The following is a 72,089-nucleotide window of genomic DNA, read 5'->3' as shown; positions in this document are numbered from 1 at the left end:
GACTCAAGGAAAGAAGCAGACTTAGTCACCAGTTGACTAAGCTTGTGTCTTGAAACTACTTAGCACCGCTGTGTAAACCTTTTCTAAGAGAAAAGAAGTCAGCCTTAACGGACAAAATTTTAAATAGTTCCTATCCCCCCTGGAACTAACCGTGTCACGTTATACGGGACCAACACTTATCACCAAAATACTTCAGGATCACTAGGTCAGCTTCAAAGGAGAAATTGACGCAGAGGGCACTGAGATCACCTCAGCAATTCTGTTCGGCTTAGCTCACAGCCTTCCTATCAAATCCAAGAAAGGAAAGGAGGCTATGGTTGAAGAAGCACTTGCTGAGGAAGGAACACCTACTGAGTTGTCTCAGAAAGGAAAGGAAGTTGTAGTTGAAGCAGCACTTGCTGAGCGAACCAGAAAGGAAAGAAAGAGGAAAGCCGACCCATCCTTAACCCCACTAACCAAAGATATTAACAAGGATGTAAAGAAGATCAGAGTGGTGGTTGGTGAGAAGAAAGCTGCTCCTGCTGAGCCAGAGTCAGCTGAGAAAAGGAAGAAGAGAGCTGACCCTGAGGAAGAAAGTGAGGAGACTCCTAAGCAACCCTTAAAGAGGAAAAAGACCTCTAGGATGACACCCTTGGAAGCTTCCCCCCTTGACTTTGTCATCACCGAGGATTCTCACTTCCTACGAGCTCAGGAGATCGACCTAGAAAAGACACCCTGTGATCAAGAGGAAGAACAAGGTTACACTGACGAACAGCCTCAAGCTGATAAGATGGGTTCTGCTGAGCCAAGTGACACAGCTACTGCTGAGCAAGCTGATGAGCAAGGAGCTGAGTCTCCAGTGAAGGACAAGGTTGTGAAGAACCTTTATGATGACCTTGGACTCAACTACACTTCTAAGTCCCCAGAGTCTATTGCTGCTAACCCTTCTCCTAAAACCAAAACTCAAAAGGGCAGTGCGGACATGCGGTTCAAGCGAAAAGCTCAGAAGCCCAACGTCATAGACCTGTTGGATGAATCTCCGCTGAGGGACCCCATCACAGACTTAACAGGGCTCCAATTCCAATTCTTCACCGACATCACTGAACCCACACCTGATCAAGTCAAGGAAAAGCAAGCCTCCGTTTCTCAAGCTGAGGAACAAGTCGACCCGAAAGCCTCTAAGGGTCAAGCTTCTGCCGACACCTCTGCTCCACCTTCCACTGAGCAAGTGCTCGAAATTCCTACTGCTCAACACAAAGAGTTAGCAAAGGAAACTCCTTCTACTAAAGACAGCTCTGAGTTGCCTCAACCTCAAGTTTCCACTCAACTCCAGCCTGACCCTGAGCAGGTTAATAACACTACTGAGCAAACTCTTCCATCTTCTACTGAGCAGTTAGTTTGCCAGTCAGCTCCTGCTGCTGGCCTCAATAATAAAAGTGCAGCCACTGATCAAGCTGACACTTCCACTTCCGGGCAGCACCATAATCCTCCAACATCTGGTGCTGACAACGAAACGGCCCCTAAGACCACACAAAAACAATCTGAAGATGATTCTTACAACTTTCTCAACGCCTCTGAGTCAAGTCATCAAATCATCAACTCAGTTCATATGCTTCTTCAAGCAATAGATCAGTCTCAAGCCGATGCTGTTGGGTCCACTCCTGCTGAGCCAACTCAATTCTCATCCATCACGCAACTTTTGACTGAACTCAAAGGTCTTAAGGAGCTGATGAGTGTTATAACTTCTCTGGTCTCTCAGCAGCCCAAGCAAGAATTCATGGTCAAGCTGGCCGAACTTCAGCTGATGATGGTCAACCACATGGACTCAATTGAAGGGAAAATCAATACTCTATTTGCTGCGAACTCATCATTCGCAACTTCTACTGAAATAACTCAGCATTTCACCCAGCTGACCGCCGAGCTAACCGGAGCTCGTGAACTTATCTCCTCCACTTCTTAATGCTCCATTGAACAGATTGGTGAAGCCATTCGCCTAATCAACCTGAGCAAAGAGGAAATGGACACTGACCAAGTAAAGACCAATGACATACTTCACTGCACCCAGTCAACACTTGCGTATGTTCGGCACATCAATGCTCAGCGTCATTCGTACGATTCTTCACTGCTTAGGATGTACTATCAATCCTATGCAAGGATGACGGACTCCATTACTTGGATAGGGAAGTCCCTTGAGTTTTTACTCAGTATGCTCAGCGCACACATTAAAATCCCCTCTTTAAGTATGGCTGATGGCATGCAGGTCTTTAAGGGTCTTAAAGAAAGTACGAGTCACATGCAACAGTATTCCACCATACTGACTCGTGTTGTTCAACAGGGGCAATTCTATGCTCTTCCCCTTCCATCTGGTGATGCTGGCAAAATGGGAGAGAAAGATAAACAGCCAGCTGACGGAACTCAACGTCAAACTCAGCAGAAGCCTCCTAGCTTAATTTCTGCTGTCCCAGGCAACCAAACTGAGCAACAAAGAACAACCAAGCCGAGCCAAACCAAACCTAAGTCGAACCAAGTTCAAGTCAACATCAAGAAATAAAACTAGCAATAGTCTTAGCTTGTAACTTGTGTTTCTTATATGGCATGATTCTTGTTGAACTAAGTATATCTAATATACAAGCATCCTTTCTACAAACTGTCTTTATATATGTGATGCTTACATACTGTGTTTATATGCTGATCTGTCTCATGTAACTATCCATTGAACAACAAATCAATTAAAACTTGTGAACATAAAAATTTAACAAGTAAAATATACTCAGTATACCTCAACTCTGATATCTGAACTTAACTATGTATCAAAACTGAGTAATGATAAAATGTTTCAAGTATTGACCTACTTCTGAAGACTCTTTTCGATTAAATCTCAGAAGGTTTAGAACTGAACTAAGTCAGCAAAATCAAGCCTTAGTTTCACTCAATTAGATCTTGGAAGGTTTAGAGTTAAACTAAGTCAGTAGATCCAACCCTTACGGGGGAGCATTTTCAGAAGAATTAAAAAGGTCAACTATCATGGGGAAGCTCAACACTGAGTTCCTTAATTGAATACTTTTGCCAACATCAAAATGGGGGAGTTTGTTGAAACACATTTCCACATGATTTTGATTTGACAAATTTATTCCCATGATTAAAACAATTAAATTTAAGTGCTTTGATTTAATTGTACTAATGAGTTTGTTCAATGTTGAGTAAATTAACTAACGAGAACAGGAACTGAAAGTCCATAAAAGAAAGACAGAACAAAGTCAGCACAAGCAAGTCACGCAGTAGAAGCTGAGTGGAATGCAACTCAGCTTTAAAAAAGAAATGTCTTCTTTAGAAAAGCTTAAAGGCGAAGCCGCTGAGTCAAGCTGAGTAATAACCAAGTCAGCATCAATAATCCGTCAACTTGGAAGACAAGGTCTGACAAACTTCTGGAACTAATCAAAAGCCTCGAAAAACATCTTTAGGACCTTTTCGAGATGCATGGACCATCTGACTTTTGGCTAGAAGACAAACCTGGCGCAAAAAGACAAACCTGGCGCAAGAAGACGAATCTGGCAAACCTGGCGTCTTGTAAAATCAGAAGACAGGATTGGCCTGTAGCTCTGGAAGCTGACCACGTGATGACGAAGAAGACCGTTCTTCCACAACGGCTATGTCGGAATTCAAATCATTGGCACCCCAAAGATTGTTATAAATAGGCCAAATCATCACTTGGATCAAAAAATATACAAGAGAGATATAGACAGACAAGAAAATCTTCACTAAGCAAAAAATACAAAATAGAAGCTGTCTGAAAAGAAAAAGCAAGCTCTTACACCAAACTCCAATCATTGTGTAAAAGTCTAGATTGATTCAGTCATCTAAAGTGTTCTTTGTTGTATTAAGAACAATTTTTTATCATTTGTAAAAGGTTAGAAGAGTGAAGCTGAGTACTTGGTTATAGTACTCAGTGGTAGAGAGAAGCTGAGTACTCGGTTATAGTATTCAGTGGTAGATAGGATTGAGTAGACGAATAGAGGACGGTACTCTTGCATACTCAGTTGCTATTGTAAATGGTTTGTGCTCTACCTTTAAAGAGCTCAGTAGAGGATTGAAAAAGCTCGGAAGGATTCCGGGGACTGGACGTAGGCGGAGAGGCCGCACCAGGATAAGTCTGTTGAGTAAACTGTAACCCTTTCTCTTGATATATATTTGTATGTGCTGGTTACTTAAAATCACTCAGTAAATAATCTGCACAAGCTGAAGCTGAGTAATCTGAGAGCTGAGTGGGAAACTAACTTAAGTGTTACTTCCCAACTCTCGACTAAAACAGCTCTAGTCAGTATCTGATTAAAAGTTGTCTCACACATCACTCAGCCTTGCTGACCTGAAACTAAGTTAAATAATCAAACATTCAATTAAGTCAGCATTTAAAAGCGAAAAAGTTATATTAGTTCCTAACCTCCCCCCCTTTGGAACAAATCATATCATATTATACGGGACCAACACTATGCTCTACGACAATGTCTGTAGTAACAGGAACCGCAAGCGGAATGGGGCTGACTGGCCCGTCGACGTGAAAGGAAGCCGAGAGAAATATCTCTTGAGATTTCAGAGAGGAATGCATACCTAATTCTGTTGCTGAAGGTAAAAGTGGAGACTCGGGAAAAATCAATGGATATGTAACCTGAGGTGCTTAAAGCAAATGCGTGAGATCATGGACATGTGATGCACACTGATTAAGTTCATCGAATGGAAACACCTGCTCATCAAAAATAACATGGCGTGAAATGTAGAATTTGGAAGAAACATGATCAAAGCAGCAATAACCCTTATGTAATTTACTATATCCCAAAAAGACATATTTAGTGGAGCGATGAGCTAATTTATATGATGCATAGGGATGAAACCAAGGATAGCATAAACACCCAAACACCTGTAACTGAGAATAATCCGGTAAATTACCAAACAATTTGCGAAAAGGAATGTCAAACTTAAGAGTCGACGCTGACACTCTATTAATTACATAGACAACAGTTTCAAAAGTAAAAGACCAAAAGGAAGGTGGTAATTTAGCATGGTTTAAGCAGAGCAAGTCCAGTTTCAACTATGTGTCGGTGTTTACGCTCCGCACAACCATTTTGTTTAGAGGTGTAGGGATAAGAGGATCATTATGCAATTCAATAGAATGCAAGATATTTGGACAAGGATCGAAATTCCCCACACCAATCTGATTGAAACGTTTTAATTGGAAGCCCAAAGTATTTTTCCACCACAAGTCTAAATTGAATAAACACATCCATAACCTCATGTTTCTTCTTTAACAAATAAAGCCAAGTGTATTTAGTGTAATGATCAAATAATATGACATAATATGAATACCCATCATGTGACTGAATTTTAGCTGGTCCCCATACATCAAAACAAATTAACTCAAGAGGTTGAGCGACAATAAACAAAGATTTAGCAAACTGTAATTTATGACTTTTACTGACTAAACATGCATCACAAAGACAAGCCTTTTATTTTCTAAAGAAGTAATGACATTAAAATTGATTAATTTCTTAATAATTGGAAGAGAGGCATGTCATAAACGCTCATGTCAAGTAGATAGTGCAGCTAAATTAATTTGAACTGAAATGGAGCAAGTTGTTGGAAGGTAATAAAGTGCGTCTTTACTCTGCCCTGTGAGGATGATGTCCTTCATTGCCAAATCCTTAAGAACAAAAGAATTAGTAAAGAAATCCACAGAAATATTGTTAGAAGCAGTTAAAGAATGAACAGAAACAAGATTATGTTTAGCTGCAGGAACAAATAGAACATCTCTAAAATCTAATGTTTTGGCATGAAGAGGAAATTGAAAAGAACTCATCGAACTGATGGAAAGTTTATAGCCATTACCAATTGTAACTTTCTCAAGACCCGAATACTCAGAATGAATAGCATGGTTTTCCAAATTCAATGTTAGATTATGTGTAGCACTAGTGTCCATGACCCACTGCTGAGCAGGCTTAGTCTAATTTGTAGTAATGTTGGATTGTGGATTGTGAACCATTCTAGTATCATACATGTACACTAGAGATGAGCAATTCCGAGCAATATGACCCTTACGGTTGCAATTATAATATGTGATAGTGTTGGAATTCAATGGGGTGAATTGTGTGGCTTGAGGTGAACCACCCGAATTATTCACAAAATTGCGTGATAGGGCATATGAAAACTGCTGAGAGTAGTTATTTTGATAACTGTGGTCCCTACCTCTTCTTCCACGGCCCCTACCCCTTCTAGTGAAACTTCGACGAGAGGCAGCAAATTGTGTCATTGGAGCATTAAGGATGGCTTCCTCTTTACTATCAACAAGTATTTGAGCTTCCTCATTGAGAAGCAAGCCATATAGTTGTTCATATGTAGTAGGCAACATGCATGCATGGAATGCCCGCTTGAATGGCTGGTAATTATATCTCTAATTAAATTAATTCCCTAACATAAATGAATATCTAATTAGGATTAGGAATATTATTTATTTATATTAGAATAGATAAAGATAATAATTGTATTTATTTATCTAATTAGTAAACCTATTCTGAATAGGATTCTAATTAAGAGTTTTAACTTAATGTGATTAAGGTTAATATTTATAGGCTATAAACAGACCCAATAGCCTTAGAAATTCGGCCAAGCAAAAGAAGAAGGGAAGAAATTCTTCCGAACTCCACTCATCTAATTACTATCCTTTCGCTTACTCTCTATTTGATTTCGTGTCGATTACTTTAGAGGCAATCAATTTAGATTGCTATTCATTGGTTGATTACTAACAATTTTCTTTTCTATTATTTTCATTGTTCGTGAAACACGGTTGAGAAGTTAGTGGGCACTTCATTTACAAATGTAGATAGATCATCAAAAAATGTACACTTGTTTAATCTCTCTTTGTATGAAATAACGATTAACGGATCTTAGGAAAAGGGAAATAGATAAAATTTTATATTTTCGTTGCGCCTTGACTTGTCTATTTTCCTTCAATGTCATGGTGCGGGCATATGCGAAGCATCTTTCTAAATCGGGTCCATGATATGCGAAGAGCTTCATGCTCGGATTGGTGGAAAAAAGTGATCTCGCTCCTTAGCATCACCGTCTTGGGAGGTGGAAAGTAGTAGGCTAAGAACTCCTTCTCCAAACCTACCCATGTGGTGATGGATCTGGACTCCAACAACCTCAGCCACTCCAACGCTTGCCCCGTCAATGAGAAAAGGGAACAGCTTCGAACGAACGACATCTTGGGGGACTTCGTTCATCTTCGATATATCCGCACACATCAGAAATCGACCATTTGGGTTCTCATGCACCTCACCTCTAAACAAGCCAGCTTGTTGGATCAATTGGATCATACCCAACTTGATTTCATAAGAGTTGGCTGGAATATTAGGAGCTGCAATGCCAGTCAAGTTGCGGTGTCGATAGGGTGCTAAAATTTCGCTCACTGAGTGGTTGTCCAGCCCACTGTTCTCATTGTTTGGGCCATTCTCGTTGTGGTTTTCCATCTCGATAAGCTGAAGGTTCCTGATTCATTTATTCATGCGAATAGAACATTCAAGCTCAGTATTAAGTGGAATACAAGATGCACATTTTGATCTAGTATGCATAGGCTAGAAAGATAAAAATAAAAACTAGAGATTTTACAATTTCAAGTTTTCAACTATGAACATCAAACTTAAAAAAATTTAGCTATAAACTTAAGATCCTAACGAGTATATAGAAATTCACAGCTATGATCCTAAGAATTCAACAAGTATAAGAAAGAAAATCATAGTTATTCTATCCAAAAAGTAAAACCAAGGTTATAGCTATAAATTTCAACAAAAGTTCACAACTACAGACATGAATAAATCAGTTATAAAACCACAACTATAAATTAATAAGTATGAACTACAGTTATTAATTTTAACATAGAAGGCAGATAATCATCCAAAAAAATTTATCTTCAATGTTACAGTTAAATAATTAATTAATTAAAATTGAGTTTAGTTGAAAATGCTAATTATATTTGTACCAATAATAATTTATAATGTACGATTTCTTTAGTGCCAAATTTGAACTCCCCCTTATCCCCACTTCAAAAAAAAAAAAAAAAAAAAAAAACCTCCCCCTTATCCCTATTATATTATATATGGCTTGGCTGGTATTGATTTTCGAGAATTAGTCAAAGCCCGTTTTTTCAAGATTTTGTGAAAAGAAAGGATAACATAAAATAAAATCATGAATTCGTTTCTCAACAATTGGATCTTTATAATAAATTCCCAATCCATCAAAAAAGTTGAGAAACCCACGTTTTAGAAAGAGAGAGAAGAGGCCCACATATTAATAAGTAGATAAGGATCGATGTGTCCCCAAAAAAACCTAAGCACAAAGTACTGGGCTATGATAGGTACCACATCTCTCTCATCACTTTTTGAAGACTATTTCCTTAACCCTTCTTCTGTCTTTTTTCACTTCTATCTCAATATTCATTCAATTTAACCACATAATCAATAATTAATTATACGCTAAACAGATAAAATTGAAATTAAAACCAAGATATGATTAAAAAGCCTATCTTATTTATGGCAGTTCCTCGATCCATTAACACATAAAAGTAAAAGACTCAAGAACCACCAATAAAACCCCAAACATTCAACACCGATAATATCATAAAATTAAAAAAAAAGTACTCATCATCCCATACCCTAAGCACCATATCCTGTTTATACTAAGACAAATCCAATACATGACATCACAGCCAGAGCCGGCAACCGCCATCATCTAATTTTCCGGCCACTCAAAGCTGACCGCAGTCGGCGACAACAACAGGTTTTGAGGTCCTTCCAGAGCTGGAACCGACCTTTTCGATCGCCTTCACCACATCCATGCCTTCAATAACCTGACCGAAGACCACGTGCTTTCCATCGAGCCATTCGGTCTTAGCAGTGCAGATAAAGAACTGAGATCCGTTGGTTCCGGGACCAGCATTGGCCATGGAAAGGATGCCAGGGCTGGTGTGTCTCTTCACAAAGTTCTCATCGGCGAACTTTGAACCGTATATCGATTCTCCTCCGGTTCCGTTTCCGGCAGTGAAGTCACCGCCTTGGCACATGAAGCCGGGGATCACACGATGGAAGGAGGATCCTTTGTAATGGAGAGGCTTGCCCATCTTGCCGGTGCCCTTCTCACCGGTGCAAAGAGCACGGAAGTTGTCGGCAGTGCGAGGAACGACATCGGCGTAGAGCTCCATCACGATCCTGCCGGCTGGCTGACCGCCGACGGTCATGTCAAAGAAGACCTTAGGGTTTGCCATTAAAATAGAAATTAGAGTAGAAATGAAGAATTTTTTGATCGGGATATTGATAACAGTCTAGGGTTTTTGCTGATCTGAGGGGAACTGTATAGAGAGGTGAGGCGGTGAAAGCGTTTGTAAACCGTTAGATGAGAACACGTTAAGTATCGCGAGGGGCTAACAATAACCGTGGTTAGGTTAGGTTTTGACTAGGGTTAAGCATGGGGATCCGAGGGTGGTATATGCTTTTGGACGAAAGGGTTTTGTCGTTATTTGAGGGCAAATGAGTGGCCAAGTGATTTTTGTTGTTGTTTTCAAATACTCTTTAAATTTTCCTATGTTTTAGCACATTAATTCAAAAAAATTATTAAAATTATTTTAAATATAATTTTATTTTATTAAAATATTTGTTGAGATGTGAATTATTTTTTATATTTTAAAAATATATGTAGAGTTGTTTTATTTTTTTAAATGATAAATATTTTAAACAACAATTATTTTTATAAAATACTATTATACCAGCTTTTGGACCTTTGTAGGCACTCTCGAAAACAAAAGGTATATTTATTAAGGGTGTGTTTGGTTTACCTGCTGTTAAATGTTATTGTTTGCTGTTACGGTTTGTTGTTTGTTGTCTGCTATTTACTGTTTGATTGTTAATGTTTGGTAAACTTATGATTGTCTATTTTTGTTAGTATATCAAATGACTAATGTGGACATGTTTTAAATATCGGTTGACCAAGCGAAGTGCAAATTTAGCCATAACGTATGAAATTATACAAATTTAACCCCAACGTTTACAAGCAATATCAATTTTAGTTTTGCATTATAGCAAATTTGAAAATATTGGTTTGACTGTTATTTAATAGTCACTTTAAACATTTCAAATATCAATTATATCTAATATATTTAGTGTATTACCATCAGAATTATAAAAATTATGTTAAAATGCTAAATATTATATCTGCTACATATGAATTAATCATAATTTTTTTGGTCAAACTATCTAAACTATTAACTGTGTTATTAGTATAATTATAAAAAAAACCAACAAAATATCTATGAAACAACTTCAATTTATCGATAAACTCGTTTGGAAAGTTCGATGTGACAGTTAAATAACAGTCAAACCATTTTTTTTAATTTCTATTACGCAGGGTTAAAATTGATCTTGCTTGGAAGCGTTAAGGTTAAATTTGTGCTATTTCATACGTTAGGCTAAATACGCACTCCGCTTGAAATGTTATAGTTAAATTTTATCATTGAAACGTTAAATAACGCTTATCCCTTTTTTTATTTTATTCTTCACATAATTCTATCTTTTAAATGTTAAATAATTAATTTAATCCTTTGAAAATAAATATTACAGTGTGATTAATATATATTACTATTTATTCAAAAAATATATATATTACTATTATTTGAAAGATACAATATGTATATTATAATATCTTTATTGTAGGTGTGAAAGGGATGAATTGGAGTCTTCCGCGAAAAAAAAAAAACTGATATTGAACATGAGCATGTGAGTTTTAAGTAAAAGTTAAAAGGTTATTTAGGGTAATAAAATTCAAACCGCAAGAAGAATCAGCAGCAAATTGCTACTGTTGCAAACAGCAGCCTTTTAGTTCTTAAAATGTAAACAGCAACTGTTAATCAAACACTAATTTAGGTGTTATTAGAAGAGAAACAGCAAACATGAGGTAGAAAAATGAAAAACAAACATCATTTAAGACTATTTCCAATCCATTTTATTATTTTTGCTATATCAAACCTTTTTTTTTTTCCATTTTGATGTAACTACAGTGTTTTTACTCCAATTCATTTCCTCAATTTTTCTCTGCAATCATAAGATTCATTACAAATAATAATATGGAAAAAGTATAAAAATAAATCTGGTGGTTACACCTGTTTTCGAACAACACCCATATGGTTTAAAAATTTGCAAAATGGTACTTTGAGATTCATTCTGTTAGCAAACACATACCAAATTGACTAACGGTGTTAAAAATCAAAGGGAAGAGAGTCAATTTGGTCATTATATTTATTATTTTATAAATTAACCCCCTTATTATCTAATTATCGCAAAAAAACTCCAACATAAAAAATAAAAATCAATTACACAATTTTCTCCATCTCTCTTTAATTTCTTATTTGTTTATTCTTTCTCTCTCTTCTCTCTCATTTTTGTTAATTTTTCTCTTTCTAAAATCAATTCAACACAAATGAACAAATGAACAAGATAGTATACTAAGGCTTAGAAGGTACCTCCTCCGTCATCTCGAATCCAAGTGCCCTGATAGATGAAAATTTAGTTACAATGATTTTCAAAGCTAAGAAAGTTAATTCAAGTGCGTGCCCTGATATATTCCTAGCTCATGGCAAGATTCAGCTCCTTGGCATCAATAGTGCTTGAACAATTGAAAAAGACAATCAAGTGGATAATCAAAACAAGCAAGGAACAAATATTTTGAGTCCAGAGCCATCTGTATCAAATAGTTCAAACGCTTCCTTAATTTCTTGTCTCTTCTTGAGTTAAACCTGGCTGGTGATGAATTCTTGATCGGAGCCCTTCCCTGTGAGGCGCCGTTGGGATCGGCGGGGGACACTCCGATGCCAAAGTCAGTAACTTGTATGAGAATAAACTGTAAGCACGGAGTAGGGTTTTGGAAGGTGTGTACCTCAATAGTTTGGGGTGCAAGCTATTTATACTCATGTAGTTGTAACTCCGGATAACTAGAAAGTCTTCATTAATGCCTCATTAATGGCGGTTACTGATCTTATTCAAGTATGACCGTTAGCACATTAATGAGTTATTAGTTGCCTTTATTGGGAATCGGCTCTGCCGTTCTGTGGACGTATCGAGGTGTGACGTTGGGCTCCCAAAGTGTTTGACCATATATGGCGTGTTGAGGAATCTATCGATCCGCCTTGCTTCATACGCCACTGCTTCGACGGCTCTCCTTATCCGCAGTCATTTGGTTAATTACTCTTCTGATCCCGTAAATAATATCTGGATGTTATCAGAAGCCCCCCTTAAAATGCCACTAAAGCCCTTTAGGGCTTTTGATCTTCCAGGCGTGCCATCAATCGGCGGCTTATTGATGGTTGCTTTGTCCCAGACCACTCTTCGATTGCCAGGTGTCTGGGACGCTCACATCGAGGTGAGTGACGTCTTTTCTTTAAAAACTTTCTCTTTCTCTTTCTTTAGATTTCTCTTCTTCATTGTTCAAGCTTCTAATTTTTGCCTGAGTTTCTTCCGAAGTTTGTTTCGTGCCAAGAACTTGTTCGTTAAAGCTTCCCCTCTCTCACCTCGGAATTTCATGTAAGTTAATTTCGTACTTCTTCCGTTTATCAGTTCCTTTGCTTTTATGAGTTCCACCTCTGAGCTTTTCGGCTCATCTTCCTCTACCGATTACTCGTTTAGTCTAGAGTCTTCTGAAAGCACGGATTCTTCTGAGAGTACTCCGAGCTGTGATTTGTCTAGTTTGCATAGTGCTTTAGAGGACCGTAGGAATCGTTGCTCTGGGTTTATAGAAACCCAGGATTCTTTCGCTACTGTTGCCCCCATTGTATCGATGGCGAATTCTAGAGTTATCTCAGGGATGGAGGCTTCTCCTTCGACTCCCTATAGGAAAAAGGGTCCTCGTGCAGAGATCACTTCGTCTCACATAAGTCCTGGAGATCTTGCCTACTTGGCAGATCATTGTCCATGGATGAAGAATTTTGATCTCATGTTGGCGGATGCCCATCAACATCCTGCTTGTCCCCCTAAGAGATTCCTTTCAGTGTATAAGAGTCATGTGGAAAGGGGCTTTCATCTTCCCCTTCCCGAAGTGATTGGAGAAGTCCTCGATTACTTTGGGATCACTGTCAGTCAATTGCATCCAAACGGCTTGTTGGATTTAGCTTTGGATACTTATTTGGCAGCCAATCTGGGGGTAAACTTCACCCCTCGAGTTTTCAGATCCCTTCATAAGCCCTCTAAACGAAAGAGTGAATCCTTCATAACCTTTGTTAAGTTTAGGGGCTACTCGCCTTTTAGTGATAAGATGTCTAACGTCCATAACTGGGACGAAAAATTCTTCTTCGTCAAACTGAAAGAGGGCGAATCCTTAGGATTTCTGGCGTATTGGAACTATAAACCCCAACACATGGCTGGCGAATTGATTGAATTGACTCCCATCGAGAAGAATGTGGCGAATCTCGTGAGGAGTATCAAGACAGACTTTTAGATCTACGCCGATGCCCTTGAGTTCATGATGAGTGGGGTTCCTTTGGTCCACCGAGTGGACGCTCAGATCGACTATGTGACATTTTCCCAACTTGATGAAGGTACTTTTATTCTTCCTTGAACCTTGACTTTATTTTTGTCCCCTTGTTAGGGAGTTGTCTGAGGCCAATCGTGCCCTTATAGAGAGGCGGAAGAGGATGAACGATTTGGAGGCAGAGAAGAAAAAAGAGCTGGTGGCGAATCCTGGTAAGAGGGATGGGAAACACCCTTTGGAAGGTGCCCAACTTCCTGTGGACAAGGAGACAAGGACTGTTCCTGCTGGCGGAGCCAAGCTGATGGCTGCTAGTGCAAAGGTTGGGAAGCCTAAAGTGGATTTGCTCCCTCCTGTTACTAAACTGGTAAGGTTCTTCCTTATTGCCTTTCTGTTTACTTTATCACAGGTACTAACTTCCGCTTCTTTTTGTTTAACTGGTGAAGCCAGATTTGGGGAAGTACTGGTTCACCAAGCATGGCGAGAGAGGAGCCATTGAGAATGAGGTTGTAATGAATGATCTGGATGAGGCCATTGGACAGCTGGGGAAAGTACGAGAGGGTCGCGCCAAGTATTCCGGAGCTGCCCACGCAAAGATGGGTAAGAGGGATCTTCTTGCGGTAAGTTCCTCATCTTCCCCCATTTTTGGATGAAAGAGTGATCCTAACTTTGTGGATCTTGTTCTAAAATGAGTTTTTCCTTTTTGTCAGGCGTATGCCCATATGTGTGCAGTGGAGGCGGATCTCCTCCAAGGTGTTGCCGACAAGGCCACCATCAAGAATCTGGAGGCTGAAGTGTCCATCGCCAGCTCCAATGTTACTGTAGCTGTTGCTCTTAATAAGAGCAAAGATGCCAAAATCCGCGAGCTAGAAGATAAGATAGCCGAAGATGCCCAAGACCACAAGGCCGCTTTGTAGAATATGGAGGTTTTGGCTGGTAGTCGTGCCTTTTATTATGGCGAACAGATCATGGCTTACGTTAAGCTCACCTATCCGGAGATAGATTTTGTGGATCCAGAGTTTATCGTTCCTTCCGCCGAGGAGGCTATCAGATATGACAAAATGGCGAATGCTCGTGACTTCATTCGTGGTCAAGTTTGAAACAAGCTGAAGGGATTGAATGAAGAAGACGTGAAGCTTGTTGTTAACCTTGAGGCCGAGGCGGATGACTTTAGTAAAGTATCCAAGGAGCCCAGCGGAAAGGTGGACCTTGTGGAGATCGATAGCGGAGTTCCTCAGGTGAAGGTTACCAACAAGGAGAGTGAGGCTCCTCCGAAGGATGCACCTTTAGAGAAAGGTGTAGGGGAGGATGCCATTGTAAAAACTTAATTTATTTTGGTGTAATTAAGTACAATTTTTGTTTTTGTTTGAATGAATCCTTTTCCCAGAACTACTTTTACTTATGCATTATATCTTTTAGCAAGTAATTTTCTCGAATCTGGTTTAAGATTTGTTTGATTGTTTAGGGCAGGTGGCCAGCCGTACCCCGATGTGTGGACCTTTTTGAAGGTTCTAAGCTTTATTCCGTTGAGGAAATTAAGCTGCCTTTGGTGGTGATCGACTTCTTCTTATCTTTAAGGTAAGTCGATCCGCCGGTGGGTCTTTTCATTCTCTTATGAGGAGAAAGTTGAAGGTGTAATGATCTCATGTTTGAGACAGTTTTAACCTACCTTTTCTTAGGGTTTAGTGTCCTATAGACAATTGTTCCAGGATATAAACCTAATGTAAATGAATTGTTCTTTATGTCATTTGTTTTAATAAGATATGGTTTCATAATTGTATAAAGGCAACCTCCTTTAAAGAAATAATAAGTCTAATAAAAGGAAATCTCTAAGTTTATTTAAAGTGATTATAAAGTGTTCATACAAGCATGAAGTGAGACAACACATTATAATAAACTAATAAACTTAAAACCACCCCAAGTCAAGTGATATGTGTTGGTCCTTTATAACGTAACAAGTTAGTTCCAAGGGGGGGATAGGAACTATTTAAAATTTAAGTACGTTAAGGCTGACTTCTTTTTCTTTGAAAAAGGATTACACCTCGCGCTGAGTAAATAAGATACTAGCTTAGTCAACTGGTGACTAAGTCAGCTTCTTTCGTTGAGTCAGGAGATAGCACTTTGAGTCTATTCCTGAACTCATATACTCAATACACACAACTCAACGTGACCTCTTTACTTGGTCAGTTTTGTTTAAGCAAGCAATATATATATTAAGGAGTTTAAGGTTAGAAAGATATTACTCAGCAGATTTATCCAGGTTCGGCCTCCAAGCCTACGTCCTGTCCCCGGAACACGTTCCGAGATTTCGAATTCTCTACTGAGATCTTTAATGGTAGAGCATCAAACCTTTTACAACTTAGAAGCTGAGTATAACAAGAGTACCTTCCTCTATACCTCTACTCACTCCTAAACTCACGCTGAGTACTATAACCGAGTACTCAGCCTCTCCTTTCTAATCTCTAGAAATGATAAAGATTTGTCCTAAACAACAATTCGTAAGACACTTTAGATGATTGAATAATCACTCTAGACTTTTACACAAAAGATATAGAATTTGGTGTAAGAATTTGCTTTGCTTTTTCTTGCTGAACTTTGCGTAGAATTTTGGTCAGCGTAATGGCTTGATAAAAGTTTTGTGTCGAATGAAGCAACTGGAGGGCACTATTTATAGAGACGTCTGAGACATCGGTCATTTCGAATTTCAAAATAACCGTTAGAGGGAAACAGCTTCCTGTCGTTGTCACTCAGTCTTGCTCAGAGCTCTCGGCCAATCAGATTTGAGTATCTTCTGTCCTTGGTCAGTGTTGAGCAGCTTTTAGTCAGCTTAGCAGAATGTCTCTCCATTTATGGTAAAGTCAACTAGACAGCGTCCTGTGTCTTCTGAACTTTACCCAAAGTGGAAACACTTTGTCTGGAAGTTGTTCTTGATCAGCTGCTGTCTTGTACTCTTTGTCGATTCAACTCAGCAGCTTCATTCCGAAGTTATTCAACGAAGGTCTTCTCGATCCTTCTTCCGCTGAGCTGCGTTTTGTACATAACGACAACGTTTTGCACACGCGGGCCGAGTTATCTTGATCTATTTGACTTTGGGCCTTGACTTCCGTATGGGCCTTGGGCTTTTTATTCTTTATGTCTTATAAACAATTTTAACTCAACATTGAACAAACACATTAGTATAATAAATCAAAGCATTTAAACTTAGTGTGTTTAGAATATATTTGATTTTACTTAAGTAATTTTGTCAAATCAAAATCATGTGGAAAGGTGTTTCAACAAACTCCCCCATTTTGATGTTGGCAAAACTATTCAGCGAGGAACTTAGTGTTGAGATCCCCCATGATAGTTGACCTATTATTGCTTAGCAAACTCCCCCGTCAGGGTTGAGCTACTGACTTAGTTTTACTCTAAACATTTTAAGGTCTAGTCGAGTAAGTCTAAGGTCAGTTTTCAGATGTAGGTCAGCTCATGGAACATATTCTATTTTACTCAGTATTAAGCGGAAGGTGTAACATTCAGAGAGCACTGAGTAATCATTTTGTTCAATGGTTTTTATGAGACAGTGTTTTGTAAGCATATAGGACAATGTCAAACATTTGATCAGCATGGGATACAATCAACAAGTATTATAGACAGTAAACACAATTGATGTAATTGAAGATACATAATAACATAATACTCAGCATCGTATGAAATAACTCAAGTTAGGATAAATGATGCAAGTATTGTATTGAAGTAAAGTAGTCAGCATACATAGCAAAAGATGAGCATAAAAGAACATAGAGACTACAGACTAAGTAAGAAACTAAGCCTAGCCTATTTCTACTTCTTCTTCTTTTGCTTAGACTGACTACTTCTAGGAGCCTCCTGCTGAGTTCTAGCTTGTTCTTTCTCCCCCGTTTTGTCAGCATCGGGAGGAGTAGGAATTTGGAAGGAGTCGGTTAAGACTGCAGCGGTTAGTATGGCGGACAGCTCCTTAAGTTTGTCGGCACTTTCATTAATGCCGTCAAAAACAATAACGCCTTCATTCAAGACCTCTTTTGGTATGCCGATTTCAGCAGCGCTGAGCAGGCTCAGTATGTAAGCTTGAGACTTACCTACCCAAGTAATTGAATCTGTCAGGGCAGCAAAGACTTGATGAAAGGTCTTCAGCAGTGCTGAGTCATAGTATTGGCGCTGGATATTATTATGACGCACATGTGTGAAGGTCCTTTGGGTAGTGACCAGAATCTCATTCTGCTTCATCTGGTCAGTGTCCATCTCTTGTTTATTTAAGTTCAGCAGACGAACTGCTTCGTTTATTTGCTCCACCGAGCATTGAGAGTAGGAGGCCAGCTGATTGTTGGTCTTGATTTGCTCAGTGTGAAGCTGGGCGAAGAGCATCTTAACTTCATCAGAAGTTGCATAATGAGTGTTCGCAGCTGACAAGGTCTGGAATTGGCCTTGAAGAGTGTTAAGATGTTGAACCGTTGTCAGTTGGAGCTCAACCAGCTTTGTTATTGAGTCCTGCTTGGGCTGATGTGATTGAATTGAGATCATATCACTTAGCAGATCCTTCAGTCCTTTAACCTCATTTAAGAGCTGAGTGACTTGGGACAGCTGAGTTGATGCATTGTTACTAGACCCAGCAGTAGGTTCAGCAGATTGATGAATGTCCTTAATTAATGACTGCACCGAGTTGATGAGTTTTCTACCAGACTCGGTGGCATGCAGATAGTTGAGGGATTCATCATCATGTTGCCTAGTTTCCTCAGTATGACCAGTTTGTGGAGGAGTCAGAGTTATGACAGGGTCAGTGACTGGAAGTGTGTTTTCAAGCTGTACTTGGTTTTCTGGAAGAGAGGATTGATTGGCAGTAGTGATGGTCGGTGAAGTAGTAATCCTAATGCTGTCAGTGATGATTGGTGCAGGAATATTCTGAGTCAGCACAGTGCTTGGAGCAGCAGTATTGATGAGAACTTGCTCGATTTGGCTCGTTGAGTTAGCGGAAGCATTCAAGTCGGCTTGTTCCTTTTGTGAAGAAACAGAGGCTTGCTTTTCAAGAGAAGCTTGTTGAGAGGAAGGGGTTTGCTTACTGAAAAACTTAAACTTAAGAGAAGAAGGGTCTTTAGTCGGCTTTTGAACAGGGAGGTCAATGACCGTTTTCTGAGTTGCCTTTACTAATCTTCTTCTGCGAGGAGGAGTGGGATCAGCTTGGATAGATTCTCCTGAGTGAGAAGGAGAAGTCTCTTCTTGATCAGCATTGGGCTGATTAGCTTGTACTTGTACTTTATCTGCAGCCAACTCAGTGTTAGTTGGGTCAGCAGCTTCCTCTTCACTCGCTGTTTCCTCAGCGTCATCCTGATCGCTGTCTTCTTCTTCTTCTTCCTTATCATCCTGATATGAGTTATCTAATTCTTCTTCCACCTGAGTGATGAAGTGATCATCCAGTTCCACATCATCTTCTTGATGCTCAGCTTCAGTTCCTTGACATTGTGTGAAGTGAGAATCACTAGGAACAATGATATCAGTGGGCATAGCATCAATAGGGGTCAGTTCTGAAGACTTTTTCTTCTTTTGAGGTTGCTCATCAGCATCCGTTCTTGCCTCTATTTTAGGCTCATCTTGCCTGCTTCTCTTCTCGGCTGACTTAGGTCTCTCTTGACCTTTTTGAGAAGCTGACTTTAGCTTCTTGCCCTGAGGCTCAGCCTTCTTTGAAGGAGTCCCAACAGCTTTCCTCTTTCGGGCAGCTGGAGCCTTTGTCCTTTTTCCCTTCTTTGGGACAGTTGTCTCCTCATCGGCCTCATCAGCATTTTTGCCTTTCTTAATCGGTTGGTCATATTTCAAGGCACGCAGCGCAACAGCTGTGATCTCAGAGCCTTGGGCCTCAGTTTCCTCGAACAGGTCAACCTGATGGTCTTTGAGGATTCTGGTTATGAGTGAACCCAGCCTAAGAGTTCCAATGCTCCTCTGGAAGCCAACAATTAAGAAAACTGGCATATTGATGGGCTTGTAGGTCAGCATATGCCATATGAAGCATTGCTCGAAATTTGTCGCTGAGCTAGTGCAATTAATCTTGGGGTAGATGTAATTGGTCAGCAGATAGTGTGCCATCTTTTGGTGCTGGCCCATTGATGAACTTGAGATTTCTCCAGAATGGCCAGGGGGTTTGCAGAAGGTGGCTACATATCTAGTTCCTTCATGATCACCAGTTCTCCTCATCTTTGTTCCCTCGTTTTTCAATTTAAGCAAATTGGCAAGGTAGGTAGGGTTGATGAAGATTGTTTTCTCCTTTACCACGGTTACTAGGTAGTCCTGGTTATCGTTAGCAACCCGTAAGTTGTGGTAGAATTCCCTTACTAGGTCAGGGTAAGTGGGATCTCTAATGGAGAACAGCTCGATCCAGCCATTCTTCGATATCCATTCACAGAATGGTTGCTCGGTTGTTACGAATGCCTCAAAGAACCATCGTGAGAAGTCTATTTTGCACTCTCTAACGTCTACGAAGACTTTGGTGTAGGTTCTGACCTTGGTCGGCTTTCCCTTAGAGGAGGTGGCTTGGCCAGCTTTGCCTTTGCTCGGCGTAGTGACCTTTGTAGTTTCAGGCGAAGTAGTTTGCCTGGAAGGTTCATCGGAATTGGTCTTAGGATGACCGACACCGGAGATGTTAACGGAAACCTTAGTCATAGTTTCAGAGAAATATTGGGAAGTTTTGAGAGTTTTTAGAGAGAGAATGCTTATGCCAGAAAATTCGGTAAGTGTAAAGAGATAACAATGGGGATTTACCCATTATTTATAGCGGTGAAAAGTGGATCTTATCGAATCCATGTGTCAGTTTTGCCTTGGGATTGTCAATCGACAATGATCCTGGCTTTTATGACACATTCGGCGCATACGTCATCCTAGGTGGCTATTCACGTGCTCTAGCATTAAATGCAACGGATCTTATACTCATCGTTTAGAATGCTAAGCGTTTTATATTCTGAGTGGTTAGTTTTATACATACGGATGATTTCTCAGTTTGAGATAACTACTCGGTGCCAATGTTTGCTCAGTATGTGATATTCATTCATTTAGCATTAAACACTCAGCATACATTTATTCACTCAGCAAACAATAGATCATTCAGCATGTTAATTCACTCAGCATGAGTCTATATTAAGAGCTGGAATTTACTGAAGAGGATTAAACATACCAATGGCTTCTCTCAGTATGCTGAACTATTCACGAGCCAGTGGCTTTGTGAAGATATCCGCAAGCTGCTCATCCGTTGGGACGTAGGTCAGTTTTATCTCACCCTTGAGTACATGGTCTCTAATGAAGTGATGTCTTATGCTGACATGCTTCATCCTGCTGTGTTGAATTGGGTTCTTGGATAGATCAATTGCACTTTTGTTGTCACATTTGACTTCAATTGTCTTTGTTTGAACACCATAGTCTTCAAGCTGTTGCTTAATCCATAGGACTTGAGCAACACAGTGTCTAACAACAATGTACTAAGCTTCAGTGGTAGACAAGGCTACTGACGCCTGCTTCTTGCTGAACCAGGATACAAGACAGCTTCCTAAGAAATGACATCCTCCAGAGGTGCTTTTTCGTTCTAGCTTGTCTCGTCCATAGTCAGCGTCAGTGTATCCAATGAGTGTAAAGCCATGAGTGTTGTGATACCATAAACCTGCGTTCACTGAGCTTTGCAAATATCTAAGGATTCTTTTTACAGCTATGTAATGAGATTCCTTAGGGTTAGATTGATATCTAGCACAGTAGCATACTGAGAACTGAATGTCTGGTCTACTTGCTGTTAAGTAAAGTAGAGAGCCTATCATACCTCGATACAATTTGCTGTCTACCGACTTACCATTCTCGTCAGCGCAGAGGACAGTGTCAGTGCCCATAGGAGTGGATATTGGCTTGCAATTTTCAAGATCATATTTCTTCAATATCTCCTTGGCATATTTAGCTTGACTGATGAAGATGCCATTTTTCCCTTGTTTGATTTGAAGTCCAAGGAATAAGTTGAGTTCTCCCATCATCGACATTTCAAACTCAGTCTGCATTTGCTTGCTAAATTCCTTGCACATTGACTCATTAGTAGCACCGAAAATAATATCATCAACATATATTTGAGCCAGCATGGTACCTTTACTCTTTCTCTTAATGAATAAGGTTGTATCAGCTTTGCCCCTGACATAGTTTCTAGTCAGCAGGAAACTGGTCAGCCTCTCATACCAAGCACGTGGTGCTTTCTTGAGGCCGTACAGAGCCTTTTTGAGTTTATAAACGTGGTTTGGGAATTTAGGATCCTCAAACCCTAAAGGTTGATTAACATAAACTTCCTCGTTTATAACTCCATTAAGGAATGCACTCTTAACATCCATTTGAAACAGTTTAAAGTTCATATAGCTTGCATAAGCGCATAAAATTCTAATAGCCTCTAGCCTTGCCACTGGGGCAAAGGTCTCACCGTAGTCAATACCTTCTTGCTGACTGTAGCCCTGAGCTACAAGCCTTGCTTTGTTCCTGACTACGTTTCCTTGCTCATCCAGCTTGTTGCGGAAGACCCATCTTGTTCCAATGGTCTTCTGACTCATTGGATGTGGCACTAACTCCCATACATCGTTTCTTCTGAATTGGTCAAGTTCCTCTTGCATTGCGCTCATCCAGAATTCATCTTCCTCAGCATCAGCGAAGTTCTTAGGTTCCTAAACTGAGACGAAGGCTACGTTGCTGAGGTATCTCCTGAGTTGGTTTCTTGTCATCAGGGTATTCTCAGTGGCATCAAGAATAGCACTCTCTGAGTGTCCTCTTGGTATCCTTATCTCCTTTGGTAGATTTATGTCTTGTGCTGTCTGTGTTTCAACAATCTCTGCAGGTGAAGACTGGTCAGTGAAAACAATATTTGGTTCACTTTTACCTCTGGTCAGCCCTTGAGGGAATGACTCAGCGGCTGTATCTTGATCAGCGGGTACTGAGTGTGGATCATCCTCGGTCAGCGGCATATATCTTCCTGCAGGGTTAGTTTCGTCGAACTCAACATGTACTGACTTTTCTAAAACTTGAGTTCGTTTATTGAAAACTCTGTATGCTTTGCTGTTTGTTGAGTAGCCTAAAAAGATAGCTTCATCATCTTTTGAGTCAAACTTAGCTAGGCTATCTTTGGTGTTTAAAATAAAACATTTACAGCCAAAGGCACGAAAGTATCCAATGTTGGGCTTTCGTCCTTTCCAAAGTTCGTAGGGGGTTTTCTTTAGTATAGGTCTAACAAGAGCCCTATTAAGAATATAGCACGCTGTGTTAACAGCTTCTCCCCAAAAGTACTTTGGAAGCCTATGCTCACTCAGCATTGTCCTGGCTATTTCAACCAAGGTTCTATTCTTCCTTTCAACAACCCCATTTTGTTGAGGCGTCCTAGGAGCAGAAAAATTATGGTCAATGCCGCTGGCTTCACAGAATTCAACAAACTGTTGGTTTTTGAATTCTCCACCATTATCACTTCGGATGTGAGCCAATTTTAGGTCTTTATCATTTTCAAGTTTTCTAACCAAATTTGAAAATGTCTCAAAGGTCTCATCCTTGCTACTCAGGAAGATGATCCAAGTGTACCGAGAAAAGTCATCTACAATGACCAAGGAAAATCTTCTTCCACCCAGACTCAGCGGCTGGACTGGACCGAAGAGATCCAAGTGTAGTAACTCTAACGGACGCTTAGTTGAGACAACATTTTTACTATGAAAAGATTGTTTGGTTTGTTTTCCAACTTGGCAAGCGTGGAATAGTTGATCTTTTTCAAATTTAAGTTCTGGCAGTCCCTCAACCAATTGCTTTCTTGCTAATTTGGCCAGGAGGTCCCTGCTTACATGATGAAGTCTCCTGTGCCATAGCCAGGAATTTTCTTCCTTTGAAACTAAGCATACAGTTTTTGAAAACTTTTTCTCCAAGCTCAGTATGAAGACATTATCAATGCGAGGGGCAGTTAAAATTAACTCATTAGTTTTACCCTCGAATATTTTACATCCAGTGTCATCAAATATAACTTTTCTTCCATTGTCACATAGCTAAGCTACGCTGAGTAAGTTATATTTGAGTCCGCTGACTAGGGAGACTGACTCAATAGTAGGATTACCTCCAATGGTTCCTGGCCCTACTATCTTACCCTTTTTGTTGTCTCCAAAACTTACTCTTCCTCCTTGTTTACGCTCGAATGTGATGAACTGAGTTTCATCACCAGTCATATGCCTTGAGCATGCGCTGTCAATATACCACATCTTTGACTTCTCGGCACATCTCAGGCTTACCTGCAATGTAACTAGTTACTTTTAGGTACCCAATTCTTTTTGGGTCCTTGCTTGTTAGGTTCAACAGGTAAAGCATCATATTTTATTTTATGGCGGCATACTTGGACAGTATGGCCATTCTTTCCACAGAAGTCACAGCTGACCTTCCGTTTAGGATTTTTCACTGACTGGTAAGCACCCCAGTGCTGAGCGTGCCAACACACCTTTGTGGTGTGTCCTTTCTTCCCACAGAAGTCACACTGGACATTCCGCTGGGGATTCCATCTCTGTTGACCAGTACTTTGGTACTGAGCATTCAGAGGAATATTTCTTTTGTTTGGAACTTTTAGTTGGTTCTGAATGGATGTGATGTCTTTTCTCAGTTTCTTGGAATCTGATTGGACCTCAGAGACAAACTTTTGCATAATTCCAATGTTACTATGCAAATCTGAGTTGTCCTGAAGATGATATCGAAGGTCACTCAGTTTGACCTCCTCAACCTCGTCACATCGCCTGCTGAGTGCTCTAATTTTCTTATTACACTTTTTGACAAGTGTGTAGAGGTCACTCAGGGCATTAACCATTTCATTTCTGAGCTGGGGAAGTGATATTACCTCATTTGATTGCTCCTCATCGTCAGATGCAATGGAGGGGTCAGCATGCTTAGAGACGCACGGCTCAGCAAGTTCGTCAGCCATAAAACAGATCTTTGCTGACTCAGTGGCATCAGCTTCTGATGATGAAGACTCATCACTGTCGCTCCATGTTGCCACAATTGACTTTTTGCCGTTCTTCCTTTCTTTCCTCAGCGTGGGGCAGCTTGACTTAATATGGCCAGTTTGATGACATTCAAAGCATGTAATGGGCTTTGAGTTGTCCTTCTTGTATTTGCTGTCGCTAGACTCAACTTTATACTTATCAAACTTTCTGTAGGGCTTCTTAGAATATTTGTCATTCTTTTTGAACAACCTTTTCATCTTCCTGGTGAACATATCCATCTCCTCATCATCTGTTGAGCTCCCATCAGTGGAGTCAGCTTTCATGACAAGAGACTTTTGCTTCTTGTCTTCAGACTTTTCCTTCACCTCGAAATTCTTCATTGAGATCTCATGGGTCAGCAGTGAGCCGATGAGTTCATCATATTTATAGGTGGTTAAGTCTTGAGCTTCCTCAACATCAGTCTTCTTTGCTTGCCAGTTTTTAGGAAGACTCCTAAGAATCTTCTTAACTTGTTCTTCTTCGGTGAAGATCTTCCCAAGTCTCTTGAGCTCGTTGATGATGTTTGTAAACCTTGCATTCATGTCAGATATTCCTTCATCATCGTTCATTTCGAACAGCTCGTATAGTCTCATCTACTGGTTCACTTTGGACTTCTTTACTTTGTTGGTTCCTTCGTAGGTGACTTTCAGCTTCTTACAGATCTCTTGCGCCGACTCACAACCTGATATCTTATTATATTCTGCAGCATCAAGCGCACAGTGAAGCATATTTATAGCCGAAGCGTGATTTTGTAGCTTCTTGAGATCATCCTCTGTCCATTTGGCCTCAGCTTTGACAACTGTTTGGCCAGCCACAACTTCAACAGGAACAAATGGGCCTTGGACTATTGAAAGCCATGCACTCATGTTTGTTGCCTGAATAAAGTTTTTCATCCTATTCTTTCAGAAGGTATAGTTAGACCCGAAGAATAGGGGAGGCCGAGTAATGGACAGCCCCTCAAGTAAGATCTGAGTTGTTTGGTTTCCTAGGAGAAACCGAGTGCTGTTTTCAGCCATAGTGGGGATCAGCTCAAGGTAGTTAAACCTTTTACAGCGAGCTTTTAAGCTCTGATACCACTTATTGGTCCCTTATAACGTAACAAGTTAGTTCCAAGGGGGGGATATGAACTATTTAAAATTTAAGTACGTTAAGGCTGACTTCTTTTTCTTTGAAAAAGGATTACACAGCGCGCTGAGTAAATAAGACACTAGCTTAGTCAACTGGTGACTAAGTCAGCTTCTTTCGTTGAGTCAGGAGATAACACTTTTAGTCTATTCCTGAACTCAGATACTCAATACACACAACTCAGCGTGACCTCTTTACTTGGTCAGTTTTGTTTAAGCAAGCAATATATATATTAAGGAGTTTAAGGTTAGAAAGATATTACTCAGCAGATTTATCCAGGTTCGGCCTCCAAGCCTACGTCCTGTCCCCGGAACACGTTCCGAGATTTCGAATTCTCTACTGAGCTCTTTAACGGTAGAGCATCAAACCTTTTACAACTTAGAAGCTGAGTATAACAAGAGTACCTTCCTCTATACCTCTACTCACTCCTAAACTCACACTGAGTACTATAACCGAGTACTCAGCCTCTCCTTTTTAATCTCTAGAAATGATAAAGATTTGTCCTAAACAACAATTGCTAAGACACTTTAGATGATTGAATAATCACTCTAGACTTTTACACAAAAGATATAGAATTTGGTGTAAGAATTTGCTTTGCTTTTTCTTGTTGAACTTTGCGTAGAATTTTGGTCAGCGTAATGGCTTGATAAAAGTTCTGTGTCGAATGAAGCAACTGAAGGGCACTATTTATAGAGACGTTTGAGACATCGGTCATTTCGAATTTCGAAATAACCGTTGGAGGGAAACGGCTTCCTGTCGTTGTCACTCAGTCTTGCTCAGAGCTCTCAACCAATCAGATTTGAGTATCTTCTGTCCTCGGTCAGTGTTGAGCAGCTTTTAGTCAGCTTAGCAGAATGTCTCTCCATTTATGGTAAGGTCAACTAGACAGCGTCCTGTGTCTTTTGAACTTTACCCAAAGTGGAAACACTTTGTCTCGAAGTTGTTCTTGCTCAGCTGCTGTCTTGTACTCTTTGTCGATTCAACTCAACAGCTTCGTTCCGAAGTTATTCAACGAAGGTCTTCTCGATCCTTCTTCCGCTGAGCTGCGTTTTGTACATAACGACAATGTTTTGCACACGCGGGCCGAGTTGTCTTGATCTGTTTGACTTTGGGCCTTGACTTCCGTATGGGCCTTGGGCTTTTTATTCTTTATGTCTTATAAACAATTTTAACTCAACATTGAACAAACACATTAGTATAATAAATAAAAGCATTTAAACTTAGTGTGTTTAGAATATGTTTGATTTTACTTAAGTAATTTTGTCAAATCAAAATCATGTGGAAAAGTGTTTCAACAATATGTTTTGAATAGGGATTGACATAACACTGTTAAGACTTGCATATGACAATGGTTTCTATCGAGACAGTGAGCTGATCTCACAAGCTTCAGATATGCAGATATCTGGACAGTTACATGGATCCAATGAAAGGGTTCATTAGGATTGGGGGCCCGACTTGAGATAACAGGATGGGTGGATTTATCCTTGTCACCTGTTCATCTCATTGGTATTTATAAGTAATCCTAAGACTCAAATGAATGTTAATTAATGATTCTGGATTATGGAATGTGATGCTTTGATCCTATTGTAACACGATCCATAACAGGGATGACTCTGGGGGGTGTACGGCAGACGTTGGGTATCGCAGGAAGTAATTGCAGGATAGTTAACATTGGATTGAGCATTTGTCACTCCTGATAAATAGGAGATACGTCCAAGGATCGCTTCTGGAAGACTTAACTCTAAATCTTTGCAAGGTGATAACTTAAGACTTGAAATGAAGATTTCACTTAACCTATCTAATTGGAGTTAACTCGGCCTGTACAAGTAAAATGAACGTCTTGCTATATGTGACTTGACATTATCCATAGTCATCAGATTCTGTTTAAGGATGTAGTTGATGAAGGATCGAATTATACTGTAACTAATACGGAAAGGTTAACGACGGAATCAACCTGTCTTCTTATAGCTCTGGGGGAATGTTTCGGATCTGCCAATCACAGTTCACGTACTCATTCCGTTATACAAAGATTGAATGTAATTTTGAGAAATTAATTTAATAGTTGTATACGGCTAGAAGCAATAAGAACCTAATGGGTCACACATAAGACTTGGAACCCAAAAGAGAAACAAATGTTAATTAATTGACGGAAGTCCAACTGAGTCCACTAAGGCCCAGTAATAAAGGGGGGGGGGGGGCGATTTTATGTGTTGTGACACATAAAGGAATTAATTTAATTTAAACAATTATAATTAGATTATGATTATGGATTAAATTATTATATGATAAATAAGTTAGGAGGTTTATTGAAGATTAAATTGCTTCTAATTATTATCCTATTAATAAGTTATTATTATCTTTATATTTAGATATAATTATAGATAATAACAATAAGAGTATTATTCCGAATTAAACTCTTATTCAGTAACCTAATTCTATCTGACTAGGGTTTAGATGGAAGAGGCTATATTAACCCCCCTTAGTTGTAAATTTCGGCTACCCTTGCTATCCCGGAGAGAGAGAATTTTTGACCCCCTACCGTAGTGGATCGACTTTCACCGATTGCTTCCGAATCAATTGATTTCATCTCTTTCCTTTTACTTCTTGATCTTGTGTTGATTAATTAGAGGCAATCTATCTTGATTACTATTATACGGTTGAGTTCTAACTTCGTTTGATTTGTGTTTTGTTTTGTGCTCGTGAACTCGGAATAAGAGTTGAGGGCACTTCGCTTGCAACAGTAGATAGTTCACCAAAAGGTATTTCCTTCTATCCCTCTTTATATGAAATAACGATTAATGAGTCTTGGTTAAAGGAAATAGGTTAAAATTTTTATATTTCTGTTGCCAAACGTTTGCCTATTTTCCTTCAGTGGTATTAGAGTCTGCGTTAAATCCGTTATTTCATATATGAAAATTAAAAGGTTTTTCAATCAGATTGAATAAATATTTATTGTTAGGTTAATTAACAAAACTGTTTTGATTAATTAATTCTAAAGATAAATAAGTTTTAATTAATTGTTAATTAAAATTGATTATGCATATGTTCCTAATTATTTTGGTTGATAATCATTATAACAAAATCTATTTGTTTTATGGTTAGATTAATAAAAGTTAGTTTTATTAATTCTAAAGATAAAACAGAAAATCTTTAAAAGTTTTTCTTATATTCTGAAAATCGTTTTAAAACTGATATATATATATATATATATAAGGGGGGAACAGTAGTCCGGGTTGCGCCGTGAGGCAGCAACCTGAACTACTGTTCACGGTTGCTGCCTCGCGACAGCAACCTACTGCGACTGGGCGTCGCTGCCGTAAGGCAGCGGCGACCAGCCGTGGCGCTGCTGCCAAACGGCAGCAGCGATTTGTGTTCGGGCCCTTTACGGGCCCAGCTCGAAAGAATATCTATTTGTTTTAGAACGGTTTTAAAATAAAATAGTTTTAAATATATGTGTATATATATACGTTTCGAAAGATGTTAAATGAATTAAAACAAAATTAACTGGGATATGCATAACAAAAGGTTTTGTATAGTTATAATAATCTAATATGTAATTGTTACATTTTAATTGGATTAGATATAGAAGATACAAAACCGATAGAATTAAAATTGGATGAAAGTTAATTTGACAAGTTAATGTGATTAACCTAAATATTACATAAATATTTTATGTAATCAACCAATTAAATTTATTTAATTGAGTCTATGCATGGTTGGAGTTATGGACATATTTGGACCCTCTATTTAGTCTTTTGGTATTTTGGAAATAGGACCTGCGTGTCCTGCCTATCTACTATCTATTGTAATTTCTCCTCTTATCTAATTCCCTTCAAATTAATTGAAGTTTTCTTTAGTAGTATAGAAATTAATATTGATGTAATTTCGAGGCGCCATGGAGAAGACGGAGGACCTAAAGAGAAATATGTAATAGTTAGTATTTCCCTAGGTTTGACCTTTTATTCCGTTTCTGGCTCAACGGAATAATTTAGATAATATATCCATAACGCCAATGTATATTGTATGTGTCTGATATATGCTAAAGCAAATCAAGACTAGGTTAGATTATGAGACTTAAAATAAAAATCCCTCACTACTTAAAAATTAAGTAAATAAGCAAGTTATTAAAATCGGTTGCCCCACCCTAATATTATAATTCAGCCGGCAGTACTGGGGGCCTTTGGGTTGTTGAGTAAACTCAAGCTCGGGGTCTTATGGTAACACCTGAATTATCGAAAATCGTTTTCATGAATATGGGGTAATACTTAAATTAGATTATGATAATTGGATGGGTAAACTCATGTTGTCATAAACTAATGGGCAATATGGTTGAGATTAATATGAATACATATTAGTTATTAATGTGGTTAGTAACCCAATAACCTAGGAATCACATTGTTGATGCGATTGATTGTACGAATCTACCTAACAAATGGGACTAGCTTGTTGAGTAAACTCAAGGTGAAATTTCAGGAGTTAGGATCCTAGCTCACTAAAGGATTTGTGAAATTCTTCGAATTAATATGGAGGGCTATTAATTTGACAAAATAGTGAGAGCAATTTAAAATGAAATTAAAAGACCTATAATTTTAGATTGATATACTTTAAAGCAAATGAATAACATACGTTTACTCTTTCTCACTCTCAGGTTAAATTAAAACACTCGTAAAATAATGGCTAAAACCAATCTGCAAAATATACTTACCGATAACAAGTTGAACGGTTCAAACTTCACCGACTGGTATCGCAACCTCAAAATTATTTTGAAGTTCGATAAGATAGGGTATGTACTTGATACATCGATACCCCCTACCCCGGCTGATGATGCTCCCATCAAAGAGATCGACGCTTACCAGAAGCATAAGGGTGATGACGATCACGCGGGATGCATCATACTTGCATCGATGACACCGGAATTGCAAAGGCAATATGAGGAGATTGATGCCTATTCCATCATTGTGCACCTGAAAGAGTTGTTTGGGAAACAAACTCGGTGCGAACGCTACGAGATATCAAAACTGTTATATCATTGTAGGATGCAAGAGGGCACATCTATGATGACACATTGTGTCAAGATGATAGGCTTTATTACCAAGCTTTCTAGTATTGGATTCGCGATGGATTATGAGCTAAGTGTGGACTTGCTCCTTCAATCCCTCCCAGAGAGTTATTCACAGTTCATCATGAACTACCAGATGAATGACTTGCAAACCTCTCTTGAAGAGCTTGCAAACATGCTCAAGACAGTTGAGCCCAATATGAAGAAAGACAAGGCAATACCGGCTCTTGTCATAGAGGGATCAAAGAAGAGGAAGGGGAACTTTCCCAATCCTAAACATCCCAAGAAGGGCAAGAGGGCTATGCCCACTAAGGGGAAGAAAGTGAAGAAGCCCAAAGGAGAGTGCCACTTCTGTGGTAAAGACGGGCACTAGAGAAGGAATTGCAAGGAGTACCTAGCATCCCTCAAGAAGGGAAAAGATGGTGCTTCAACATCTGGTATGTTTTATATTGAAATAAATACAATTTCACAGTCTGAATCTTGGGTATTGGATACCGGATATGGATCTCATATTTGTATGAATATGCAGGGACTAAGACGGACTAAGGAATTGAAGAAAGGAAGCATAAACTTGCGAGTAGGAAATGGAGCAAGAGTTGTCGCGCTCGCAATTGGAGATTATGCTTTGAGTTTGCCCTCTGGGCTTGTAATAGAATTAAGGAACTGTTTGTATGTTCCAGAGATGTCCAGAAAGATTATTTCTATTAGCTATCTTGTTGATGACGACTTTCATATTTCAATAAAGAACAAACATTGCGAGTTTTATAGAGATGGGATTTTCTATTTTTCAGGAATATCATTAAATGGGATTTATGTGTTAGATGATAAAATTTATGTATTCGCAATTGATACCAAAAGACATAAGCTAGATAATTCAACTTACTTGTGGCATTGTCGTTTAGGCCATATAAACAAAAGACGCATGCTTAAGCTACATCAAGATGGGCTTATAGATTCAATTGATTGTGAATCATTGGAAACATACGAAGCTTGTTTAAAAGGAAAAATGACAAAGACACCATTTAGCAATAAAGGTGAGCGTGTATCAGACACTCTAGGATTAATACATTCAGATGTATATGGTCCTATGTCAGTCCAAGCAAGAGGAGGATTTAGATACTTCATTAGCTTCATAGATGACCATACCAGATATGGTTATGTTTACTTGATGAAGCACAAGTCCAAAGCTTTTGAGAGATTCAAATGCTTCAAGAATGAAGTAGAAAATCAAACAGGAAAGAAAATAAAGATACTTCGATCCAATCGAGGTGGTGAATATCTTTCGGACGATTTTTTGAATTATCTAACTGAATGTGGCATATGCTCACAATGGACACCTCCTTATACACCACAACACAATGGTGTATCCGAAAGGAGAAACCGTACCTTACTAGATATGGTACGATCCATGATGAGCATATCATTACTTCCAAAGACATTCTAGGGCTATGCCTTAGAAACTGCCCTCTTTACCCTAAATCGAGTACAAACTAAATCTGTCAGTTCCACACCATATGAATTGTTCATTGGTAAGAAACCTACTTTCTCATTCATGAGAATATGGGGTTGTTCAGCATTTGTCAAACGCATAACATCAGATAAACTGGATTCTAAATCTGGTAAATGTTTCTTCATAAGATACCCTAAGGAAACTATGGGGTATTACTTCTATCACCCAGATGATCAGAAAGTAATAGTATCCAAGCATGCAACCTTCTTAGAGAAAGAGTTTCTCGAAGAAATACAAAAGGGAAGCATGATTAAACTTGACAAAGTTCAAAAAGAAGAAACACCAGCTGAAACAACATAGGCGATAGAAGAACCCGAAGCAGTCCCATTAGATGAGACTCAAGTGCCACCATCTACTCATAGATCACAAAGAGTTCATGAACTCCCAGTTAGATATGGTTTTCTAGTGGGAGATGATGATGAGGTTCCCGTGTTAGATGACGAACCCAAAAACTACGAAGAGGCTCTCACCAGTCCAGATTCTAAAGCATGGCTTGAGGCCATGGATTCTGAAATGGATTCCATGTACACTAACTAAGTGTGGACTTTGGTTGATCCACCCGAAGGGATAAAACCCATTGGGTGCAGGTGGATCTTCAAGAAGAAGACCGACATGGATGGAAAGGTTATCACCTACAAAGCTAGGTCAGTAGCGAAAGGATACCATCAGAAACAAGGAATTGGTTATGATGAAACTTTCTCTCCAGTAGCCATGTCCAAATCAATCAGAATAATGCTCGCTATTGCCGCTCACTACAATTACGAGATATGGCAAATGGATGTGAAAACAGCTTTCCTAAACGGAAACCTACTTGAGGATGTATATATGATGCAACCTGAAGGTTTCACATCAAAGGATGCAACCAAGGTTTGCAAACTTTAGAGATCCATTTATGGACTCAAGCAAGCATCAAGAAGCTGGAACAAGCATTTTGACGAAACCATAAAACAGTTTGGTTTCGAACAAAATTGCGAAAAAGCTTGTATTTTCAAGAAACAAGTGGGAGCTCGGTTGCATTTCTCATATTATATGTGGACGATATATTACTAATGGGAAATGACATAGCTCTACTACAGTCGGTAAAAGTATGGTTATCAGGTAACTTCTCCATGAAAGACCTTGGTGAAGTAGCTTATATAATAGGGATAAAGATCTATAGAGATAGATCAAGAAGACTGCTTGGTCTTTCACAAGCTACAAACATTGAAAAGGTGCTAAAGCGGTTTAGCATGCTTGAATCTAAAAGAGGTAACTTACCCATGGTACATGGGGTAAAGTTAAACAATCATCAATGTCCTAAAACCGAAGATGATAAGAAATGCATGGCTGTAATTCCGTACGCCAGCGCAATCGGTTCGATTATGTATGCTATGCTTTGCACTAGACCTGACGTAGCATTCGTGTTAAGCATAACGAGTCGTTATCAAAGTAATCCGGGTGACGAGCATTGGAATGCCGTTAAGAACATTCTTAAGTACTTGAGAAGGACTAAAGACATGTTCCTAGTGTACGAAGAAGGGCATCTAAAAATAGAAGGATTTTCAGATGCCAGTCATCTCACAGATGAGAACGATTTTAGATCCCAATCAGGATACCTGTTTATCTTGAATGGGGGCGCGATCAGTTGGAAGAGTTCCAAGCAGGGAAGCGTGGCTTTCTCTAGTACATCGCTGATGCGGAGGCAGCAAAGGAAGCAGTTTGGATTAAGAAGTTCATTACCGAACTTGGTGTGGTGCCTGACATTGTCAATCCCATTACTTTGTACTGTGATAACAATGGAGCCATTGCACAAGCAAAGGAACCACGGTCTCATAATGCATCCAAGCATTACCTTAAGCGATACCACCTTGTAAGTGAGATTGTTGCAAGAGGAGATGTGAGAATAGAAAGAGTACCTACAGAGGACAACGTTGCAGATCCGTTGACAAAGCCCTTAACCCAGAAAGTACATGATCGTCATTTGAGTTCTACTGGGATAAGTTGTAGAAACAATTGGCTTTAGTCCAAGTGGGAGTATGTTGGGGTTTAGTGTCCTATAGACAATTGTTCCAGGATATAAACCTAATGTAAATGAATTGTTCTTTATGTCATTTGTTTTAATAAGATATGGTTTCATAACTGTATAAAGGCAACCTCCTTTAAAGAACTAAATAAGTCTAATAAAAGGAAATCCCTAAGTTTATTTAAAGTGATTATAAAGTGTTCATACAAGCATGAAGTGAGACAACACATTATAATAAACTAATAAACTTAAAACGACTCCAAGTCAAGTGATATGTTTTGAATAGGGATTGACATAACACTATTAAGACTTGCATGTGGCAATGTTTTTTGTCGAGACAGAGAGCTGATCTCACAAGCTTCAGATATACAGATATCTGGACAGTTACATGGATCCAATGAAAGGGTTCATTAGGATTGGGGCCCCGACTTGAGATAACAGGATGGGTGGATTTATCCTTGTCACCTGTTCATCTCATTGGTATTAATAGGTATAAGTAATCCTAAGACTCAAATGAATGTTAATTAACGATTCTGGATTATGAAATGTGATGCTTTGATCCTGTTGTAACACGATCCATAACAGGGATGACTCTGGGGGTGTACGACAGACGTTGGGTATCGCAGGAAGTAATTGCAGGATAGTTAACATTGGATTGAGCATTTGTCACTCCTGATAAATAGGAGATACGTCCAAGGATCGCTTCTGGAAGACTTAACTCTAAATCTTTGCAAGGTGATAACTTAAGACTTGAAATGAAGATTTCACTTAACCTATCTAATTGGAGTTAACTCGGCCTGTACAAGTAAAATGAACGTCTTGCTATATGTGACTTGACATTATCCATAGTCATCAGATTCTGTTTAAGGATGTAGTTGATGAAGGATCGAATTATACTGTAACTAATACGGAAAGGTTAACGACGGAATCAACCTGTCTTCTTATAGCTCTGGGGGAATGTTTCGGATCTGCCAATCACAGTTCACGTACTCATTCCGTTATACAAAGATTGAATGTAATTTTGAGAAATTAATTTAATAGTTGTATACGGCTAGAAGCAATAAGAACCTAATGGGTCACACATAAGACTTGGAACCCAAAAGAGAAACAAATGTTAATTAATTGACGGAAGTCCAACTGAGTCCACTAAGGCCCAGTAATAAAGGGGGGGGGGGGGCGATTTTATGTGTTGTGACACATAAAGGAATTAATTTAATTTAAACAATTATAATTAGATTATGATTATGGATTAAATTATTATATGATAAATAAGTTAGGAGGTTTATTGAAGATTAAATTGCTTCTAATTATTATCCTATTAATAAGTTATTATTATCTTTATATTTAGATATAATTATAGATAATAACAATAAGAGTATTATTCCGAATTAAACTCTTATTCAGTAACCTAATTCTATCTGACTAGGGTTTAGATGGAAGAGGCTATATTAACCCCCCTTAGTTGTAAATTTCGGCTACCCTTGCTATCCCGGAGAGAGAGAATTTTTGACCCCCTACCGTAGTGGATCGACTTTCACCGATTGCTTCCGAATCAATTGATTTCATCTCTTTCCTTTTACTTCTTGATCTTGTGTTGATTAATTAGAGGCAATCTATCTTGATTACTATTATACGGTTGAGTTCTAACTTCGTTTGATTTGTGTTTTGTTTTGTGCTCGTGAACTCGGAATAAGAGTTGAGGGCACTTCGCTTGCAACAGTAGATAGTTCACCAAAAGGTATTTCCTTCTATCCCTCTTTATATGAAATAACGATTAACGGATCTTGGTTAAAGGAAATAGGTTAAAATTTTTATATTTCCGCTGCCAAACGTTTGCCTATTTTCCTTCACCCTTGATGGTGGTCAATCTTTTTCCTATCTTTGTGGTAGATTGATCCATCAGTGGAGCTTTTTATTCTCCTATCTTTGAGGAGAAGGTAGATACGTCGTAGCGACGTTTTCTCCAATGGGAATGCATTTGTTGCCTCCCATCCTTGAATCTGGAATATTTATATTTCTGCAAAAAATACTTAAAAGAGAAGTTCCAAACAAACATTTCATTTTATTGAATGGCGACTTGCCTTATTATAGCAGATTTGTCTTTTATGTGAGCCTCGTTAAAACCTTTAATAAGAAAAACCTCATGGGAAAAACCCTACTAAAGGAAAAAGAGTGCTCAAGACCTTTGATTACATCCTATTCTTTGGGAAAATATTTGCGGAGGTTCTGAATATTCCATGTCCTTGGGAGTGTGTTCCCCTCCATGTCTTGAATTTTGAAAGTTGCGGGTCCAATTTTAGCAATTATCTTGTATGGCCCTATCCACGTGATTCCCAGTTTTACTTTGCCTTCCGTGGATTGGATTTTTTCAGCTTTCCTTAGCACCAAGTCCCCTTGTTTCAGATCCACGAGTTTGACATTTCTATCGTGATAGGCTGCGATCCTTTGTTTGTACGCCGCGATCCGGACATACGCCCTTTCCCTTCTTTCTTCCAGGCGATCGAGACTCACCCTTAATCTCTTCTTATTTTGGTCTTTGCAATATAATAGGACCCTGTCACTTGGGATTTGAACTTCTACAGGAATGACAGCCTCTACTCCATAGGTGAGGGCGAATGGTGTTTCACCGGTGGCGGTTCGGGGAGTAGTCCTGTATGCCTATAGGACATTCATCAACTGGTCCGCCCATTTCTTGTTATGCTCACCTAACCTCTTCTTTATGCCTTTCACGATTGTTCTGTTGGTGACTTCGGTCATTCCATTTGATTGCGGGTAATACACCGAGGCGAATCTATTCTGGATGCCCTGACTCTTGCAAAATGATCTGAATTCTTCACAGTTGAACTGTGTTCCATTATTCGTGATGATTGTGTGAGGGACTCTGAATCTCCCAACAATGTTATCTCTCACGAACTCTACCATTCGCTCTGCGCTTATTGTGGAAACAGCTTCTGCCTCTACCCATTTTGTAAAATGATCGACAACTACCACTACGTACTTTCTCTGCTTTATTGTGGAAGGAAATGGACCGACGATGTCGATACCCCATGTGGCGAATGGTCGTCCTTCAATGATGGGTTTTTGCAAATGCTTAGCTTTATGAGATTCATTTGCATGAACTTGACAGTTGTGGCAAGACTCCACCAATTTTTGAGCGTCACTACACCATAGATTGCCTATTGTAACCACTTTTAAGAATGTGTTACCTAAATGTGTTGCATTAGTTAAATTGATTTGATTGGTACTATTCATGTATGTCAAATGAAACTCTTCTTAAACAAGTGATGCTTTCGATATATTTTTAGGTGTTTTTTTTTAGCTAAGATAACATTTATAATTAAAAGTTGCTTTAGTTGACTTGACAATTAGCTAAAGCAATATTATGGAGTGTTGCATTTAATAAATAAAAAAAATTATACCTAATTTTATTCTTAAATAATATAAAATGTTTTTATATTATTATAACTAGTTGGCTCAATGCCCAATAAATGTAATATTTCTAAACATATTAATCGTGATAAAATTCCCACAAAAATCATATTAATATGTAATTTAAAACTTTTAATATGTGATTTAAAATATAATAATTCACTATAAATTAATAAAAATATAATTGGATACTTCACTGTCGTAAATAAAGAATTTTCAATTGATTTTCTAGGTTAATTAAGATTTTTTTTATAAATTTGCAATTCTCATTTAATACATAATTTTTGTATCAAAATTTTAATTAATTATAAAGTATATTACCATTTATTAAAATACAAATTTAGTAAGATGCCAATTCATTAAACTTTTTAATTTAATATAATTATCATAAAGTAAAATATTAATTTTTTAAAAATTATAATTCATATAAGATATATTATAATATAATCTTTTTTTTATTTTAGAAATATAATATAATCTATTTCTTTTTGGAAATTTAATATAATCTATTAGTTTGTATTTTATTTACCAAATAATCTATTATTTGTTTAATTAGTGTACAATTTTTAGATAAATAATTAACTTGTAGTTTAATTTTTTTTTAAAGGAGAGTAGTTTATTTAATATTTCTCTTTGAATGTGAGTGGCTCACTTTTAAGGTGAAACTTTGCCCCCAAAATATTTGGTTTCTACGCGATATTCTTTGCCCCCAAAAATATTTGGCTTCTCCAAATACAGTTCAAATTCAGACCATCGCTTCATACCATCCTTGATGGTCCAGATCTTTCTCTCACTTGGTTCCCCAAATTTCTTGTTTTATTGCAAGCAAATTGTAATTGTGTCCTTTTTCCCTATAATTCCCCTAAAAGCAAAGAAAGAAAAACCTAATCTCTCACCCGATCAAAGGATTCTGCATACTGAAAACCTCGACTAAAGCTCGGAAGAGCAAGAGGCGAGATGGAGGCCATCATGAAGTAACTGGATGTTCTCATGGGAGCCAATCCAAACGGGGATAGGAGTTAATAGCAAGTATTACAATCGTGGTCCTCTCTACTGCACACTTCTAGAAACCCGCTTTCTCATGGACCAAGTTTTTCATTCAACCACTTATCTCATAGATTTCCTCTTCAATCTGCTGCCGAAAATAAGAGCAGTGTATTTTCAATGTTGAAGAAAAGTACCATGAAGGTGCAGATGGAGTCGGAGTACTTATAAAGATATCAGTGTAGATATTGATGCTGATTATGAGCTTGTTAGAAGAATTGCAAAGATGTCACCTGGAATTGGAGGATTTGGGGGTCGTTTCCCTCTGGGTAATTATTTTCTGTTGTCTTTCGTGTTTTCTTTTACTTCAATTTTGCTGATTTGGGTTCATTGAATTATGGGTTTTTATGCCTTATGTCCGAATTACATAATATTAGATTGTTGCAAGGCTTTTATAGATCTGATTACCAAATTTGCGAAAAGCTATAAAGATTAACTCTGAGGAAAAATGTATTTGAAATTTGCTAATTGTTAATATTAATATCCTTTGTTTAGTTTGCAATATATTGATAAGGGTAATAGGGGTAGTTTGTGCTAAGTTTGTTTGGCTTATTAACAGTGTCTTAACATGTCAGCTCTAGGTGGTGGGATGTTACTACTATTGATATGCACTTTGTTGTATGTTTGTTTTACACATTTAGGTAGCTTGAGTGCTGGAAAAGAACATGCTCTATTTATTTGGTTATAAATGTTATCAGGACATTACTTTATGATGGTGTTTAAACTCAAATGATAGAAGTTTGAGATTGGAGCTATAAGGGTCAAAACCCCATTAACCTTGTACAAGAAAATAAATTTTGAATGGCTTATTACACCTGATTCCTTTAGCCTATTATGGTTCAGAGATATTGCAGTTATTTATCACTTTGATACATGACAATAAGCATTAAGTTGATGCTAGCATTTGGGAAAGTAAGGTTTAAGCTCTATTGGCCACTAGATGGGATAGACTTTGGATCAAGATATATGAGGCCTTTGGATCGCTTACAGTGTAGCTTTTTGGTGTTTTATTTTTTATGCTTAATGTTTGTGAATAAGCTAGAATTCATCTGGGAAGATCAATGGAGTTTGATTAAGAATAAATGAAAACTTGGTTGCTAGTTTACTTGAAAATAAGAGGAATGTCAAAAGTTTCACAACTAGAAGGCATCACATCCATATTCAAGGGGATTCCCTAAAGTAGTAATACTAATTCTAAATATTTTCAATCAGATTTTAAGGATTGGGATAAGATGAAATTATTTATATTGATGCTAAAAAATAGATTGAAAGAGACAGTGAGTTTAATATTCCAACGATTCTATTTGCATCAACATATGTTAAGGCATCCATAATGACACTGTATGTGTTAAGACTACCTCTAACCAAGAGGCCCTAGAAACTTTGTATGTCAAATTGTGATGCCATTGTGAGCATGAGGCCCTTATGGAGAAGAGTTTAGGAAAAATAACTTTTAAACTACACCATGAGTCTTTCAGATTTAATGCTTTGTTATGCTGTTATATCTTCGTGAAGATATCAGATAATAATTCCAAAAAACTAATAAGGTCTGCATACAACTGAAACCAAACTTGTATTTCCCCATAATAATTTCTGACATAAAACTCATCTCTCTTCTTAAATAGACAAGCATAAAGCTGCTTTGGTCTATAACAGTTTTCTTATTCCACTGAGTTTTTCTTTTCTTCTATCTTATGAATCTACTGTTTAGTTGTGGTTAACACTGAGGTAGTGCTCGGTATGACTGTTGTTCTGCTCTGTGTTTCATTTGTTGTTCTTGCACTAAATAATTTTTCGATAGCTTCATTTCTCTTAGCTTGTATCTGTTGCTTCTAATGACAGTCAACTGAAAAGGTCTTAATTTTGGAGTATATGGATGGAATTCGTTTGAATGATCATGAATCGTTTGAAGCTTATGGGGTTGACAGACAACATATTGTTGAAGAAATAACACGTGCTTATGCTCATCAAATATATATAGATGGATTTTTCAGTGGAGATCCTCATCCTGGTACTTTATCTATGTCTCCCTCTTTAAATTCTCTTCACGGATAATAGCATGCTAACACTCTGAAGTGGTGAAAACTTTCTACCCTTTTTCTTACTTTTTTATTATGAATATATTTTGACTGTATATTGCAGGGAATTTTCTGGTGAGCAAGGAACCTCCAAATCGTCCAATTTTGCTTGACTTTGGACTCACGAAAAAGATATCTAGTACCTTGAAACAAGCGCTGGCCAAAATGTTTCTTGCATCTGTTGAGGTTTCTTTTCCCTCTCTTTGGATAAGGCCGATAATGCATGTGAATTTATAGCATTGAACTTCACTTAATTTAGAGAGTTCCAGTCTTTCATGAGAACACCAGTTCTAGCTACAACTTTACTCTTGTTTTGTGTGCCCATGCTTACGTTACATGTCTACAACCTCCTCTTCATCTTTATTCAATGTCCTCTACCTACTATATAAATTGTATTCATATTCATCAAAATTTTCTTAAGGCGAATATTTCTTTTTAAAGTTTGTTAAATAATAGCACGGTGTGTTGTTTGCCCTCTTTTTCATCTTGATTTTTCCATTACCATATGCCCATTCAGGCCATTTCTGTAATTTGCAGTTTCTTCATTCTGTAAAACTATTTTAAATGGTTTCAATTAGTTATTCTTCACAAAAAATTGTCGTTTTTGTGTTACAGGGGGATCATGTGGCCCTTTTGTCCGCCTTCACAGAAATGGGGCTCAAGCTGCGGTTAGACATTCCAGACCAGGTTATGGAAGTAACAAATGTTTTCCTTCGTCGATCAACACCAGCAAATGAAGCTTTTGTAAGTATGCACACCATGCTTGTCATATCTTTCTTCTCAATTTCAGCGAGTTCTATCACATAACCATAATAAAAATCCTGTCAGGAAACCGCGAAATCCTTGTCCGATCAAAGAACAAAAAACATGAAGGCGATACAGGATAAGATGAAGATGAACCAAAAAGAAGTTAAACGCTTTAATCCAGTAAGTCCTAGACTCCTAGTATCATTTCCTTTGATTTCATGTTCAACTGTGTGTTTCATTCGCATCTAATAATAAGTTCACTTCAGGTTGATGCTTTTCCTGGCGATATTGTAATATTTTCACGAGTTCTGAATCTTCTGAGAGGTCATACAGAAATCCCATTTTTTCAGCTTTCCGAGCAAAATTTGTGCTTTTTTATTTCTATTTTCTCATCATCTGACATGATTTTAGGCCTTTCATCCACAATGAATATTCGCATAGTATATCAAACCATCATGAGACCATTTGCCGAATATGCTCTACAAGGGTGATTATCCCAACCATAATTTTGATTTTTAATGTTCTTGTATTTAATTATTCTCTGTTTGAAACTTTGTATTAAATTTTCAGAAGCATCAATAAAGGACTAGAAATAAATGCACAATGGATCTATAATACCCCAGTTCATTCTGATGTGGAGGCAAAGTTGAGGTAGCTATTAGTTGAGCTTGGTAACGAAGAGAAAAGACTAGGAATCCAGGTTTGGACCAATTTTCTCTACTTATATGGCTTTAATGCTTTGGCAGTGTCTTGTCAAGTAGATTGTTTAAGATCCAAAGTGTTAAAACCCAACATCACATACATACATAGTTGTTAAAGGCGCGCCTCAGTCAAATATAAAAACTAAATCAATGTGTCAAACAACTTTACATAAATATTTTATGTATAATAATAATTAGAGACCTTTAGTGTAACTCACATAATAATTTAATAGTGAATAATCCATATAGCAAGCATAGAACAAAGACTGAAAAAGAATTAGTGTAACTTCTGAGACCTTTAAGCTATTCATGTCGTTATTAGAGTCTATATATAAGAATGGACTTGGTCTGTTTGTTTTGAAATAGTTTTCCCATTGGTCTAGGGGATGCAACAAAACAGGAAACTAAAATCAAATTTAATGAAAGAAATTAAAAAGAACAGATGTAAAATTTGCTTTTCTAATGTGAAATAAATAGTTTCTTAAGATGAAATTTAATGCATGTTCATATGCCCATATGAAATATTTGATTCTCCTTTTAGTTAATTATCTACAAGGATAGAAGCTAAATGTGATCTTATCCGCTGGATTATAAGGATGTTCTGATGTTATAGCTGAATTTCCAAATGGATTTTCCTTCACATATTCAACTACATTTTCTGCTTCTGGCCCTTCCAAGTAGTCTCTCAACTCACCTTGAGGACATGTGTAATTGATAAAATAAATTAGTTATATGGATTATTCACTATATATTAAATTATTATGTGCTTAATTTTATATGTACATTGACTCACCAAAAGTATCATCATTATAATTGTCTGCCTCATATTCATATTCATGGAAAAATACTGAACTGTGAGGCTTATAATTATGTCTCATATTCATTGAACATTTTGAGGATATTTGCATTGAACATATAGAACTTTTATAGATAGAAACATTTATTCTGATGATATTTGTTTTAAATATAGAAACTTATGTAGATTGAATATAGGGATAAGGTACCAAAATAGGGCTATGGTTTTTAAGAAAGTACCAATTTTAGGCTCAAGTGTACAAAATAGCATCAATACATGCTTAACGTTTAAAAAATGTACAAATTTAGGTCTCGATAATGAAACGAGACACGTACAATTGATAGAACTTAACAGAGTAATATCAAAGACGTGTCTAGTTCTGTTATCGAGGCCTAAATTGATACATTTTTTAAATGTTAAGCCTATATCGATACCATTTTGTAAGTGGAGCCTAAATTGATACTTCCCCTAAAACCATAGGCCTATTTTGGTACCTTATCCCTTGAATATATAGAAAAATTTATAGATAGAGACTTTTTGCATTGAATATATAAAACTTAGTAGTCTGAGAGTCAAATACCTGTATTAACAGTCCGTGATTATAAGTTTCGGACTTAAAAAAAATCTACTCTACTTCTTTTGGGATTTAAAATTCCAGACTTAAGTACCAAAGGTCCAATCCTTAAAATCCTGAAAACTCGAAGCCTTGATTATGTGTTGCCCTCAACTAAATATAACTTATAAGTATAAATGTATAGTCACAATAATATCTTTTTATTTTTCAAGTTTGTGAAAATTCAATGTATGGTTTCTAGAATCCATCAGAAAACCCACACGAAGACCTTGAAAACTATATCCTATCTATATCTTATGTAAGCAACTTGAGAAACCCGATCAAGTGGAACCGTCATTGGCAGAACTGTTTTTAGCAACTCGAAAAAGAAAAGAAGGTCGTCAATACAAAGATGAAGATAGTGCAACCCATAACAAACTTGTAAGTCTATGTTGTCAATTATTTATTGGTGTAAACAAGTTCTTGGCACATGTTTGTTTTTGTGTTGCATCACATACAGAACTGTATCACAGAGATTGCAAACCCAATTGCTGAGATTACAAACCAATTGTTGTTAAAGTCTGCTTCTTTTCACGATTTATTTCTTCGTTTTTGTCTCTATTAATTGCTATGAAATGGTTGCTTTTTAGTACTTTAATCTTAATAAATGTTTGCTTACTTATGATTTTAAGTTTGCTGCTAATTCTTTGTTAAGTGCTTATGATTATGGTTGTTTTTCTTGTTTTATGAATTATGATTACTTACTTTACTGTTAATTCATGTTTTATTTACCTTGATATTTTTATTATGTATTTATTTGAATTGTAGTAATTAATTATAATTTCAAAAGTTGATCAGAAAAATAAGCAAATTAGAATTACAAATTTAGAAATTTCATATGAGGCTTTAACAATTTAGCATTATAAATTTAGCAAAATTCTAAAGCAATTTAGATTGCTAAATTAAAAAAGTCTTAAGCTATTACTCTAAAGAAAAATAGTAATTTAGCAAAAGTCCTTAGCAATCATAATGTGTATTTTTTTGGGATTTGCTGTAGACATTTATTTGATGTATACATTTCTTAGTGATTTTTTATTTCCTTTATACATTTATTGGTGATTAGGCATATGTATGTGTTTGTGATTTGCTAAATTAGGCATTTGGGCACGTGTATGTTTTTGTGATTTGCTGATTTTTCTAAGAATTTTTTATTTTCATTTAATAATTTTTAGTATTTGGATATATAGGCAAGGATTGAAGAAAATTTGTCATCTGGAGGGGAAAACATTGAGATAATTGAGGAAATACTTGGAGAAGGACCATGATGGTTCTTTATGGCTTGTTGGTAGGACGGGCCGCATCAAGAAAAAGAAACAAATTGGTGAATCTTCAATTGCTATAAGTAAGAAAAACATTTCAGGTGAGGAAATCGAACAAATAAAAGCGGAAGTTCGAGAGGAAATGAAAAATGAAGTTAGAGAAGACATGGAAAAAAACATGCAAGCTCATCTTGGAACTATTTTACAAAGGTCGTGTCAAATGAACCCAACACTCAATCTAAAATTGGATAGGGTTGTTCCTACTCTCGACACCGTCGACTCTCTTCCTCCAAATTCATGTTGATGAATGAAGAATTGTTTGTTTATGCTTGTAATGCTTAGATATTAGGTGTTTTTGTTGAATTCTAATATTAGGTGGTTTTGTTGAATTCGAATATTATGTGCTTTTGACAAATAATTTTCTTTTATTTTGGTACATGTTATGTTGCAATTTATTTAAAAAGTTACCTTTTTATTATTATTAAGTGTTGCTTTACATATTTGCTTTTGAAATCAAATAATGTTGCTTTTACATTACAAAAAAGTTGCATTTGTTAATAGAAAAGTGTTGCTTAAATCGAAAATTTTGTTGCTTTAGTTAGCATGTAAGTATTGCTGTATATAAAAAATGTTGCATTTTCTTAAAATAGCATTGCATTAGTCAAATAAAAATCATTGCTATAGGTTACAAAAATGTTGCCCTTTTTCAAACAATCGTTAATTATGTATACAAATTTTGTGTTGCTTAAACTTAGAGAGTGTTGCATTTACTATAGAAGAGTGTTGCATAAATTTGTATAGAAGTGTTGCATTAAACTATAAAATGTTGCCAAACATAACTAAGGCAACATACTATTAATATTAAAAGTGTTGCTTTTAAAAGGAAACAATGTTGCCTCTTATTATTTTGTGAGATAATGTTGCAATTGCTGTAAAATATGGCAACATGTTTCTTGGTGTTATATTCAGTAACATAATGTTGCCTTTAACAGCAAAGGCAATGGCTGTTGAAACACCTTTCCACATGATTTTGATTTGACAAAATTATTTAAGTTAATCCATGATTAAGGGACAATTAAATTTAAGTGCTTTGATTTAATTGTACTAATATGTTTGTTCAATGTTGAGTATAAATATAAATACAAATGGAAATAAAAAGTAAGACAGGACGAAGTCAGCATGAGAATACAGCACAAGCTGAGTGGAGTGTAACTCGGCATGATAGAAGATCTTCAGAACAGAAGCTTAAAGATCAAACAAATCAACGAAGCTGAGTGGAACGCAACTCAGTATCAAAAGTAGAGAAGTCTTCTTGAGAATTATGTCTTGCAGAACGAAGCTGGCCATGGAAGCTGAGTAAAAAGAGAACTCAGTATTTGCATTAGCAAACAATCGAAGACAACGGCTATCAAAGACAAGCTGAGTGATCTTCAGGACAGCGCAGATGTTCCGTTCGCTAAAAGACAAGATCCAACAACTGTCTGCACCAATAATAGAAACCTTGGAATTACGCAAAAGCCAATTTCGAGATGTATGGGTCAACTGTTCTGTTGCTAAAAGACAAACTGGCACAAGAAGACGAAATCTGTAAGAAGAGGACAAACCTGACGCCTGCGGAATTCAGACGACAGGATTGGCCTGCAAGTCTGAAGCTGACTAGAGCCTTGTCTCAAAAAGGAGCCGTTTGGATCAACGGACAAATCCAAGATACAAATCATTTCTGCTTCAGACCACAACTATAAAAGGACATGATCATTCTTGGATCATTAGCTGAATACAATAAGAAAAAGAGCATACATACAAAGCACACAAAAACCAAAAGAGATCTTACACCAAATTTCTATTCTCGTGTAAAAGCTAGATTGATTTTCTGTAATCATCTAAAGTGTTCTTCATCCGAAAAGAACAATTTGTATCAATTGTAAATTGAGAGTGTTGTGCTGAGTACTTGGTGTTAAGTGCTTAGTGGTAGAGAAATCTAGGTGTTCGGTTATAGCACTTAGTAGGAGTTGAGTAGACGAATAGAGGACGGTATTCTTGCATATTCAACTGCCTTGTAAACGGTTTGTGCTCTACCTTTAAAGAGCTCAGTATTGGATTTAAAAAGCCCGGAGGGATTCTGGGGACTGGACGTAGGCGGAGAGGCCGAACTAGGATAAGTCGTGCTGAGTAATCTCTAACTCTCTCTCTCTCTCTCTCTATATATATATATATATATATATATATATATATATATATATATATATATATATAACTGTATGTGTTGCTTGTTATATTTACTCGACATATAAATTGTTTAAACTGACACTGAGTAAATAAGAGTGCTGAGTTGGAAGCTGACCATAAAAGTGTCAATTCCCAACTCATATGTAAAATAGTTTTAGTCAACATCTGACTAAAGCTGCCTTACGCTACAATCGGCCGTGCTGACCAAAATTGAGTTAACAAACTCAAGAAAATATATTAAGTCAGCTCAATTAAAAACAAAAAGTTATATTAGTTCCTAACCCCCCCCTTGGAACTAATCACACGGGACCAACAAGTGGTATCAGAGCTTGATAGCTCACTACTCAAAGATATAACTATCTTGAGCTGATCCCGATAAATGGCTGAGAACAGCACTCGTTTCATTCCAGGGAACCAAACAACACAGATACTCCCTGAGGGATTATCAATTAGTCGGCCTCCTCTATTCTTTGGATCTAATTATACGTTCTGGAAGAATAGGATGAAGAACTTCATTCAAGCCACAAACATGAGTGCATGGCTTGCAATAGTTCAAGTCCCATATGTGCCTTATAAAACTGTTGACAATGAGAAAATTGTCAAGAGTGAAACTGAGTGGTCAGAAGATGACCTTAAAAAATCACAAAACAATGCTTCGGCTATCAATATGCTTCACTGTGCGCTAGATGCTGCAGAATACAATAAGATTTCAGGTTGCGAGTCAGCACATAAGATTTGGAAAAAGCTTGAAGTAACCTACGAAGGTACAAGCAAGGTCAAGGAATCAAATGTGAACCAACATATGAGATTATACGAGCTGTTCGAGATGAACGCCAATGAAGACATCTCTGGAACGAACGCTAGATTCACCAACATCATAAATGAGCTAAAGAGGCTCGGTAAGAACTTCACTGAGGAAGAGCAGGTGAAGAAAATCCCGAGAAGCTTACCCAAGAGCTGGCAAGCTAAGAAAACTGCCGTGGAGGAAGCTCAAGACCTGACCACATATAAATACGACGAGCTGATCGGATCTCTGCTGACTTATGAGATCTCTATGAAGAATTTTGAAGCAAAAGAAAAGTCAGAAGACAAGAAACAAAAATCACTCGTCATGAAAGCTGACTCAACTGAAGCTGACTCATCGGATGATGAGGAAATGGCCATGTTCACAAGGAAGATGAAGATGCTGTTAAGAAAGAATGAAAAGAACAGCAAGAGGCCATTCAGAAGAGGCGACAGGCACAAAGCTGAGTCCAGTGACAAATACAAAAAGGACAGGTCCAAGTCTGTCACATGCTTTGAGTGCCATCAAACTGGGCACATTAAGTCAAGCTGCCCTAATCTGAAGAAAGAAAAGAAGGGGAGCAAAAAGGCAATGGTGGCCACATGGAGTGACAGTGATGAGTCAACATCATCTAAAGCTGATGCCATCGAGTCAGCAAACATATGCTTCATGGCCGATGACGCTGCTGACCACACTCGATCTGAGCAAGCTGACCTCTCTGAAGAATCTGAACAAGAGGAGTACTCAAATGAGGTAACATCCTTACACTTGCTTAGAAATGAAATGATTAATGCCCTGAGTGATTTATATACACTGACTAAGAAGTGTAACAAGAAAATAAAGGCACTCAGCAGGCGATGTGACGAGATTGAAGAAGTCAAACTTAGTGACCTTCGACATCTTCTCCAAGACAACTCAACTTTGCATAGTAACATAGAAACTATGCACAAGTTTGTCTCGGAGGTCCAATCAGATTGAAAGAAACTGAGAAAGGATGTCACAAACCTACAGAACCAAATAAAAGGTTCAACCAAATCCCATGCTGAGTACTCAGGTACTGCCCAGCATAGACAGTTCACTCAGTGTGACTGTTGTGGAAAAAGGGGACACACAATAGGTGTGTGTTGGTATAATAAGCAGATTGTCCAATGTGACTTCTGCGGAAAGAAAGGACATACCACTAAGGTATGTTGGCATGCTCAGCACAATGGTGCTGACCAAAAACAAAGTCACCCTAAAAGGGTAACTCATTGTGACTTCTGTGGTAAACAAGGCCACACCATAAAAGTATGCCATCACAAATTAAAACATGACTTTGCACCTGTCTATGGGGTAAATTTCATCAATGGTGTACAACCTTTGTCATATTTCACACTTTGGTATACAACCTTTAATTTGTCTCACTAATATGTACGAACTTATATGTGACCTCCCACTTTGATGTATGGCCGGTTAAAATGACCGGTCAACGCTAGTCAACGCGCCACATCATCTTTTTTTACACCTCTCTCATTTAAAAACATGGGACCCCTAAAATTGAAATGTCTAAAATACCCTCCTTATTGTGTTACCCCTATCCTTCCATTTATTCCATCTTCTTCCTTCCATTTCTTTCTCTCCCTAACCTCTCTCTTCAAAAACTCAGATCTGGATTTCATAAAATTTAATAAAATTCTTCCTGCAAACATCCATCAAATAAAGTATTTAGAGGTTAGCACACAAAAAAACACAGTCACAGCTAATGGCACTGGTGCACCACCACTTTCCACTGCCTCCGGAAAAACTTTCTCCACCACTTTCAACCCTCATCTTGTATTGTACCCACTATATCTCTCAGCACCATATCCACCGAAAAATCAAACCAACACCCATTAATCAAAGATTCAATCTTTTTTATTTTTTATAACACAACAATTTCAAAAGAAATAAAAATTGTATACTGTGCAATTGAAATGGTTAGCCAAAAAGCATTCCAACCTCCGTCAACAAAGGATTCTTCAGTTATAAATTCATAAAAACTTAAATTTCTAGCCTCATTTCAACGAAATCTCAAACGGGTATTTCGTATTTGCTCTTGAAAATAAGAAAGTGAGTATTTTGGTGTTGGGTGAGTCAATGTTAAAAACAGTAACTGATCATGTTTTAATGGAAAGGCAAGTTCTTTCTTAAATATAAATCCTAGAGAGAGGTTAGAGATTTTATTAAATATAAATTTGAATTCTTTGGAGAGAGAGAGGTTAGAGAGAGAAAGAAATGGAAGGAAGAAGATGAAGAAATGAAAGGATAGGGATAAAGCAATAAGGAGGCTATTTTAGACATTTTAGTTTTAGGGGTCCCATGTTTTTAGATGGAAACAATGTAAAAAAGATGATGTGGTGCGTTGATCTGCGTTGACCAGTCATTTTAACCGGCCATACACCAAAATGAGAGGTCACCTATAAGTTCGTACATATTAGTGAGACAAATTGAAGGTTGTACACCAAAGTGTGAAATAGGGCAAATGTTGTACACCATTGATGAAATTTACCCCCTGTCTATGCTAATAAACGAGGACCCAAAAAGAATTGGGGTACCTAAAGATGAATGATTTAAAATGCAGGTGAGCCTGAGATGCGTGGAAAAATCGAAACTATGGTATATTGATAGCGCATGCTCGAGGCACATGACTGGTGATGAAACTCAGTTCATCACACTTAAGCTTAAACGAGGTGGAAACGTAAGCTTTGGAGACAATAAGAAGGGTAAGATAGTAGGATCAGGTACTATCGGAGGTAACCCCACCATTGAGTCAGTCTCCTTAGTTAAGGGTCTCAAATATAACCTATTGAGCGTAGCTCAGCTTTGTGATAGCGGTAGACAGGTTATATTTGATGCTACTCAGTGTCGAATACTCGAGGGAAAAACAAATAATTTGATTTTAACTGCCCCTCGTGTTGACAACGTATATATGTTGAGTTTAGAAAAACAATTTTCAAAAAATATATGCTTAGTATCTAAAGAGGATAACTCCTGGCTATGGCATAGGAGACTTGGTCATGTAAGCATGGACCTCCTTGCCAAATTAGCTAGAAAGCAACTAGTTGAGGGATTGCCCAAATTGAAATTTGAAAAAGATCAATTATGTAATGCTTGTCAGCAAGGTAAACAAACGAAAAAGTCTTTTCAAAGTAAAAATATTGTCTCAACCAAGAGACCATTGGAATTACTACACTTGGATCTTTTCGGACCTATCCAGCCACTCAGACTGGGAGGTAAGAAATTTTCCTTAGTCATTGTAGATGATTTCTCTCGGTACACTTGGATCATCTTGCTGAGTAGCAAGGATGAAACATTTGAGATGTTCACAACATTGATTAAAAAGCTTGAAAATGACAAAGACCTAAAAGTAGCTCATATTAGAAGTGACAATGGCGGAGAATTCAAAAACCAACAGTTTGACGAATTCTGTGAAGCCGGTGGTATTGACCACAATTTCTCTGCTCCTAGAACGCCTCAACAAAATGGGGTGGTTGAAAGGAAGAACAGAACAATTGTCGAAATTTCTAGGACAATGCTGAGTGAAAATAGGCTTCCAAAGTATTTATGGGGTGAAGCTGTCCATACAACATGCTACATACTCAATAGGGCTTTAGTTAGACCTATTCTTAAGAAAACCCCATACGAACTTTGGAAAGGACGAAAACCCAACATTGGCTACTTTCGTGCCTTTGGGTGTAAATGTTTTATACTCAATACAAAAGATAACCTTGCAAAATTTGATGCTAAAGCTGATGAAGCGATCTTTTTAGGGTACTCAACTAACAGTAAAGCATATAGGGTGTATAATAAATGAACTCAAGTTGTTGAAGAGTCTGTCCATATAGAGTTCGATGAAACTGACCCTGCAGGAAAGACAACTCAGTCCGCCGAAGATGAACCGAGCTCAGCTTTCGCTGACCAAACAGGAGCCACTGAGTCATCAGTACAAGGGCTGACCAAAGGTAAACACGAACCCGAAATTACCTTTGCTGACCAATCTATTCCTGCAGATGTTGTAGAAACACCTATTCCAGACAACTCAACATTACCTAAAGAAATAAAAATTCCAAGAGGACATTCGGAGAAGTCCATTCTTGATGCCGCTGACAACAAGCTGATGACAAGAGATCAGCTTAGAAAGTATCTCGGGAATGTTGCATTCGTCTCAGTAAATGAGCCAAAGAACTTTGCCGATGCTGAGCACGATGAATATTGGATCAATGCTATACAAGAAGAGCTTGATCAATTCACAAGAAATGAGGTATGGGATTTAGTACCAAAACCTTGGAATCAAAAGACCATAGGAACTAAGTGGGTCTTTAGAAATAAACTAGATGAGCAAGGCAACGTAGTCAGAAATAAAGCCCGACTTGTGGGTTTTTATTTCCACATGATTTTGATTTGAGAAAATTATTTAAGTTAATCCATGATTAAGGGACAATTAAATTTAAGTGCTTTGATTTAATTGTACTAATATGTTTGTTCAATGTTGAGTATAAATATAAATACAAATGGAAATAAAAAGTAAGACAGGACGAAGTCAGCATGAGAATACAGCACAAGCTGAGTGGAGTGTAACTCGACATGATAGAAGATCTTCAGAACAGAAGCTTAAAGATCAAACAAATCAACGAAGCTGAGTGGAACGCAACTCAGTATCAAAAGTAGAGAAGTCTTCTTGAGAACTATGTCTTGCAGAACGAAGCTGGCCATGGAAGCTGAGTAAAAAGAGAACTCAGTATTTGCATTAGCAAACAATCGAAGAAACGGCTATCAAAGACAAGCTGAGTGATCTTCAGGACAACGCGGATGTTCCGTTTGCTAAAAGACAAGATCCGACAACTGTCTGCACCAATAATAGAAACCTTGGAATTACGCAAAAGCCAATTTTGAGATGTATGGGTCAACTGTTCTGTTGCTAAAAGATAAACTGGCACAAGAAGACGAAATCTGTAAGAAGAGGACAAACCTGATGCCTGCGGAATTCAGACGACAGGATTGGCCTGCAAGTCTGAAGCTGACCAGAGCCTTGTCTCAAAAAGGAGCCGTTTGGATCAACGGACAAATCCAAGATACAAATCATTTCTGCTTCAGACCACAACTATAAAAGGACATGATCATTCTTGGATCATTAGCTGAATACAATAAGAAAAAGAGCATACATACAAAGCACACAAAAACCAAAAGAGATCTTACACCAAATTTCTATTCTCGTGTAAAAGCTAGATTGATTTTCTGTAATCATCTAAAGTGTTCTTCATCCGAAAAGAACAATTTGTATCAATTGTAAATTGAGAGTGTTGTGCTGAGTACTTGGTGTTAATTGCTCAGTGGTAGAGAAATCTAGGTGTTCGGTTATAGCACTTAGTAGGAGTTGAGTAGACGAATAGAGGACGGTACTCTTGCATATTCAACTGGACGTAGGCGGAGAGGCCGAACCAGGATAAGTCATGCTGAGTGATCTCTAACTCTCTCTCAATATATATATATATATATGTATATATGTATATATATATATCTGTATGTGTTGCTTGTTATATTTACTCGGCATATAAATTGTTTAAACTGACACTGAGTAAATAAGAGTGCTGAGTTGGAAGCTGACCACAAAAGTGTCAATTCCCAACTCATATGTAAAATAGTTTTAGTCAACATCTGACTAAAGCTGTCTTACGCTACAATCGGCCGTGCTGGCCAAAATTGAGTTAACAAACTCCAGAAAATATATTAAGTCAGCTCAATTAAAAACAAAAAGTTATATTAGTTCCTAACCCCCCCCTTGGAACTAATCACACGGGACCAACAATGGCCACAATAGCAATACTTTAAATATGGCCTAAAGTATTGCCTTATCCCATTTTTTACCTATTGTTACATTTTTAGGGCCAATTGTAACTCATTTACGATGTTGCAATAGGCCATCTATGGTGTAGCTAGTTCCGCGGTAGACCAATAGAATCCGGACAACCTGGATTTCTTGAAAATGGCGGCAAATGCCTCGTGGGCTCCACACGTACCCTCATGCAATTCTCTCATGATCTCATGTCCTTCTTCTGTTATGACACACTTTAGCCAAGGTTGGCTAAAAGATTTGCGGTACAAGTGATCATTTATCATGGAGAAATATGTTGCTTTTCTCACCATCCGCTTGACGTCTTCTTTGTCTTGAGGCAAAGATACATCTGCAAGATATTGTTGAATCGACACTCTCTAGTCGCCTGTGGCAGATACAAGAAGAGCTATGATTTCCCGGGCGAACGCTGGTCTGGTCTTCACTTCGAATGGGCACTCAAGATCTGCCCATTGATCTTTGCTGGAAGCTAATTTAGCCAGATGGTCTGCTTCCGTATTTGATCCTCGAAGCATGTGGATCATCTCCCACTTTGTTTCCTTGCTTTCCAAGTAGGCCAGCAACCTCTTGGCCTCTTCCATGTATTTGACCAAGGTTTCATCTTTAACACTGAAGTTTTTTATCACCTGGTTGACCATCAGTTTGGAGTCACTGTAAATCACAACCCGCTCCAGTGTGATTTCCTTTAGCAGGCGCAGCCCGATTATCAGAGCCTCATATTCCGCGGCGTTGTTTGTTGCGGGGAACTCTAGCTTCGCAGCATAATGTATCTTGATATACTGGGGGCCTTTGATTACTACACCAATTCCAGCACCTTCCGCTGATGAAGCCCCGTCAGTGTACATCGTCCACTCCTCCACTTTTGGCTGAGGGGGATTAATGTCTTCTTCCGTGAATTCGTTCACAAAATCTGCCAAGACTTGGCTTTTTAGGGCGGATCTACCTTCATAGCGGACATCAAACTCGCCCAGTCGAATAGCCCATTCCATCAATCTCCCCGATGTTTCTGGCTTCTGTAATACCTTCCTCATTGGTATGTTGGTGTGGACAATGACCGTGTGAGCTTGAAAATAAGGTCTAAGGCAGATGGAGGTGGTGACCACAGTTAGCGCCATTTTATCCAATCTTGAATATCGAGTTTCAGCTTCCTTCAAGACTTTGCTAACATAGTAGATTGGATATTGTTGACCTCCTTCTTCTCTGATCATAACAATGCAGACTGCTTTATCAGTGACAGAAATATACATGTACAAATCCTCACCTTTAAGGGGCCAGCTCATTAAAGAAGGTTCTGTGAGAAAACACTTGATGCCTTCAAAGGTCAGCTTGCAATCTTCGTTCCATTCAAATGTTTTTTGCTTCTTGATCACCTCATAGAATGGCTGGCATCTCCGGGCAGAGCATGAGATAAATCTCCCAAGAGCTATGATCCGCCCGTTGAGGCGTTGCACTTCTCTAATGTTTTGTGGGGCTTTCATATTCAATACGGCCTTAATCTTGTCTGGATTAGGGCCCACTCTTTTCTGACTGATCATATATCCCAGGAACATCCCATATGTTGCCCCGAAAGTGCACTTCTCTAGGTTCAACTTGATATTGTGATGGCGGAGGACTCCCAAAACTTCTTTTATGTCCTCAACGTGCTTTTCCATTGTGGTGCTTTTAATGATTATGTCATCGACATACACTACGAAGTTATTGCCATCCCTACCTTCGAATATCTTATTCATCATACGCTAGTAGGTTGCCCCAGCATTCTTAAGCCCAAAAGGCATGACCTTGAAGCAATAGGTTGCCTGATGTGTTATGAAGGAGGTTTTGATTCTGTCTGACGGTTCCATGGAGATCTGATGATAACTCGACTTCACATTTGTGAAGGAATATATAGCATGTCCCGCTGTTCCATCAACTAGGATGTCAATACAAGGCAAGGGGTAGTTGTCTTTGGGACACGCCTTATTTAGGTCTGTAAAATCAATGCACATTCAATACGATCCGCCAGCCTTCTTAACCAGGACCATGTTTGCTAGCCATTGCATATAGATAACTTCCTCAATGGCGTCTGCCTTTTTCAATTTGGATATCTCTTCCTCGATCACCTTTTATCTCTCCGGACCATGATTCCTTCTTCTCTGGGCCACTAGGACCGCGTCTTCGGCGATATTCAGTTTGTGGGTGATTATGTCTGGACTGACCCCTATGAGGATCTCATCCTCCCAAGCAAACACATTTTTTTGACTCCATAAGGACCTTCGTGACGTCGTCCTTGATCTCTGTTCTCAACCCTTTGGCGATCCGTAGTTGCTTCCCGTCCGTAATAAGGAACATCTCCGTGTCTCCCAGGGCGGCAGTAACAAGTTCATCCTCTTCCTCATCTTTGGATTAAGGGCGGATTGACAAAGATGCAGAGTAGGTTTCCTGAGCTACTTTCTGATTTCTGTTGATCATCACTCCTCCCTTGGTTGTAGGGATGTACATCGCCAAGTGGCGTATCGATATTAGAGCCGCCACTTCTGAAATAAAAGGACGCCCCAAGATGATGTTATACGCCAACTATCCATCCATGATAGAAAATTCGAGATCACCTATCCATGTTTGATCCTCATCCGCTAATTCACATTCTAAGGTCACCTGTCCTTTTGTTTGGATCATATGGCCTATAACTCCCAAGATGTCCACAATTGTGGTCTCTATCTAGATTGGGTCAACTTTGAGTTTGGCGAAAGCTCCCCTAGTGATAACCTTGAATGAACTTCCTATATCCACCATTACTCGCTTCATCTCCCATCCTTCTACCATCATGGTGATAACAAGAGCATCCGCGTGTGGGGGAATTGCTGGGCCAATATCTGCGAATGAGCGATTAAGTGATGCTGTATTAAGGGCGGTTGTTCTAGATTTTTTAACCCAGGGCTGGTACCCTGGTCCGCCAACGATGACATTAATAATGCCTTTGGCTTTCTTTCTTGGATCATCCTTTGGCTTATCTTCATCTTTCTTTTTGTCATTCTGGACGAACCTGTCCAACTTCCCTTTCTCAATGAGCCTTTCGATCTCCCTGGCTAGTTCCCAACATGCATCCGTTTCATGCCCATTCCTTCTATGATATCTGCAATAATTTTTGGCGTTTCTCCCCGTATTGGTGTATTCCCTGCCCTTTGGTTCGAGGTATGAAATGCTCCGTTTATGTTGGCTATTCTCTAGCCACATCAACACTTCACTCTTGGAGGCGTTCAATGGTGTAAACGATGGTGTGTACGACGGTTTATTTCTCGAACTCCTGTGTCTACCCCTAGCGGATGAGTCAGGAAGTTTTTCCTTCTCCTTATGTCTTCTTCGTGACTCGTTTTTCCCTTTTTTAGGAGGGGATACAGATTCTCTTCGGATGTCATCAACTTCCATAAAGTCCTTGCATCTTTCCATCAGATCTGCGATGGTCCTAGGTTTGTGTCTGATCAGATTCTCTTGCAGGCTTTTGCATGTTGTATTCTTTATCACTGCTTCGACAGCTGTGGGGACATCTACATCTACTACTCGAATGCGCAATTTGTTGAATTTGTTGACGTAGTCCCTGAGGGATTCGTCCTCCCTTTTCTTTAACTCGAAAAGCTTTCGCGATGAAACAACAGGCGGGATGCTGCCTGTAAATTTTGAGCAAAATTCCTTACTCAACTGATTCCAGCTATCTATTGATCCTAGCGGAAGATATTGGAACTAGTCATACACCGGTCCCTTCAATGTTGTTATGAACATTCGGCACAAGACTGCCTCGCTGGCCCCGTTGATTGCAAGCAACATGCTATATTTTCTTACGTGGGCCTCATGATTATCTTCCCCTATGTAGCTAGGTATGTTTGGGATTTTAAACTGCCTATCAGTTGCTACTTCCTCAATCCGCCTTGTGAATGGCGACTCTCTGTTGGCAAAAGGATTATGCCTCGCATTTTCCTCATTTTTCCTTAGCATGGCTGCCCGAACTGCCCTATACATAGTCTTGATCTATCCTCGGGCGTCTCCTATTGTGGGATCTACTCCGTTGAGAGGAGGAGGAGCTGGACGGTGATGTGGGGTCCAATGGTGATCATCCGCCACCTCTTCCTGGTCCTCTAGGTGGGGGACATCCACCACCACCTCTCTGTCCTGGTGGTGGGGGCAGTGGTATTTCCTGGCGAGGTGATCTGGCCCGCCTTCTACGCCGGGAATGGGATCTAGATCGTCTTCACCCACGAGATCTGGTCCGCATTCTATGCCTTGGATCAATACGTCCGCCCTGCGAGTGACCAGGATCGACGGTCTCATTGATTTGCCGTTGCCTAGCATGTGCTCTAGTTGGCACCGGAGGTACCTGAGGTTCTCCAATGGTGATTCCTGGATTGGCTGTATTTCTCGGGGGTGCCCGGCGGTTCCTTCGACTTCCTTCCGGTACATCTTCAAATAGTCTTCTATTTGTTGGCAAAGCACTTCCTAACTCTGGGCTGGTGACAACCGCATCTGCAGGATGGGAGAGTAAGAATGTTGAATCATTATGAGCACCTGGTCTGATAATGGCGGCCTGCCAAGCTGATGTCCTCGGTCTTGGTGGGGGACGGTGAACCGGAGGGATGTGCCATGTTGTGGGTCTACCTACGGGAGGATTCTCAAGGTACGCTCTCAATCAATCTTCCATAGCTGATCCATAGGTGCTTCCTACCAAATCCGTGACAATATCGGTGAAATAATCTGGCGACATCTCCCTAGCATCATGAACAAGGGGTGCATCAGGATCTGGGTTGTTGGTGTTTGTCTGGGGATTACCGACTGAAGTTGGTATTGACGGTGTTGTTGTTCCGGTTGAAGGGTTCTGCCCTTCATTTGCCATTTTTATGACTGTGAACTAAGTCCTTTTGTGATTAGAACTTCCACCTTCACCGCACCAATTGATGACTGGTGATGAATTCTTGATCGGAGCCCTTCCCTGTGAGGCGCCATTGGGATCGACGGGGGACACTCCGATGCCAAAGTCAGTAACTTGTACGAGAATAAACTATAAGCACGAAGTAGGGTTTTGGAAGGTGTGTACCTCAATATCTTGGGGCGCAAGCTATTTATACTCATGTAGTTGTAACTCCGAATAACTAGAAAGTCTCCATTAATGCCTCATTAATGGCGGTTACTGATCTTATTCAAGTATGACCGTTAGCACATTAATAGGTTATTAGTTGCCTTTATTGGGAATCGGCTCTGCCGTTTTGTGGGCGTATCGAGGTGTGACGACGGGTCTCCCAAAGTGTTTGACCATCTATAGCGTGTTGAGGAATCTATCGATCCGCCTTGCTTCATACGCCACTGCTTCGACGGCTCTCCTTATCCGCAGTCGTTTGGTTAATTACTCTTCTGATCCCGTAAATAATATTCAGATGTTATCAAAACCATTTTGACGGCCTCTGTATTTTTGTTCCCTTGACACTGCATTATATATGTTGCCTCTCAGTTCAACTAAACGCGTTCTGCCCAGAAAAATTAAAAATCAAGACATTGACACTGTAGAAAATTTCATGAAATAAATAATATCATAAAGAAAATACGTAACTTCAACATAAATTTTAAACAATGATTTGTGAACTATAATTTACTTCCATTATCCAATGATGGTTAACAATATGAGCGTTACAATTTTCAATAAAACAATGTTGTGTTGAATTGATTTTAGAGAGAGAAAAATTAACAAAGATGAGAGAGAAGAGAGATAAAGAATAAAAAAATAAGAAATTAAAAAGGGACGGAGAAGATGGTGTAATTGATTTTTATTTTTTATTTTGGAGTTTTTTTGTGATAATTAGATAATAAAGGGGTTAATTTATAAAATAAATAAATATAAGGATCAAATTAACTCTTTTCCCTTTGACTTTTAACACCGCGTTAGTCAATTTAGTATGTGTTTGCTAATGAAATGAACCTCAATGTACCATTTTGCAAACTTTTAAACCATATGGGTGTTGTTCGAAAACAGGTATAACCACAAGGTTTATTTTTGTACTTTTCTCTAATCTATACTATATATAATTGTGGAAGCAGAGAGAAATGAAAAGAAGTGTTTTAGAGGCCTTTTTGATGAGTTGTCAACGTAGTAAAAAATCAAAATATTTAATTAATTAAAAATAGGAGAAGTGTTTTAGAGGCCTTTTTGATGAGTTATCAACGTAGTAAAAAATCAAATAAAATATTTAATTAATTAAAAATAACAGATTTATATTTATAATATATTAAACAATTACTAGCCCATTAATTAAAATAATAAAACAAATTAAGAGTTACGGGAAGATGAAAAAACACAATGCAAAGGAAATTCAAAAGTCACAAACAAACATCTATATAAAGCATGATATATAGTGTTCCACCATTATATTCATTGGTCAATGGTCATGATAGATAGTATCATGTTTCTGAAGGTAATTATTCGTTTTTTTTTCATATGTTGCAGTTATTTTGTTCTCAATTGTATTGTTGTTTTGTTTTTATTAAACAATAGTTGTTATAGTTTCATCTTTCAGATCCATTTCTGTAGTTATCCAGATTCTATACTCCTCGCTACGTACCTTATCCATGTTTTCTTTTTTTTTTTGTCTTTTTTTTTTCAAAACTGATATCTCCAATTGAAGAAATCCGATAGAAATAGAAGATTCATTGACAACTAAAATCGGGAAACACAAAGGTGTCAAAAATTACAAGAAATTCTTATGTTTTTCGAGGTAATTATTCAATTTTTTTCATATGTTATAGTTATTTTTGTTCTCAATTGTGTTATTTTTTTATTTTTATTAAACAGTAGTTGTTATAGTTTCATATTTTAGAGATGAAATTCCACTTCTGTCGTTATCCAGGTTTCATACCTCTCGCTACCTTATCCATGTTTTCTTTTTTATTTGAAGTTAAATTAATTTTTCTAATTCGGAACCTGTTGAAATCCACTCATTTTTTTTAGTTTGAGTTTATCGAACCGATATGGATTGTATTTTTTTTTATTTTCATGCATTTTTGTACAAATAGATATAAAATTTCACACAATAGTTGTTCATTGAAGTTTGAGACATATTAAAAAAATATTAAAGAGGTATTGAAATATTATACATACAATGAAGTTTATTTTAATTAGAAATTATGTTATTATTATTATTATTATTATTATTATTATTATTATTATCAATGAGTTATTTTTTCCCAGTTCTCTTGACAAAAAATTGTAAGCGTCTAATACACTTGATAAGATGTTTATTCTCGAAGAATTTAGATTATGCCAGATACGAATTCAAAACGAAGGTAAATAAAAATAAATTTTGATGCTCAAAATCCTAAAAATGTATATTAATTATGGGATATTGAGATAATTGCTTTTGCAACATTATTAGTTATATAGTTTTTAACTATTATATTGTGGTTTGTACAAAATTGTTAGTATTTCAAGAGTTTTTAACAAGTGAAAATGAAACATGAGCACAAGACAAGTTGTTAGAAAATATTAATTAAAAATATTATTATTTGAATCTCTTCAAATTTTTAAATGTTGAGCATGATGATTATAATTAATAGAATGAATTTCACATATTAATTATAAAACGTTTTTTTTATAATGAGTGGTTACAATTGCGATTTAATTCTATTTAACTAAAATTAATTTATAGACTTAATACTTCATTAAGAAAAAATAAAAATTTTAATTAATGGGTAAAAAATATTTCCACTTTCCTCGTTATATGCTTATATCTTACATTCTCTCTTATTTTCGAAAAAAAAGCGAGAGGAAAATAGTTCTCTCCTAATTATCTTTTTTGTCCCTTCATTTTTGTTTTCTATTCCTTTGTTTGTTTTTCTTGCTTACGAAATTCAAGAATATATAATTATTAGAAAATATTAATAAAGTCAAATAAGTGATATCTGCGAGCGTGACTGATATTCTATATATTGAAAGAATGAAGAACAAATTGATTGAATGTCTTGATGAGATATTACGAGATAAAAATAGGACAAATCATCACCTTAAGCTGATTCAATTGGATATATTGGGTTATTGTAGCATAATGAATACTTGAATTCGAATACTTGGTGATCATGAAATTCCATCAAGCAAAATGATTATCATCAAGATGAATTTGTGACTAATTCTTATGAATTTTATTTTTTTTATATGTAACATATAGAATTGATAAAGTTTCTTCATGTGCAATATTAGAAAAGTATTGATGATAATAGTTTATAGCATAATATATTGATGTTGCTTGAACATAGATTGTAATTCTTTTGTATCGTAGATATAATATTTAATTTTAATTGTAGTTTAATTCAATTTTAGTTTAACATAGATTGTAATTCTTTTTTTTTATGAGTATGGAGGGGCAAAGACCCCAGCGAACAAAACAGACTAGAGAGTACTTGTCATCCTAGGGAGACAAGTTCCACAAAGATCAGAATACAGAATATCTTGGATGCCTGCAGGCGGCACCTCACACTCGTGAAGACCCAAAGTTAAACTTCCTGCGTAGTTTGCCATCCAATCCGCGACTCGATTCTTTTCGCGTAAAACATGAATTAATTGGACCTCCCAATCCTGCCTGAGTAATTTCTGACATTCCACAATTAGCCAGTAGAAGCTGTGCATGTGCTTCGTTCCTTCCTTGACCGTGTTAACGATGACCAGTGAGTCCATTTCAAATATCACGCGACGGTAGTGTCTGTCCCAAGCAAATTTTAGCCCGAAGCAAAGCCCCTATAGTTCCGCCAAAGCTGCTATGCAAATGCCAAGGTTAACAGCGAACCCTCCAAGCCAACCACCTCTGTCATTGCGCATAATACCGCCTGCAGTAGCATAGCCTGGGTTCCCTTTGCAGGCTCCATCGCCATTCACTTTCACCCAACCAACATTCGGAGGTTTCCATCCCACTAAAACTTCCCTCACTGGTCTATCACGCAGACGTTGCTCATCCACAAACGCCTTTTGGCACTCTGCAGCTTTTAACAAAATAAACTAAATCTTATCCCTACAAACCACCACATCAGGTTCGAACACAGACAAGCATCTCCAACACCACAACCACCAAATGGTAATCACGAAGACAATGCTTCGATCAATATTACTCCACTACCCCTGCAAACTCAGCCCCTATAATAACCAATCCCGCTGATCTAGGTTGAAAAACAACTCCCAATCAGACGCCAGAATTAGTGACCACCACAAATCTGCGTTTGTTTGACAGTCCCTTAAGATATGGATTGTAGACTTAGGGAGGCCGCACGTTCCGCATGCCATTTCCTCGCAGAGGTGACCGGAGACCCGAACCATGTTAGATAAAATCGCATTATGTAGCAAAAGCCAGCCAAAATACTTCAAATGCCATGGGACTTGTAACTTCCAGACCTTCTTCCACTCATTCGGATGTTGTGAATTCGGCTCCCAATTCTGAATTAAAGTGAAAGTAGATCGGACACTGAATAATCCATTCCTCGTTGGTTTCCAGTGCCAAACATCTTCTTCCTCCACCTCTGGGAAGACCATCATTGAAGAAATCTTCAGCAGGTTCGCGTTGGGTACCCTATCCTAAAAAGCTTCCCAATTCCACCCTCCTTCAGCCTTCCAGTAATCCGCCACTGGTTTACCTTTAAAGTCCTCAGGGATCGGCAGCTCACACCCTTCCTCGATTGAGGTATTCCCAATCCATTTATCAGTCCAGAATTTAGTAGCTTTCCCATTGCAAACAAGTCTCTCAAGACCTTGATGAATAATAGTTGAACCCTTGACCACACACTTCCACACATGGCTAGAGTTCTGTTTAGGTTTGAGCTCCTGAATATCAGCTGTGCCTTTCATGTAGTGATTCCATAGAACACGAACCCATAGAGTGGCGTCTTCCGTGAGTAATCGCCAACCTAACTTTGCGATCATGGTAAGGTTAAAATCTCTAGTTCTACGAATGCCCAAACCTCCCAAGTTCTGTGGCTTACACACCGTCTCCCAATTGACAAAATGGATTTTTCGCACCCCACTGAACCCTCCCCACAGGAACTACCGATTCAATCTATCCAACTGATTACTAACACCAACTGGTAGTAAGGCTGTTTGCATTACATAAGCAGGGATAGACGAGGCTACTGATCGAATTAGAGTGGTTCTTCCCGCAAAGGAAGGCAATGCGCTTTCCAACCACTTAACCGGCTCTACACCCTGTCTACCATATGTTGAAAGGAGCTTTTATTAACCCTTTCATGGAAAAGCTGCACACCAAGGTATTTACCCAGATTATTAGTAGGCGCCACTTGTAACGCATTACAGATCTTTATCGTAAGGCGCTCTAAGACATTTGAGGAGAAAGCAACTCTAGATTTGGGGAAACTGACATGCTGGCCCGACGCCTGACAGAACTTATCTAGAATGTCTTTAATACGCTAGCCTGGTCCTCTGAAGCTTCCGCCATTAAAATAATATCATCATCGAACATCAGATGGGATAGGGAAGGGCCTCTCCTAGATACACGGATCGGATTCCAACTCTTATCTGCAATAGCATCAGCAATCATGTGACTTAACCGTTCAATACACAGGAGGAAAAGGTAAGGCGAGAGCGGATCTCCCTGCCTTAAACCTCGACTAGGCTGGAAACCTTAAGAAGCTCCCCCATTCTAGAGGACTGACATCATTGGTGAGGAAACACATGTCATGATCAAGTTGACCCAGTGTTGAGGAAGTTGTAGGAGTGTTAGGGTATCCCTTAAGAAATCCCAGCTTATCCGGTCGTACGCTTTTTCTAAGTCAAGCTTGATCACCATTACGCCTTTCCTGCCCTTACGTCTTTTCAGAGATTGGATGACTTCCTACATTAGAATGACATTGTCAGTGATCTGTCTTCCTGGAACAAAGCTACCCTGACACAGTCCTACAAGATATCTAAGGTGTTTCTTCAATCTCTGCACCAAGCATTTCGTGATGGCTTTGTACAACACATTACACAGGCTAATTGGCCTGAACTGGACGAAACTGACCAGTGTGGGAACTTTAGGGATGAGAGTGATCAACGTGTTATTAAGTCTTGTTTCAATTATACCTGAATTTAACGCTTTTAGGACACAAGCGGATATGGTAGGTCCAGTGATATCCCAATATTTCTGACAGAGCAGAGCTTGGAACCCATCATCTCCTGGAGCTTTAAGAGGTGCCATGGAGAAAATTACCATTTTAATTGTAGTCTAATTCAATTTTTAGGTTTTTATTATATTCTAATATATTTCTTAATTAATCTCCTATTTTATTATTATTGTTTCATAGAATTCCAGTTATAAGAAAATATGAAAATATATTAAAAATTACTAAAAAAAGTATAAATCATTGAATTTTGTAAAAATAAATAAATCATTCACCTTTAATTAAAATTATATAAAAAATTAATCAATTATTTTCAAAATTAATTTAATTTGATTTGAATTATCAATAAAAAATATATATATTAATTTCAAATATACATAATATAAAAATTTCTCATAGCATGATATAAAATTACTTAAAAGTAAATATGTCAATTTATTTATTTATCTAAATTATATAAAAGTTTCGTATCCTGTGCATCACACGGGTTTTCGACTAGTAATATTATATAACAAAATCTAGCATAACTAACTTTTTTTTTAAAAAAAGTAAACAAAAAAGTAAGAATACAATAATAAAATATTATTTGATGTTGCATCAAATTTTTTGATGCAACCTCAAATTTGATGGGAAAGAACCATATTCATCAAAATGAAAATACAGTTTGACAATGGTTGGAGAGTCAACCATCATCAGATCTCCTTCCGAACATCAATTTGATGTTGGGTTTGAGATGGTCTAAGTAAATTTCCCAGCACTAGGAATCTTAATTTTGGTAATGTCATAAACTTCGACCAGAATAAAGAGATCTGAAATGTTAAGGGAGCTTCATGCCATAACATACTACTTGGACAGGGTAAAGGGTAGCAATGTTTTACTCTTTAGCCTTGGCCCTCTCAGTAGCTAGCTCTTGGGTAGGAAATTATCAGAGGCTTCATAGTTCACGTTGGAGCTCGACTTTGGCAGTCTCTTTACGCTTTCGCTTCTCCTGAAGGTCCTCAATCTCCTTAAGCTTGCTCTAGAGATCCGCCACTTCCTTTTTTCAGCTGTCGATTCTCCTTTTTGAACTTGTTAGCCTAAATAGTTTATTCATAAATTTACTTTGAAAATACCTTAGCCTGCGGAAGAATCTTCTGAAAATAAGAAATCCACACTAGTAGAAAAATGACCTATAGCTACGCCTTATTAGCCACGGTTATTTAAAAAACCGTGGCTAAAGCTCTTTAGAGTCAGTCGTGTGTTTTCTAGTGTTTTTGGGGTCGGTTTTCCAAAAAACCGACACCAATAACCCTTTTATTGGCGTCGGTTATGCATGCACCTGAGGCTAACGACCCCTTTAGAGTCAGTTTTTTCAATAACCGACTCTGAAGACCTGATATATATTGAAAAATTAGACTGTTTTCCACTCTTCTTCTTGTCTTTCTTGTCTCTGATTGTGCGAAGAACCCTAAAGACCTTAGATAAAAAACGATCTTCTTGTCTTTCTTCTTTCTGTTTGGGCAAAGAACTGATTTCCCTAATCTTCTGTTCTTTCTTCTTTCTTCTGCGATTAAACCCTAAACCATTTATTCCTTCTGTGATTAAACCGATTTCATTGTGCGAATAACCCTAGACCCATTTCGTTCGAGTTTGAGTTTGCTTGAGTTCCTCCGTCTGCTTGAGTTCGTTCGAGTTTGAGTTTGCTTGAGTTCCTCCGTCTGCTTGAGTTCATTCGAGTTCAATTTGGCTTGAGGTCCTTCGTCTACTTGAGTTTGTTCGAGATCGAGTTGGACAAATTTTTATGTTCAAAATCATGTCAGGGCAACTGTACGCTTTGGAGCCGTGTCCAGGTTTTACAATTTTTGTACGTATAGTTTTCCTCTGTTTTATAATTGTGTTTGTTTGGTTGCTCATCTGATCTTACCTCAATAAAGCTTTAGGTAATCTTTAGGTAATCTTTTCATTTTGTTTATATAAATAACAGTTTGATCCATTTCTATGCTTCTTACGGTTGTTTGGATTCGGCACTCGATGTGTTTGATAAAATGCCTGAGAGAAGTGTTGTTTCCTGGAATGCTATGATTGACACGCTTGTCCAATTTGATGAGTTTGAATCTGCATTGAAATTGTTTGTTCAATTACAGGAATTGTTTGAGCATTTTAAATGCTTGTGCTGGTTTATGTGTTTTGTCTTTGGGGATGTGGGCTCATGCTTATTTGTGGAGAAAGTTTGATGTTGAAGTAGCTATGGATATTTTGGTGTATGTATTGTTTAGTGGATATGTATTGTAAATGTGGATCATTAGATTGTTTCTCTGTCCTTTCCTTTCTATTATTTGGAAAATAATTGTTTAATTTTGTTTTAGCATTGTTTACTTGTTTTTTTAATTGGTGCACAAATAGCATCTCTACAAATATTCATGGTTGTGTGGCAGACATTCATTTTTACGAGGTTAGACTTTGTCTTCAATTTACATTAAGCTATCTTCTCCAAGTGGTAACTCAAACCAGTGAAACAATATATAAAAAAAAATATGTATTTATTCGAGTCAATGTTACTTGCTCTGTTCCTCCATAATGTGGAAGCACAAAGATGCTTCAAATTGCTACATCCTCTCATTAAATGCTCCTTTTCTCCTGCATTGATACAGTTTCAGCTAGAAGTTAGTATCCAGAAACAATATTCTCATTAAATTGAAAGAGCACATGTAGCATTTACATTTCATTCGCTTTGCACGAGATAGACGAAGAGAGATTTCTCGCAAATCGTCGAATGTTTCAGAAGCAGTTTCTATCAAAGGTTAGCGAGCGGAACACTATATATATGCTATTGTTGACAGCCTTGCCGCTGGTAGTGGTGAAAGCTCAATAGCTTTTCATATCTTTCATTGCAATCTCTTTTCATTGTCTCAATTCACAAACTCACTAGGAGAAATATTGTATTGTAGAGGTAGAGGATTCCACAAGAAAGACAAGATGAAGATAGATCCACTTGTTGCAGAAGCGAGAAGAGCAATAGCAAGAGAGCTATTCCATTGATCTAATAAGAAGGGAATTACCTTGCTCTAGTCAAGTAGCTGGTTATAGGACAGGACCTAAAAGAAGGACAATTAACGCATTTGATGACACGACTTATTGTGGAGAAGCCTACATAGCCCTCTAAAGAAGCTAGACGACTTAATTACCAAGTAAGCATCCTAAACTAAGACTCTTTTTAGTTTGGCTAGCTCTTCCTTTTTCTTTCTTAGAAAAAAGAGATTGGATTTTTGCTTGCAACATTTGTGTCATGCCAGTACTTGATGAGCTTGTTAAGGAACTAGTGGGTTAGAGTGAAAATTGCATTCCCACGACAAAAGTAAGCCGAGAGAGCTTAAGAGCCACTATCTTACCTGCATACATGCCTCTTTCAAAAATTGATTCCTTACATAGGCTTTCTTACTTGACTATTTGAAAAATAATCTCATAGTTAGCAAGAATTCATGTTGAGAAAGTTAGTCTGTAATAACGCAAGGCTAAATAATCTGGGTTTGAAAACTCTAGAAAGGCGGAAAGGCATGGTTGTGCAGTCCTTATATATAACATTAGTTGAATATGATGTTGCTGTACATTGGGGAAGCTAAATATAGCACTAGGGGGTGGGTTATAAGGCAAGGCTAACAAGATGATTTGAGTGGGATAGATTCAGCAAGGCATAATTGATGCATGTGTATTATTTGTTTTTTTTGTTGTTTTACATAAACTGATGATGAACTAAGGCTTGATAGAACTGTAAGACCACCCTGTGACTTCTAACCTAATTGTCACGATTGAAACCTCAAAAGAACCTTTCTGTAATTCAAGGAAGCTACTGTTAATATATGACACTCCATTGAGCATGTAGCTATTGTAACCTTTATTCATACATAACTTCAGCTTATGAGCTGTAACAAAGTTGGTTGTATGAACTCATGTTGCGCCTATAATCTTGTTGAGCTTGGCTTACTTTTGGAATGCAAGCAAGAACCTTTCTGCAAAAACATAAAAATGAAACATCATTTATCCTTCATCATGAATTTCGGTGTTCCTGGTTTTCATCACAAAATAGTTTGAGCCTTGAATTGGTCAAACTTCAGACATGTTCATGCTTCTTATATGATTTACAACTTCCAGCTTCTCTTCTCATCCTCATCTGCATATGTTCTCAATACATAATATGCACTTAGTTTAATGATTACATATATAAGATTAATTAAGACATATAAATAACAAGGTGTTCATGAAATGAATGTGCAGGTTTAACATGAAGCTACAAATAGCAGGAATGATAGCATCAGCGTTTGGAATGGCAAACCTTCTAGCTCGGTCGTTCCGAGGATATTCATCTGATACTTGTGTATATTTTTGTGTGTATTGAATCAAAGAATGTATATATATTTGAAAATACTGTGAATATTGAATCAAAGAATGTATAAATATTTATATAGCAGATTAATTAATTACCATATATTTGTGTATATTTTTATTGATTTTGCATTTAATTTCAGTAATACATCAAGATCAATTTCGATTACGGTAAATGACTGAGGATAACAAATTTTGTTTACCGTTAATCACAGTAATAAAAAAAATAGAGCAGGTTTAATTTGAACCTACTGATGTAAAATTGTTAAAAACGGTAACATTCTTGAATGCTTAGAGCATTGGAGTCGGTTGTTACAACAAACGACTCCAATGCTTTTATCATTAGCCACGGTTCTTCTACAACCGACTCTAATGATCAGAGAATTAGAGTCGGTTGTTACGAAAGACTGTGGCTAAAGACCCCTTTAGCCACGGTTTTTCATAACAACCGTGGCTGAAACATAGGGCATTAGAGTCAGTTATACATAAAAACCGACTCTAATGCCCCTTTGGCCATGGTCGATAAACCGTGGCTAAAGACGTCAAGCATTTGCCACGCCTTCTATGGCCACGGTCGAAAAACCGTGGCTAATGATTAAAGAAAAAGATAAATCCCTAAGGTTGCAATAGGTTGGTTATCCAATCAATTACAAATCATCGCCAAATTTGGTGCAACACTATTCTTGTGCCAAATTTGTCACAATTGCTTTCTTATATATTTTTTTTGTTACATCATTTTCTTTATGAAGAAACAAATTCTACTTTTTTCTACTATTTACTATGGCGACGAAAAATCAAATTATTACTAAATTCCTATAGGCAACCCAGAAGGCCTTTATCAACCGTAAATCCCCTATAGGCAAATAAAAAGCCTTAAGCAAATGTAAATCCTCCATAGACAACCAGAATAGCATCAGGAGAACTATAAATTCAAAAATTAAAGTTTCGTAAGTACCCAAATGTAAAGCCTTTTAAGCCTTTTATGGCGCCTAATGAACCACAAAGCCCCATTATGGGAAGGTCGAACTGTAAATTCAGAAATTAAAGTTTCGTAAGTACCCAAAAGGTTCTTAATTCCTTCAGTTTTCAAGTTTTTTTTTATCTCCAATAGGATACTCTCATGTGAACTTGGATACTAAGATAAAATGATTAAAGTAAAATTAAACCAAGAGGCAAGCAAGCATATAATTGAATTGAAAGGTATGAGCACAAGACAATAACAAAACATCAAAATATGGAATTTATATTGACATAGGCATGGACACCCGAGACATCACAAAAAAGTACATACAAAGTTAACAAAAGAATATGAAGGAGAAGGGATTTTGCCCTTAGGGCGTTTTGCTAACCCGAACTAGTACTTCACCAAAGAAATCTATAGGAAAGACCATTACTTGGTTGAAGATGAAAGTTGAAAGAAACCTTGAGGTGGAGATGGCTACGGAGGATGTAATGACTAGCTAGGGCATGACAACAAAAGGATGCAAGTATTAAAATCTGAGTACTTAAAAATGAATTCTAAGTGAGTTCAAATAGAAAAGCTAAACATTTATAGCAAAGATATAAATACAAAGACAAATGACTTGGTGAAAATTTGTTGGAAAATATGCCAACTCATCGAGTTAAGGAACGACTCAGCGAGTTGGAGATTGGTGTGCGAAGATTTGGTTCTTTTAGTCATCAACTCGGCGTGTTACAAGCTGAACTTGATCGATGAATTGATCAATAAGAACCAGAGCCTTGGAAGATCCGACCTAGGGGTGGCAACGAGGCGAGGCAAGGCCAGGGACGAATCCAGGATTTTGAACTAGTGGGGGCAAATTATACAAATAAAATAATAAATTGACAATCAGAGGGTGTTTGTTTCAATTTTTCGAAGAAGTGTTTAGCGTTTCACTCCAAACTATAGAAAATATAGCATTTGGTTAGGTTTATATAACCACATCGTTGAGCATTTTCTACGGAAACTGTTGTTTGTAGCTATTTGTTGTTGATGAAATTATATTTTTATTTCCACAAAATAGGTTTCTCATTTAACATTATTTATATTTTTATAACATAATTGTCGTAAGGACAATGTTTTCTTACATTCAATAAATTTTTTATTTTTTTATATAGATTATTTTTATTAATTTGCGTAACATATTTTTTATTTTATAATAAGATAAGGTGCAAAAATACCGCTAACATTTATAGCTAGGAACAATTTTATCTTTAACGTCTAAAATTGTGTAATTATACCCATAACATTGGCATCCAAGAGCAATTTTACTCTTAATATTGACAAATTGAGTCAATTTAAGAAATAATTCATCAAACTGTCTTTTTGGTTATGAATATTATCCTATGTACGTCAAATATGCATCATTTTATTATCGTTAATAACAGATCACAAATATACGATTAAACATGATTTTTTTTAAAATAAAAAAGTATATATTGTCTTTTGTCCCCTCACCCAAACTTTATCTAGCATTTAAACAAAGGCAAATTTACTAAACAATTAAAAGTATAAAATTGAAAGAAAAAAGAAACGGCTACCAATAAAAGAGCAGATAAAATAAACTAACAGTGAAAAAACAATGACTGCCAAAACATGAAAAAGGAGATGATTACAGCTGTCCCCTCTTAAAATCACTTGGTTCAATGATTTAGTCCCTACTAAAATCCAACGGTTCGAAAAAAGAAGAAGATAAGAGTAGTTGACTGAACATTTATATATTTGACTTTTTTTTCAATTTCATTTTAAAGAAACGATGTCGTCCACTTCTAATTAAGTGAAACGGTGAGTTTCAAATTAGTTTTGAAAATAAATAGAATATAAATACAACACATGGTCT

The 72,089-nt window shown here is 37.7% G+C and overlaps 2 protein-coding genes and 1 long non-coding RNA gene across 4 annotated transcripts; 2 read left to right on the top strand and 1 right to left on the bottom strand.

Annotated features, from left to right (window-relative positions):
• Positions 1 to 8,532: 8,532 nt before the first annotated feature.
• Positions 8,533 to 9,438, bottom strand: LOC136223412 (peptidyl-prolyl cis-trans isomerase-like). Its single transcript, XM_066011377.1, has one exon. The coding sequence runs from the start codon at positions 9,284 to 9,286 to the stop codon at positions 8,771 to 8,773; it is 516 nt and encodes a 171-aa protein (XP_065867449.1). The 5' UTR covers positions 9,287 to 9,438; the 3' UTR covers positions 8,533 to 8,770.
• A 28,901-nt stretch (positions 9,439 to 38,339) lies between these two features.
• Positions 38,340 to 45,333, top strand: LOC136224000 (protein ACTIVITY OF BC1 COMPLEX KINASE 8, chloroplastic-like). Of its 2 annotated transcripts, none has more exons than XM_066012201.1 (10): positions 38,340 to 38,980; positions 40,554 to 40,722; positions 40,854 to 40,975; positions 41,405 to 41,533; positions 41,618 to 41,716; positions 41,803 to 41,860; positions 41,948 to 42,023; positions 42,107 to 42,236; positions 43,951 to 44,027; positions 44,834 to 45,333. In XM_066012201.1, exons 1-8 carry the CDS (start codon positions 38,903 to 38,905, stop codon positions 42,189 to 42,191), a joined length of 816 nt encoding a protein of 271 aa, XP_065868273.1. In that variant the 5' UTR covers positions 38,340 to 38,902; the 3' UTR covers positions 42,192 to 42,236; positions 43,951 to 44,027; positions 44,834 to 45,333. The 2 variants fall into 2 exon arrangements, with proteins under 2 accessions (XP_065868273.1, XP_065868272.1); XM_066012200.1 differs by having other exon boundaries at positions 43,849 to 44,027.
• Positions 45,334 to 66,227: 20,894 nt separating this feature from the next.
• On the top strand, positions 66,228 to 69,362 carry LOC136221890 (uncharacterized). The gene is made up of 4 exons (XR_010685359.1): positions 66,228 to 66,733; positions 67,521 to 67,669; positions 67,818 to 68,057; positions 69,142 to 69,362. It is a non-coding gene; the product is annotated as an uncharacterized lncRNA (long non-coding RNA).
• Positions 69,363 to 72,089: the final 2,727 nt, after the last annotated feature.

This window comes from Euphorbia lathyris, chromosome 3 (genome assembly GCF_963576675.1).
Source record: "Euphorbia lathyris chromosome 3, ddEupLath1.1, whole genome shotgun sequence".
In the NCBI taxonomy this organism is placed as follows: Eukaryota; Viridiplantae; Streptophyta; class Magnoliopsida; order Malpighiales; family Euphorbiaceae; genus Euphorbia; species Euphorbia lathyris.
Note: the sequence above shows the minus strand (reverse complement) of the source record. Positions and strands in the feature narration are given on the sequence as shown.

What these genes read in the sequence shown, in the direction of transcription:
- LOC136223412 (XM_066011377.1), bottom strand. Translation starts at nt 9,286, where the DNA reads ATGGCAAACCCTAAGGTCTTCTTTGACATGACCGTCGGCGGTCAGCCA.
- LOC136224000 (XM_066012201.1), top strand. Translation starts at nt 38,903, where the DNA reads ATGCTGATTATGAGCTTGTTAGAAGAATTGCAAAGATGTCACCTGGAA. An exon ending in AAGTTAAACGCTTTAATCCA is followed by an intron (nt 41,717 to 41,802) that starts GTAAGTCCTAGA and finishes AGTTCACTTCAG; the next exon opens with GTTGATGCTTTTCCTGGCGA. An exon ending in AGTTCTGAATCTTCTGAGAG is followed by an intron (nt 41,861 to 41,947) that starts GTCATACAGAAA and finishes ACATGATTTTAG; the next exon opens with GCCTTTCATCCACAATGAAT.